Source organism: Canis aureus, chromosome 10 (genome assembly GCF_053574225.1).
Source record: "Canis aureus isolate CA01 chromosome 10, VMU_Caureus_v.1.0, whole genome shotgun sequence".
Taxonomy (NCBI): Eukaryota; Metazoa; Chordata; class Mammalia; order Carnivora; family Canidae; genus Canis; species Canis aureus.
The window spans coordinates 33746880-33818968 of NC_135620.1; the positions used below are offsets into that span (position 1 = coordinate 33746880).

At 35.3% G+C, this 72089-nt stretch overlaps 1 pseudogene; it reads right to left on the minus strand.

The window, feature by feature from the left end:
- Positions 1-25796: 25796 nt before the first annotated feature.
- Positions 25797-26732, minus strand: LOC144321638 (mediator of RNA polymerase II transcription subunit 8 pseudogene; annotated as a pseudogene).
- Between the last annotated feature and the right edge of the window lie 45357 nt (positions 26733-72089).

The following is a 72089-nucleotide window of genomic DNA, read 5'->3' on the forward strand; positions in this document are numbered from 1 at the left end:
TAGAATATTAAAATATCAGACTACATTAGCTCTGAGTCTCTCTAGTGTTGATAGTCCAATGATTCTAAGTTTCAATGCAATGATTACATATGCAAAATGTCAAAAAAAATCTGGTCTTAGGGTGAGGAGAGACTTAATTAGAAAGGATCACTGTAATAAGGAGTGGGGACAATTATAATGGGGCAGGGAGGGAGACTACTACAATACAGAAATGACAAATATCGCAAAGGTTAATTAGATAAGCAGTTTTGTTTTTGTTTTTGTTTGGTAAGGAGGAGTGAACAAAAGTAGACAGAATGGGGGGTGTGAAGGTGTGAGATGACAAGGTGGCATGATTGAACAGCTGATTGGGAATATTTATCTTGAAGTAAGCCAATTTTCAGGAGAAGCCCTTAAAAAAGGAGTATATGCTGGCTCTGCTGAAAGTGGGTCAGTGTTCAAGAGTCCAGGGAAAACCAAAGCCTAACTTGGTCACAAGCTTTTGTTCTGATCAATCAGCTAAGACATATAGTTCAGCTAATTTCCAGAAGGAAAGAATAAGAATTTGAATGGCCTGTTTTTGGCCTTGTCCCATGTAACCAAGGTGGGGCATCTGTGAGTCTTATCTCAATATATGAAGTGGGAAGTTCCTTGCACTAAGTATTTACTGAATGGAAAATTTGGGCAGGTTTCTTAATATTGCTGTTTTGCAACGCTCAGGCACAATTCAACATTGTCAAACGTAACTTCTGTATTAGGTAGAAAAATAAACCTTCTGAGAATATTACAGAAAGGAAATAGTTTCAAAACTCCACAGGAAAAAAATATTGTTAAATTAAGGTTGCACTTCTTTAGCAAAAACATTAAAGATTGGAGTTTTCACAGAAGCAGAATACAAGCCTCAGTTTAGTCTAGTACTTAATTCTCTCAGCATGGTATTTTGCGAAAGCATTCTGCTGCAACTTTATTTCACAAAGGTGAAACACTCCCTCATAACCCTGGATTAACATATTTGACCTTTTATAGATAAGAATCATATGATATACAATATATATTTATAACATGTAATACACATACTTACAATGCATAATATTTTATTAAATATATATATGAAGCTCCTTGTCAGCTTAGTGTTCCAAGCATATGAATGCTTGGCAAGCTGCAGATTTAGAACAAAGGCAGTGAATCTGGGGCATCCTGCTCCCAGACTGCTCCAAGCAGAGCCTAAACTACCTTGCATAACAATAGAAAGTATTAAACATTTACACAGCTGCTTGTTATCAAAATTGCTTATCTTGTAATTTCTAATAATAACTCTTTTAATTTCCTGGAGTGGATCATCAATACTTAGCAGGAAAGAAATATCCTTTTCCTTAGGTATTCTGTCCCTTTACTCCAGCCTGACCCAACACTCACACAAACAGACACACATGCACACGCACACATTTTTATAATAAGCCACTCAAAGAGAAAAATGTGGAGCAGTTAGGAGAGGAATCTATGCTTTGTTCTCAGAGAACCGAGTACTGTTTATGAGCATGCTTGACAATTCATCCAGTATGTTTTGTTTATGGGAAAATTTTGCTTGGTGTGGTGGGTAAATAATCTCTTCATAAATGCATCTGTGTTGCTGCTTGCAGAGTGTGTCTATATATAGACACTCTAAAAGAATTTTGTTTCTTCAGTTCATGAGACAATAGCAAATAACTCTCAGTCTTGAATCTCATTAACTGCTTATATGATGCTCATTTTTACAAAAAAAAAAAAAAAGGTGTAGAATGGAGGTAAAGAATCTGCCCATGCTGAGGGTCAAGTTTCATTCTTCGGAATATTTTTTTAAACTCTTTAAAATATACTGACATATCAAATAACCTAATTCTTGGCATTAGTTTAGAAATCATTATCTTAAGGCAATTCTAAGAGACATTTTTTAGGAAAGGAAAATCTTTGAAATACTGTATATAACCAAGTTGCAAACAGCTATTATTAAAATATATTAATGCTATGAATTAATATTAACTAAAATACATTAATTGCAATAATACCTGCTTGATCAGCAGAATTAATTTTTAATTAAGTTTTTTTATTTTAATTCCAGTATAGTTAACACACAGTGTTATATTAGGTTCAGGTGTACAATATAGTGATTCAGTAATTCTTACATTACTCAGCACTCATCATGAAAAGTGTACTCTTAATCCTCTTTACCTATTTCACCCATCCCCCACTCACCTTCCCTTTAATAACTATCAATCTGTTCTCTGTAGTTAAGAATCTGTTTCTTGGTTTTGGCTTTCTTTTTTTTTTTCCTTGCTCATTTGTTTTGTTTCTTAAATTCCACAGATCCATGAAATCATATGGTATTTGTCTTTCTCTGCTGACTTATTTCACTTAGCATTAAACTCCTTACCTCCATCCAAATAGCAGGATTCCATTCCTTTCTATGGCTGAATTATATTCCATTGTATAAATATACCACACCTTATTTTTCCATTTGTTGACTGATGGACACTTGGACCACTTTCATATTTTGGCTATTGTAAATGATGTTGCAATAAACATAGGGATGCATGTATCGTTTTGAATTGGTATTTTTGTATTTCTTTGGTAAATACCCAGTAATGTGATTACTACATTGTAGGGTAGTTCTATTATTAATATTTTGAGGAAACTCCACTGTGTTTTTCAGAGAGGCTGCATGAGCTTGCATTCCCAGCCACAGTGCAAGAGGATTCCCTTTTCTCCACATCCTCACTAACACCTGTTATTTCTTATTTCTTGTGTTTTTTATTTTAGTCATTCTGACAGGTGTAAGGTGATATACCTTTGAAGTTTTTATTTGGATTTTTCTGATGGTAGTTAATGACGAACATCTTTTCATGTCTGTTGTTCATCTGGATGCCTTCTTTGGAAAAATGTTCATGTTTTCTGCCCAATTTTAATCAGATTATTCATTTTGGGGGTGTTGTTTTATAAATCCTATTATATTTTGGATACTAACATTTTTTCAGATATGTCATTGCTAATATCTTGCCGTCTAGTTGAGTTGACTGTTTCTTTTGCTGTGCAGAAGCTTTTTATTTTGATGTAGTTCCCATACTGTATTTTTGCCTTTGTTTTCCTTGCCTCAGGCAACATATCTAGAAAAATGTTGCTTTGGCCAATGTCAAAGAATTTACTGCCTGTGTTCTCTTAAAGGATTTTTATGGTTTCAGGTCTCGCATTTAGGTCTTTAATCTATTTTGAATTTATTTGTTGTGTATAGTGTAAGAAAGTAGTCCATCTTCTTTTTTTGAATGTTGCTGTCCAGTTTTTCCAACACCATTTGTTGAAGAAACTGTTCATTTTGTCATTGGATATTCTTTTCTGATTTGTAGAAAATTATTTGATAATACAGTTTTGGGATTATTTCTGGTTTTTTATTATTTTCCATTGATCTATGTGTCTGTTTTTTCTGCCAGTATCATACTATTTTGATCACCTCAGCTTTGTAATATAACTTGGGGTCTGGAATCATGATGCTTCCAGCTCTGCTTTTCTTTTATAAGATTTCTTTGGCCATTCAGGGTCTTTTGTGGTTCCATACACATTTTAGGGTTGTTTGTTCTAGTTCTGTGAAAAATGCTATTGATATTTTGATAGAGATTGCATTAACTTTGTGGACTGCTTTGGGTGGTACAGACATTTTAACAATATTTGTTCTTCCAACCCATGAGTGTGGAATGTCTTTCTTTTTGTAATCTTCAATTTTTTCATCAGTGTTTTACAATTTTCAGAGTATAGATTTTTTTAAATTTTGTTTTGTTTGTTGTTTGTTTTTGGTGCAATTGTAAATGGGATCATTTTCTTAATTTTCTGTTGCTTCATTGCTGGTGTGTAGGAATGCAACAGATTTTTGTAGATTGATTTTGTATAATGTGACTTAACTGAATTTATCAGTTCTACTAGGTTTTTGATGGAGTCTTTCAGATTTTGTCATCTGCAAATAGTGAGAATTTTACTTATTCCTTATTGATTTGGATGCTTATCATTTCTTTTTCTTGTCTGATTGCTGTGGCTAAGACTTTCATTATTATGTTGAATAAAAGTAGTAAAAGTGGACATTCTTTGCTTCCTCCTGACCTTAGTGAGAAAGCTCTCATTTTCCCCATTAAAGATGATGTCAGCCATGGAGTTTTCTTATATGGCCTTAGTTATGTTGAGTTATGTTCCCCTACAACCTACTTTGTTGAGTTTTTAATAATGAATGGATATTGTACTTTGTCAAATGCTTTTTCTGCATCCATTGAGAATATCCTGTGGCTTTTACCCTCTCTCTTATTCATGTGATGTATAACATTGATTGATATGTAAATATTCAAACACCCTTGCATCTGAGGAATAAATCCCATTTGATTTGATGAATGATTTCTTAAAATGTATTATTAGATTTCACTTGCTAATATTTTGTTGAGGATTTTTGCATGTATGTTTGTCAGAGATATTGGCTTGTAGTTCTTTCTTGCTGTGTCTTTACCCAATATTGTTATCAGGGTAATACTGGCCTCATAAAATGAATTTGTGGGGGGGGGTGACTGGGTGACGGGCACTGAGGTGGGCACTTGACAGGCTCAGCACTGGGTGTTATTCTATATGTTGGCAAATTGAACACCAATAAAAAATAAATTTATACAGAAAAAATTAAAAAAATAAAATGAATTTGGAAGTTTTTCTTCTCTTTAATTCTTTGGAATAGTTTAAAGATAAATAGTAAGTTTTTATTTTTTAATTTTATTTTACTTTATTTTTTAAGATTTTATTTATTTATCCATGAGAGACACAAGAGAGAGAATCAGAGACATAGGTAGAGGGAGAAGCAGGCTCCACGCAGAAAGCCTGATGTGGGACTCGATCCTGGATCCCAGGATCATGCCCTGAGCCAAAGGCAGATGCTCAACTGCTGGGCCACACAGGCATCCTGAGCAATTCTTTAAATATTCAGTAGAATTCATCTGTGAAGCCATCTGGTCCCTGACTTTTGTTTGTTGGGGCTTTTTGATTACTGATTCAATTTCATTGTTCGTAATTGGTGTGTTCAAATTTTCTGTTTCTTTATGCTTCTGCTTTGATAGGTTATGTTTCTAGGAGTTTATCCACTTCTAGGTTACCCAATTTATTAGCATAGGTCTTCAAAACGTAGTGTTACAATTGTTTTTATTTTCTGTAGTGATTTTCCTGTCTCTCCTCTTTCATTTGTAATATCATTTATTTGGTCCCCCCCCCCTCACTCTTTTTAGAATTCTGGCTGTAGATTTATCAATTTAGTTGATCTTTTCAAAGAACTATCTCCTGGTTTCATTGATTTGTTCTGTTGTTCAATTAGAGTCTATGTCATTTATTTCTGTTCTAATTTTTTATTATATTCTTCCTTATGCTAGTTTAGGGTTTTGCTGTTCTTTTTCTAGTTCTTTTAGGTGTAATATTTACAGTATTTAATTCTTTAAAAAAACATAGTCATGTAAATATCATTATACTCACTTTTAAGATGGAAAAATAAATGAAGATGGAAAGAACTTATAAGGTAGACTTTAAAAGCATATGCTCCAGAGTTTGGCTACCAGTACTATAATCTGAGCTCTTCCAGTAACAATTTATATGTGTTAATTTTTTAATTAACAAAAATAATAAAAATGATAATCATATGTCACACCTATGTGATTGGGTTGATGTGAGCATTAAATGAGATTTTACACCTAAAATATTTTCAAATAAAAAAATTGTATCTGAAAAAGTTAAGCAGGAAAGAAGGGCTTTATATGAGCCCACTTTATTGGACAGAGACACTTAGAATGCAGTCTGAACATAACTTGGCTGAAACAAAGAGTAGGTGCGTTTTTAAGTACGTAGGTGAGGGAAGATCTTAAGCTATTTGTGTTTGCTAATTGGCCTGACTGAAAAGAGAAATTAAAAATTAAAACTTATCTTGTATTTTTATGAAAGAAGGTAGCTTTATAGTTTGGAGCAAGACATCCATTCAAATTAGGCTCCTACCCTTTCAGAGACCCTGGGAGATAGGGACATTATCTTCCTTGATTATTACATTTCAAAAGAATGGCTCCTAGTTCTTTGAGAAAGGGATTCTTGGTTGTAATACTGGTAAAAGGCTTATATGAAGCAGAAAAACCTGTTGGAACTAATTAACTTCAGTAAGGTTACAGGATATCTAATTAACATGCAGACATCAGTAGTATTTTTATAAACTAACCATGAAATATCTGAAAAATTAATAAAGCAACTATTCCACTCAAAATATAAGCCAAATAATAAAATATCTAGGAATAAATATAACTAAGGAAATGAAAGATCCATACAATGAAAACTACAAAACCTTGATAAATGAAATAGATGAAGACACAAATGGAAAGATAGCCGATGATAATTGGTCTGAAGGTTGAATATTATTAAATGTACATAGTATCCAATGCCATCTATAGATTGTACACAAATCCTATCAAAATTCCAATGGCATTTTTCACAATTGTAACTATATATTAAATAAAAAATTTGTATAGAACTTATTCAACTTATACTTGAGAAGAAAAAAAAAACAATTAATGTGTAAAAGAGAGTATCTTCAACACATTCTATTGGGTAAACTGGATAAACACATGCAAAAAGAGTGAAACTGGACCCCTGACATATACCACTCAAAAAATAGCTCAGGGTGCCTTCTGTCTCTATCCCTACTCTTTCTTTCTTTCTTTCTTTCTTTCTTTCTTTCTTTCTTTCTTTCTTTCTTTCTTTCTTTCTTTCTTTCTTTTCTTTCTTTTTCTTCTTCTTTCTTTCTTTCTTTCTTTCTTTCTTTCTTTCTTTCTTTCTTCTTTCCCTCTCAAATAAACAAATACATCTTTAAAAAATGGATCATAGATTTAAACATAAGACCTGCTATCATAAAAATCCTAGAAGCAAACATAGGGAAGAAGCTCCTCAACATTGGTCTTGACAATGATTTTTTGGATATGACACCAAAAGTACAAGCAACTGAACTAAACTCAACAAGACTAGATCAAACTCAAGATCTTCTGCACAGCAAAAAGAAACAATCAGCAAAATGAAAAGGCAACTTAAGAAATATGATAAAATAATAAAAAATTATTTATTATATAAGACCAATATTCAATACATATAAAGAGTTCATAGAACTCAATAACAGAAAAGAAGACATGAGATAACAAGTGTTAACAAGGATGTGGAGAAAAGGGAAACCTTGTGTCTTGGTGGGGAATGTAAATTTGTATAGCTACTATGGAAAATATATGGAGTTTCCTCAAAAAATTAAAAATAAAACTATTATATGGTTTGGCTATCTCACTTTTGGGTTATATTTAAAGGAAATGAAAACAGGATCTCAAAGTGATATCTTTATTTTACTTCCATATATAGCAGCATTATTCATAATAGCCAAGATATGGAAAGAACTTAAGTGCTTGCCAACTGCTAAATAATTACATAAAAGATTTATATCTCAAATGGGTAGAGAAAGAATTTACAATTTAAACTTTTTTTTTTTTCTTTTTACAGTAAATGCTCTAAGAAAATGGAAGCCAGGGGCCTAGAGTCAAGAAAAAAGACAATCTAAAGTTCAATCAAGCTAAGAGGAAATTTAAGGCCCTTTTGGAAGACTGGCCATAATAGGATATCATTATTAGGATCTTATTAGAAAGGGAAAATAATTTTTCTGTGATTGCAAAAATTTAATTGTCAAATCAGAGTGAACCAATGGCTGCTTGAATTTAACATCCATGATCTTAACTTCCGTGGTAACCCAAATTGCTAAATTAGCAGACTACTTTTGGTATGTCTCCTTTAAGGCACCTGGCTGTAACTTGCATCTAGTAGATGCTTTTTTCTTTTTTCTTTTAAGGGCCTTTTATGCTATAAGATGAGCAGCCTTTGGCAAATATAGATGTCAGTTGATATTTATTGAGACATTTCCAGAAAAGAATTATATGATAAGAAGATGTTTTAAGCAAGGCATTCTAAAAAGTTGTTCTCAATATTCCCTCTCTCTTCTATGAAATAATCTCAAGGCAGTAAATATATTCTATACTTCATACTACCTCTAAAAACTGAGGAAATCCTAGTCAATAAAACTCAGGTCTTCAATAAGGTGTTAAGAGTGGTTGTGCATGGAAATCAGTCAATTAATATATGCCTTATTTGTTTTCTGCTTATTTTGGACAAATAGAACCACCATAGAAATGAAATCATTCGATATCCTTAGCTGTTGAGATTCAAAAGTGAGAAAAGAAGCAGAAAAACTTGAAGGAAGTTTTAGTCCTGGACTGGCACCTGAGGGCAAGAGAAAAATAAATGGATTGAAAAACTGCAAAATGCAGCATATGTATGCAAAAGCATATACCTCATACATGTACAACTTAATGAATCATTACCAAGTTGAACACTCCTGTAAGACATCTGAAGGGAGCTATACTGACAGTCTCAGGGAGTTCCAACTTGTATTTTACCTCCTAGGAGATTGGGAGGTTCATAAGAGAATTCAAACTCTCTGGTTGTAAGCTGAATGAACATTTTTGCCTGTATTTTTCTAAACCTCTCCTCCTCATTACTTCAGCTATTCTGTCTGTGAAAACTGAAGTCTAAAATTCTCTTCCACTTGTTATTTCTGTATTCACAAAGCCTCAGGACTATCGTTGATGGTCCTGTCCTGTTACAATCAATGTTCTTTTCCCTCTATCAGCAGAATCAAGTTGTTATTTTGAAATTAATTTACGTCATCTTTCTTTGCACTATTCACTGAGATCCATCTTGTCACCCACATTTCACAGTGTGACATCTTGTCAAAGCCATTTTGCTGCAAGCCTTTTGAAACCAATTTCACAAGTCAAATGACTGGTCTATATACTAAGAATAAAAATCTCTCCAGTCAGCTAAAATGTTGCTGTTGTCATTTTTAATGAAGCTGTCCTGTAAGAGCAAAACACCCAACTCTGACAGACTCACATATGCATGTACAGGTATAAGACAGATTTAAATGAATGCAGCTTTAAATAAAAATTGAAACAGATTGTACATTTAGATGAAGCTAATTTAGTAAACCAATAAAAATAACTCCATATGATAGAAATTATACCTCTGTAATTGTTTGCTGTTGTCATGTCTGCCATTTGATAGAATTAGAAGGCAGGCTGCCAGTGGAATGCTATAGAAGATCAGTGAGTTGTCATCTGAGACAAGAATGCAAAGGCAGCACTCTCTCTGTTCCCATCAATCAGAAGGAAAATTCAGTTCCTTTGAACAGTCTTTCATCTATTGGATTATGTGGATATTATTTTTTAATTGTAAAATTTCTCAGATTAAAGGACAGCTGTGTATTCTCTAGAGAGTCCTTAAATAAATTTTCTCCTATTCTAACGTATTCCTGAATATGTCAACCATAGACAAATGAAAAAAAAAATCACTGGGTGGTTAGCCTGAGTGGAGTAAAAAATGTAAATGGAATGTCTTAAGGATTTTTCATCAAATGAGCTCAATTGGACTATTTGCTTCACTCAGTGCAAAGGAAAATGAGGCACTTTATTTTAAGTAGTTCATTTGAGGCTTTATTCTTGGATAGAAACACAACTGTACTATGTACTTGTGATTTATTTTTTTTACTACATATTTAGGCAGTGCTTTGCTGTTTTCAAAGTACATAAAGATTGTGATCATCATAAAAATGAGAAATATTAAACATTATATGTGACCAAATCAAAATTTTCTTTCTGGAATTGTGGCAGGTAAAAAAGTCAGCATAATAAATATATTGAATTTGGTCTTCCATAGAAGTAATTCTCAATTACAGATGGTTTTTACAGAAAATATGATATTCTTCTGATCTCATTCAGTGAAATAACGTGGTCTATAATATTTACTAAGGAATTAGAATGAAATATTATTGTTGCAAGTTACACTATAATTATTATAAAAGTACTATCAGATCAACAATGTATAAGAGCAAGAAGAAATGTAGGAAATAAGGTTTTATGTATAATGTCTGTGTCAGTGTGATGTGTGATAGTAGCAGAAAAATGTTCACTATTAGCCCCAAAGGCTGACCTATAGACTGCAAAGTTCCAATAAGAATCAAATATGTGCTGGTTGCTACATTCTTAAAGGGTCTCATGACTGCCTGTATATTTCACTAATAGCTAATATCAAACTGAATGATAAGCACCAGAGAAAAGTAGTTTTATGAGTAGAAATTCAAAAAAGGACATTTGTGATTTAATACTTCCTGCACGTCCCCTCACCCTTGAGCACTAAGTATATAACCACCAGTTTCATACCAAAAAAGTACAGATCTTTTTGCCCATGGGTCCTGTCCCATGCTGCTTAAATAAACTTACTGAGTTGCACCATACAACATCTCAAGAATCTTTCTCTGACTATTGCAATGAACAACTCTGCAACAAAAGGTAGCAGAACTATTGAGTTATATGCTATTTATTTCTTTAATTTTACCTTTTCTTTTCTTTTTTTCTTTTCTCTTCTTTGAAGAACTGGCAAACTATGATCATGGCACATAAATGGTCAGTTACTTTTTTTTTTTCATTCACGCCTTGGAAATAACAACTTTTTGCATTTTTCATGGATACATATGAAATGATCATATACATTCTTACATAATAACCTCAGTTTTGTTGTCCCCCTCAAAGTAAAATATTTACTTCTGACTCTTTAAGAAAGTTTGTTGGCCTCTTGTAGAACACTGGCAACACCTCAAGTATGTGATTCTATTGATAAGCATCGCTCTTGCTTTACTGATCATAGAGAAATAACATCTAAACCTCCTCATGTAAATATTTCCTTAACAGTTTAAGTTCCCTTCTACTTATTAGCAATTGAAAGGTATGAAAGAATTTCTGCATTCATTGAAATAATCATATGATGTTGATGTCGCTCCTTTAATCTGAGAAATGTGGTGAGTTACATTGATTTACTACTGTTGAAAACTTTTAAATTTGTGTAATAAATACAATGATAGATTATTATTTTAAAATAGTAGAAAATTAGGTTAACTAATATTTTATTTGAAAATTTTTATAACTAAATTGATAATTACAACTGACCTTTAATTCTTTCAATCTCACTCTGTCTCAGCGTTTTGTACTGTGCTGTTTTGTTTCATTTTGTTTTGTTTTTTCAATAGTTACATGAATCCTATAAGATGAACTGGAGTTTTAGTTTTTCCAATATCTATACTAAACTTGCAAATCATATGAGCTCATCATCCTATGCATGTTTGTAAGGAGTCAACTATAAAATTTTCTGGGCTTGGGTTATTGTCAGGAGGCATATTTATTATCTACTGTGAAACAATTTAGATTTTAGAGAAAATATCTTTATGTTTTTAAATAGTTAAGGCCTAGAAGAAATTTTACTGGAACTTGGAAACTGTGTTAGAAAAGTAAGCAGAAGTTAACTAGTGTGTAGAGAAATTGAAAACTCCACAGATATTTACCTAAATTGTAGAGGTATGTTTTTACACTTGAAAGAAAAATAAGTCATTTTTGGATTATAAAGCCTAAGGCAATGCTCTTTCACTTTCCCTGGAGAGAATTATTTAAATTCCAAAGTATTCGAGTAGAAATTTCCAAGATGAGCACTCTATGATAGGTAGGAATCAGCTGCCTATTTTTTTGTCTGAATATAAGTACAGAAAATTCATTTTCTCTATTCTTCGCCTACAAATCAGATTATGTATGTGGAGAATACTTGACTTGTTGCTCATCATGTTGGTGTAAGAACTGAGACAGAAGGGCATGGCATTGCCTAAATGATAAGTAATAGGAAATCTGCTCTGTTCAGAAACCTCATGTGTACATTCAGGACAAAATAAAGATTAATATATTAAAAACGTTTTTCCATGAAAAATTCTTGTGAGGATTTTCATTAAAATTTTATTAAACCTATAAATAATAAAGGGAACTCTAACTTCTTCATTATGTTGATTCTTTCCAATTCATATTATGTGTCTCCATTTATTTAGGTTTTCTCAGATTTCTTTTAAATTTTGTTGAAGTGATTTTAAGTCATATCATATCTTAATTTTGATTTCTATAGGCAAACAATTTGTGTTGATTATGTATTCTGTAAAATTTCAGAACTTAATTGCTAGTTCTAAAGGCTTTCTTTGGCAGATTTCTTGTGTTTTTTACATAGCCAATCATATCATCTACAAATAGATAGTCATGTTTCTTTAATGCTAATTTATGTGCTTTTCAACATATTTATGCCTTTGTATATGAAGTGGGGTTTTGGGATCCCTGGGTGGCGCAGTGGTTTAGCGCCTGCCTTTGGCCCAGGGCGCGATCCTGGAGACCCAGGATCGAATCCCACGTCGGGCTCCCGGTGCATGGAGCCTGCTTCTCCCTCTGCCTGTGTCTCTGCCTCTCTCTCTCTCTGTGTGACTATCATAAATAAATAAAAAAAAATTTAAAAAAAAAAAAAAATGAAGTGGGGTTTTTTAGACAACATGTCTTTTTCTACTCTGTAATTCTCTGTATTTCATTTTTTTTAATTTTTAAAAAAGATTTATTTGTTTTAGTCAGAGTGAGAGTGTGTGAGCCCACGTGAGAGTGGGTGGAGGAGGGGCAGTGGGAAAGGGAGAGAGGGAATCTCAAGCAGACTCCCTGCTGAGCATGGAGCCTGACCTGGTGCTTGATCTCACCACCTTGAGGTCATGACCTGAGCCAAAAATTAAGAATCAGACAATTAACTGACTGAGCCACCCAAGTGTTCCCCTCTGCATTTTAATTGACATATTTAGATAATTTATATTTAAGTATTTTTATGTTAGGGCAAAAATCTGTCATTTTGTTATTTATTTTTTTTCTGTTACTCATTCTTCTGTTTTTCTTTCCTCAACATTCTCAACATTTCAAGATTTTGAAGATTTTTAAGAATTTGTCTTGATTTATTTGCAGTATTTATATCAGTTTTGTATACGTTTCACAGTAGTTGCTATAGATATTATGACACACAAGGTATCACAGCCTGTTTGGTATCACTGTTTTACCACTTCAAGTGATGTGTAGAAGTCTTACTTCCACATAGGTCTCCTTACTCTCTCCACATTTTAAGTGCAATTCTCTTGAGTGCCACATCAGATGATATTATGATAATTTTTGTTTCAGTTATCAAATATGATCTTAAAATTTTATTTAATGGCTTTATATTTCCCTCAGTTTCTATCCTTAATCTTTATCCATTCATTGTTTGTTTGTTTTCTTTTTGTAATTCCAAGCCTCCTCTGCTACTTTTTCTTTTATGTTCTGAGTACTTCCTTTAGCCATTCTTTAAGGAAAGTTCCCCTAGTGAAAAATTCTCTTTTTCATCTGACTAACAATATTTAGTTTCCCTTTCATTATTGAAGGATATTTCCACAGGATATAGAATGCAGAACTGACACTCATTATCTTTCAGAACTTTTAAACAGTATGCCATTTTTTTCTGGACTCCATGTTTTTATTTGAAAATCTGCTATTGGGATCCCTGGGTGGCTCAGCGGTTTAGCGCCTGCCTTTGGCCCAGGGCATGATCCTGGAGTCCCAAGATCGAGTTCCGCATCAGACTTCCTGCATGGTGCCTGCTTCTCTCTCTGCCTGTGTCTCTGCCTCTCCTCTCTCTGTGTCTCTCATGAATAAATAAATAAACTCTTTTTAAAAAAAATCTGATGTTATTCAATTGGTTTTCTCCTTTAAATAACCAACAATCCCTCTTGATGTTATCAATTTCATTGTCAAAGGGCTTTGAGTCAATTTAACATCTCTTACTAAATCTAGGAAATTAATTAATTAATTAATTAATTAATTAATTAATGAGAAAGAGAAGGAACATGCACAAGCATGAGCCTGGCAGGGGCAGAGAGAGAGCATCTTGATACAGACTCCCTGCTGAATGGGGACCCCAACCAGTGCTCTAGGCCATGACCCATGAGATCACAACCTGATCCAAAACCAAGAGCTGGAAACTTAAACGAATGAGACACCCAGGCACCCCTATAACCCAATTGTTAAAAAAGTAGCTTTTGTAAAAATATTCATCCTTATCAAAATATTTTTCCTCCAAATATTTTCATTTGAAGGAGGATAAAGAGCATTTTAATGGGTATACTTTAGCACTTTTCTCGTGTGTGGCACTCAGCAACAACGTTTACCACTTGCTTTACGTGCTAAATTTTTTATGTATGAGGCCTGACCAACAGCAGTAACATCATTAGCCTTCAAATGTTCTGTGTTTTGTGGCCTCTTTTCTAAAGAGTTGATCTGTTATCCCTACTTGCTTTATCCATGCACTAGTTCAACTAGGTATGAAAGCCATTCCTCCTAGTGGATTTCTGTTCAGCTTTGAGACAGTCCCTTCAGGCACAAAGTAGCTACACTGCCTATTTTCAAGACAAAAGGACCAGCTTATGGGTTAAAGGTTATTTATTGTATAGTTTAGTTTCCAGCCTCTAAAGCCAGACATCTTTTTCCTTTGATTCATGAAACACATCTAGTTCTCTTGTTTAGATTTTTATCTTTTTAAAAAATAATTTCTGTCTTTTACATTTCAATTTTGCCTCTGTCAGTAAGTCATTGCTATAAAACAAATTATCCCTAAAGTAGTGGATTAAAACAATAACCATGTATATATCTTATAGTTCTGAGTTGGGAACTGAGGCTGGACTCAGATAAGTGTTTTTGCTGTCTGGTGGGCATACAAAATCAGATGATAGTTTAGCTGTCTGGCTAGTCCAGGAGGCCCCAGGTTGAATGGTTTTTCTCCTTCCATGTGGTTTCTTCACTAAGCTAGCCCAGACTTTTCTACATGTCCAGGTTAGGAGCAGCAAGAGGAGAAACATACAAAAAGCCTTAAAGTCCTGGCTCAGAACTGGCACATTACCCTGCCACGTGGTCTAGGTAAAACAAACAAACAGAAACAAACAAACAAAAACCCACTAGTCTAAAGAAATCAAAGAGGTAGGGAAATAGGTCCCCACTCTTGAGGAGTGGAGATTCACAGTCATATCATAAAGGGACTTTTACTGGAAGAAAATAAATTATGGCCAATCTGACAATCCTCAAAAGTGTTCATTTTTCATATTTCTTCATTTTTTATTTATATTTGTTTTATTGTAAATATTATTTAAAAATCTTGTTAAGTGCTTAAATGCAGACGATGGCAGAGGATTAGGGTCCTCACCTCACCTGGCCCCACCAACTCACCTAGATACCTTCCAAACCATCCTGAACACCTACGAATCCGACCTGAGACTTAAAGAGAGAACAGCTGGAGCGCTACAGAGGGAAGGGTTTTCGCTTCTAGCAAGGTAGGGAGGTGTGGACACAATGAAATAAGAAAGAATCCAGTGGGGGAGGCCCCGGGGAGCCGGCCGAGGCCGGGGTGAAAGCCTCGGCACAGGGAGGCCCCGCCCGGGGCAGCGGGAACTTCACGTCCGCCCCGGATTCTTCCCGAGGGAAAGGCGCTGAGCGGGGAGCCCGGGCGGAGCCGCGGAGGGGCCGTGGGGCCTCCAGCCTCCCGGGGTCACTGGCAGGACGTGCGCCCGGGGCAGGGCGCCCCACACCCCGCGGGCCGAGCGCGGGAAAGGGCTGGAGCGCCCGGCGGGGCCTCGGGGAGCAGCCGGGCGGGCGGGGGCTCCGGGCGGAGGGGGCTGCGCCCTGCTGCCTTCGGGAGCCGCGGCCCCGGGAGCGACCCCAGCAGCGCAGGCCCCGGAGCCCAGGGCGCGGGGGACACGGCCGGGACCCTGCGCTCCCCCCGGGACGGGGAGGCGGGGAGGCGGGGAGGCGGGGAGGGCCCGGGACGGCGGGGACGCTCCTGCCGCCGCCGCCGGGCGCCCCCGAGCTGTGCGGGGCCGCGCCCCCCGCCCCGGAGCATCCAGGCCAGTGCGGACGGGGAGCTGCGGTCGCTACCGCGGGAGCTGACGCCGGGGCTGGGGACCCGGCCGCCGCCAGGGGGGTTGTCCCTCCTGGGTCACCCTGCGCCCGGGAGGGGCGGGGCCGCCAGGGGACGGGGCCTCACGGGGTCAGCAGCAGGGGCGGAGCATCTCCCCAGGTGCACACACCTGAGAACCGGCACAGCAGGCCCCGCCCCAGAAGACCAGCTGGAAGGACGGGGAAGGGCAAGTTCTCCACCCAGCAGCGCTGGAAAGCTCCAGGGGAAGTGCAGGGATTTACAGTGTATAGAACCAGAGGGTTCCCCCTCCTATTTTCTTTTCTTCCTTTTTCCAGTACAACCCCACCTTCTAAAACATGACCAGGGCAGCCAGGGTGGCTCAGCGGTTTAGTACCTGCCTTCGGCCAGGGTGTGATCCTGGAGTCCTGGGATGGAGTCCCATGTCAGGCTCCCGGCATGGAGCCTGCTTCTCCCTCTGCCTCTCTCTCTCTCTCTCTCTTTCTCATGTATAAATAAAATCTTAAAAAAAAAAAATAAATAACATGACCAGCTTGCACCCAGAACCAAGTGGCATACCATGCTGGTTCATTCTGTGAGAGTTCTCATTCCCATTCTGCCCCCCTCTTTTATCTCATTTATGTTTTGGTGGTCAATGGTAGGACCCTCTTCAAGTATTTCTGGTTTATATAAATTTGAACTGAGCATTTTCTAGCATACAGAACTTAATATACTCAGAACCAAGAGAAAGACTCAATAGAACCTTTCACATAGACTACATTCTACATCCACTACAACTCATTCACCACCACCGTCTCCCAGTACTCCCCTTTGTTTCTTTTCTTTTATCTTTGTTCTCTCTCTTTTTTTTAAGATTTTATTTATTCATTCATAAGACACACACACACACACACACACACAGAGGCAGAGACACAGGCAGAGGGAGAGCATGCTCCATGCAGGGAGCCTGACATGGGACCCGATCCCTGGACTCCGGGATCATGCCCTGGGCCGAAGGCAGGTGCTAAACCACTGAGCCACCTAGGTGTCCCCCTTTTATCTTTTTTCTTTATTTTTCCTCTTTACTTTTGCTTTTTTCTCTACTTTTTTCCCCCTTTTCCTTTTTTGTCTTTCTTCTTCTCTGGGATTCTTGGCTTTTCTTTTCTTTTCTTTTCTTTTCTTTCTTTTCTTTTTTTTTTTTTTCTACTTTGTTTTAAAATTTGTTTTTCACTTTAGTGGTACTTTTGTCTTATTTTGTTCTGATCTTTGATTTCAATTTCTGGTCTCAGACCTTGTCGAATCATCTAGGGTGAAATTTACTTAGGTCGTGATTGATATTCTTGACTCAGTTCACTCATACAGTCACTCTACACTGAGCAAAATGACTAGACAGAAGAACTCACCACAAAAGAAAGAATCAGAAACAGTACTCTCTGCCGCAGAGTTACAAAATTTGGATTATAATTTGATGTCAGAAAGCCAATTCAGAAGCACAATTATAAAGCTACTGGTGGCTCTAGAAAAAAGCACAAAGGAATTTAGAAACTTCATGACTGCAGAATTTAGATCTAATCAGGCCGAAATAAAAAATCCATTAAATGAGATGCAATCCAAACTGGAGGTCCTAAGGACAAGGGCTAATGAGGTAGAGGAAAAAGTGACATAGAAGACAAGTTGATGGCAAGGGAAACAGCTGAGGAAAAAGGAGAAAGACAATTAAAAGACCATGATGAAAAGTTAAGGGAAATGAATGACAGCCTCAGAAGGAAAAATCTACATATAATTCTGGTTCCAGAGAACACAGAGAGGGCCAGAGGGTCAGAAAGCATATTTGAACAAATCATAGCTGAGAATGTCCCTAACTCGGAATGGGAAACAGGCATTCAGATCCAGGAGATAGGTACCCCCAAAATCAATAAAAACCGTTCAACACCTCGATATTTAATAGTGAAACTTGTAAATTCCAAAGATAAAGAGAAAATCCTTTAAGCAGCAAGAGACAAGAGATTCTTTACTTATATGGGGAGAAATATTAGATTAGCAGAAGACCTCTCCACAGACACCCAGCAGGCCAGAAAGGGCTGCCATGATATATTCAGGGTATTAAATGAGAAGAACATGAAGCCAGGAATATAATGTCCAGCAAGGCTCTCATTCAGAATGGAAGGAAAGATAAAGAGCTTCCAATATAGGCAGAAACTGAGAGAATATGTGACCACCAAACCAGCTCTGCAAGAAATATTAAGGGGAATCCTGTAAAAGAACGAGGAAACCCAAAGAAATAACCACAAAAACAGGACTGAATAGGTATTACAACCACTCTGAATTCATATCTATCAATAGTTACTCTGAATGTGAGCATTATGTGGGCATAATGATCCCATCAAAAGATGCAGGTTTTCAGACAGGGTAAAAAAGCAAGAATTATCTAATTGCTGTCTACAAGAGACTCATTTTAGACCTAAGGCGACCTACAGCCTGAAAATGAAAGCCTGGAGAACCATTTACCATTCAAATGGTCCTCAAAAGAAAGCACGGGTAGCAATCCTCATATCAGATAAATTAAAGTTTATCCCAAAGACTGTAGTAAGAGATGAAGAGGGACACTGTATCATACTTGAAGGGTCTATCCAACAAGAGGACCTAACAAGCATGAATATTTAAGCCCCTATTGTGGGAGCTGCCAAGTATATCAATCAATTAATAACCAAAGTTAAGACATACTTAGATAATAATACACTAATGGTAGGAGACTTCAACACGGCACTTTGTGCAAATGGCAGATCTTCTAAGCACAACATCTCCAAAGAAACAAGAGCTTTAAATGATACACTGGACCAGATGGATTTCACAGATGTATACAGAACTTTGCATCCGAATGCAACTGAATACAATTCCTCTCAAGTGCACATGGAAATTTCTCCAGAATAGACCACTTATTGGGTCACAAATCAGGTCTCAACTGATACCAAAAGATTAGGATTGTCCCATACATATTTTCAGACCATAATGCTTTGAAACTTGAACTTAATCACAAGAAGAAATTTGGAAGAAATTCAAACATGTGGAGGTCAAAGACCATCCTGCTAAGGATGAAAGGGGCAACCAGGAAATTAGAGAAGAATTAAAGATTCATGGAAACTAATGAAAAAGAAGATACAACCTTTCAAAATCTTTGGGATACAGCAAAAACAGTCCTAAGAAAGAAATACATTGCAATACAAGCATCCTTCAAAAAATTGGAAAAACCTTAATACACAAGCTAACCTTGCACCTAAAGGAACTGGAGAAAGAACAGCAAATAAAACCTACACCAAGCAGAAGAAGAGAGATAATAAAGTTTCAAGCAGAACTCAATGAAATAGAGACCAGAACTGTAGAACAGATCAACAAAACCAGGAGTTGGTTCTTTGAAAGAATTAATAAAATAGATAAACCGTCAGCCAGCCTTATTAAAAACAAAAAAGACTCAAATTAATAAAATCACGAATGAAAAAGGAGAGATCACAACCAATACCAAGGAAATACAAATGCTTTTAAAAACATATGATGAGCAGCTATACATCAACAAATTAGGCAATCTAGAAGAAATGGATGCATTTCTGGAAAATCACAAATTACCAAAACTGGAACAGGAAGAACACAGATGCAAAAATTCTCAACAAGATACTAGCCAATAAGATTCACCAATACATTAAGAAGATTGTTCACGATGACCAAGTGGAATTTATCCCTGGGATGCAAGGTTGGTTCAACTTGTTAAAGAATCAACATGATGAATCATATCAACAAGAGAAAAAACAAGAAACATAGGTCCTCTCAATAGATGCAGAGAAAGGAATTGACAAAATACAGCATCCATTCCTGACCAAAACTCTTCAGAGTGTAGGGAGAGAGGGAACATTCCTCAGCATCTAAAAGCCATCTACAAAAAGCCCACAGCACATATCATTCTCAATGGGGAAATTCTGGGAGCCTTTCTCCTAAGATCAGGAACAAGACAGGGATGTCCATTCTCACCACTGCTATTCAACATAGTACTAGAAGTCTAGCCTCAGCAATCAGAAAAGCAAAAAGAAATAAAAGGCATTCAAATTGGCAAAGAAATCAAACTCTCCCTCTTCTCAGATGACATGATACTGTATATAGAAAAACCAAAAGGCTCCACCCCAAGATTGCTAAAACTCATACAGCAATTCAGCAATGTGCAGGACACAAAATCAACACCCAGAAATAAATGGCATTTCTATACACTAACAATGAGACTGAAGAAATAGAAATTAAGGAGTCAATCCCATTTACAATTGCACCCAAAAGCATAAGATACCCAGGAATAAACCTTATCAAAGAGGTAAAGGATCTATACCCTAAAAACTATAGAACACTTCTGAAAGAAATTGAGGAAGACACAAAGAGATAGAAAAATATCCCATGCTTATGGATTGGAAGAATTAATATGGTAGCCAGGGGCATCTCAAGGCCGGATTTCAAGTTGTACTACAAAGCTGTGATCATCAAAACAGTGTGGTACTGGCATAAAAACAGACACAGAGATTAATGGAACAGAATAGAGAACCCAAAAATGGCCCCTCAACTCTCTGGTCAACTAATATTTGACAAAGCATGAAAGAATATCCACTGGAAAAAGGACAGTCCCTTCAATAAATGGTGCTGGGAAAATTGGACAGCCACATTCAGAAGAATGAAACTAGACCATTCTCTTACACCATACACAAAGATAAACTCAAAATGGATGAAAGATCTAAATGTGAGACAAGAAACCATCAAAATCCTAGAGGAGAACACAGGCAACACCCTATTTGAACCAGGCCACAGAAACTTCTTGCAAAATACATCTATGAAGGCAAGGGAAACAAGAGCAAAAATGAACTATTGGGACTTAATCAAGGTAAAAAGCTTCTGCACAGGAAAAGAAACAGTCAACAAAACTAAAAGACAACCTACAGAATGGGAGAAGATATTTGCAAATGACATATCAGATAAAGGGCTGGTATCCAAGATCTATAAAGAACTAATTAAACTCAACAGCAAAGAAACAAACAATCCCATGATGAAATGGGCAGAAGACACGAACAGAAATTTCACAGAGGACATAGACATGGCCAACAAGCACATGAGAAAATGCTCTGCATCACTTGCCGTCAGGGAAATACAAATCAAAACCACAATGAGAATCCACCTCACACCAGTGAGAATGGGGAAAATTATCAAGACAGGAAACAGCAAATGTTGGAGAGGATGTGGAGAAAGGGGGAACCCTCTTGCACTGTTGGTGGAAATGTGAACTGGTGCAGCCACTTTGGAAAACTGTGTGGAGATTCCTCAGAGAGTTAAGAAAAGAACTGCCCTACGACCCAGCAATTGCACTGCCTGGGATTTACCCCAAAGATACAGATGAAGTGAAACTCCGGGACACCTGCACCCCAATGTTTATAGCAGCAATGTCCACAGTAGCCAAACTGTGGAAGGAGCCTCGGTGTCCATCGAAAGGTGAATGGATAAAGAAGATGTGGTTTATGTATACAATGGAATATTACTCAGCCATTAGAAATGACAAATACCCACCATTTGCTTCAAGGTGGATGGAACTGGAGGGTATTATACTGTGTAAAGTAAGTCAATTGGAGAAGGACAAACATATGGTTTCACTCATATGGGGAATATAAAAAATAGTGAAAGAGATTAAAGAGGAAAAGAGAGAAAATGAGTGGGAAATAGAGAGGGAATAGAGAGACTCCTAACTCTGGAAACAAACAAGGGGTAGTGGAAGGGGAGGTGAGCAGGGTGACTGGGTAACAAGCCCTGAGGAGGGCAGTTGACGGGATGAGCACTGGGTGTTACACTATATGTTGGCAAAACGAACTCCAAAAAAAATATACAAAAATAAAGTAAACTAAAATCTTAAAAAAATAAAAATCTTGTTAAGTAATTTTTAAAAGATGTATTTGTTTGTTTATTTATTTATGAGACACAGTGAGAGTGAATGAGAAAGATAGCATGAGTGGGTTGAGAGCAGATGGACGCCGAGGCTCCTTCCACAGTTTGGCTACTATGGACATTTTCTCCTCCCTAAAAATCCTTTGTGCTCTGCTTATTCATATTTCCCCCTATATGCTATGGTTGCCATAGCAACCACCAATCTTTTTTTTTTTTTTTTTTTTAATTTTTACATTGTCTCCATAGTTTTGCCTTTTCTAGGATGTCTTAGAGTTAGAATCATACAATATATAAACTTAAGTGATTGGCTTCTTTCACTTAGCAATATGCATTTAAGGTTCTTCCACATAGTTTCATGGTTTGATAGCTCCTTTTCTTTCAGCACTGAAAATTCCATTTTCTAGATGTACCACAGTTTTATTTATAACAAAAAGACATAACAAATCGATAAAATAAATTTATCTATTTATTACTAAAGGATATCTTAGTTGCTTCCAAGTTTTGATAATTATGAATACATTTGCCATAAATGTCTATGTGGAGGTTTCTGTATAGATATAAGTTTTCAACTCCTTTGGGTAAATAGTAAGCAGTGTGATTTTGCTGGAACACATGGTAAAAATACATGCATTTTTCTAAGAAGCCACTAAAATGTCTTTCAGACTGTACCATTTTACATTCCCACTAACAATGAATGAGAATTCCTATTGCTCTTCATAATGTCAATATTGGGTGTTGTCAATGTTCTGGATTTTAGCTTTTCTAATGGATGTGGTAGTAGTATTCTTTTGTTATTTTAATTTGTGTTGCCTGATGACATATGATGTGAAGCACCTTTTCATGTGCTTATTTTTCATCTTTTATCTTCTTTGGTGAGGAGTCTATTCAAGTCTCTGGCCCATTATTTAATTGAGTTGTTAGTTTTCTTATTGTTGAGTTTTAAGAGTTCTCTGAACATTTTGGATAATAGTCCTTTAGTAGGGGTGTCTTTGGTAAATATTTTCTCCCAGTCTGAGGCTGATCTTATTTCTTGACAATATCTCTCAGAGAGCAGAAAGTTTTATGGTTTTTTTGTTTGTTTTTGTGTTTTGTTGTTTTTCTTGTTGTTTCTTAGTTTTGACAAAACACAGCTTACAAATTATTTCTTTCATGGATTTTTGTCTTTGGTATTCTATCCAAAAAAATAACCCTATACTCCCAGGTTACTCCCAGGAGTTATCTTCTAAGTTATCTAACTGGAGTTTTAAGGTATTGCAGTTTATATTTGGGTCTGTGATCCATGTACAGTTATTTTCGGAATGGTGTAAAGTCTGTGTCTAAACTCGTTTTTTTGTTTTGTTTTTTAATGAAGATGTGTACTTTTGTTCCCTTATTGTTTGCTAGAGACTTGTCTTTGCTCCAATTTATTGACTTTGCTAACTTGTCAAAATCAAGTGACTATATTTGTGATGTTATATTTCTGGCCTCTATTCTGTTCTATTAATATGTTTGTGTATTATTTCTCAAATGTCACATTGTCTTGATAACTGTCATTTTACAGTAAATCTTAAATTCAGTAATATATATGTTCCAAACTTATTTTTCTCCTTCAATATTATATTGAGTATTCTGAGTCTTTGACCTCTTTCTATAAACTGTAGAATCAGTTTTTCATATCCATGAAATAACTTGCTAGGATTTTTCGTGAGATTGCATTGAATCTGTAGATCAATTTGGGAAGAAATGACATCTTTACAATAATGTGTTTTATTATCCATGAACAAGAAATATATCTTCATTTATTTAGTTCTTTGTTTTAGTTCATCAGAGTCTTATAGTATTCCTCATATAGATCTTGTATATATTTTGATAGATTTGTACCTACGTATTTCATTTTTGAAGGTGCTGATGTAAATGGTATAATGGTTTCAATTTAAAATTCCCCTTTTTTATTTTTAGTAAATAATAAATCAATGGGCTTTTGTATATTGACCTTGTATCCTGTAAATTTTCAATAATTGATTATTAGTTCCATATTTTCCACTTTAATTCTTTTAGAATTTCTACATAGATGAACATGTCTTCTGTGAATGCAGTGTTATTTCCTCCTTCCCAATTTATGTAACTTTCATTTCCACTTTGTGCCTTATTGCATTAACTTGAACTTCCAATACAGTGTTGAAAAGGAGTGATGATAGGGGACATCCTTTGTTCCGGTAGGGGAAGCTTGCAGTTTCTCACCATTAAATATAATGTTAGCTGTAGGTATCTTAGATACCATTTATCAATTTGAGTAGATTTCCATCTATTCTTAGTTCACTGAAAGTTTTTATCACAAATAGGTGTTTGATTTTCTCATGCTTTCTTTCATCTATGGATTTTACCATCTGAACTTTATTTTTAAGGCTGTTGGTGTGATGGGTTACATTAATTGGTTTTTAAATGTTGAACCAGCCTTCCATAACTGAGATAAATTTCATTTGGTCATGGTGTGTAATTCTTTTTACATATTGTTGGATTTCATTTGTTAACTTTTTCTTGAAATTTTTTTGCATCCATGTTTATGAAAGATATTGATCTGTAGCTGTCTTGCTTGTAATGTCTTTATCTGGTTTTGGTATTAGTATAATGTTGCATTAATAGAGTCAGTTAAGACAATTCCTTGTGCTTCTATTTGTTGAAAGAGATTGTAGAGAATTGGTGTAATTTCTTCCTTAAATAGTATAATTCACCAGGAAACCTATCCCACTTCATATGTGGGAAGTTTATTAATTATTTATTCAATTTCTTTAGTAGATATAGGCTTATTCAGGTTGTCTATTTTTTCTTGTGTAAGTTTTGGTTGATTATGTCTTTTAAGGATTTGGTCCATTTCATCTAGGTTAACTAATTTGTGGGCATGGAGTAGTCCATAAAATTCATTTTTTTGTCCTTTTAATGCCCATGCGATCTGTAGTAATGTTCCCTTCTATCTTCTGATATTAGTAGTTTCTTATCCTTCCTTCCTTCCTTCCTTCCTTCCTTCCTTCCTTCCTTCCTTCCTTCCTTCCTTCCTTCCTTCCTTTCTCTCTCTCTCTCTCTCTTTCTTTCTTTCTTTCTTTCTTTCTTTCTTTCTTTTTTCTTTCTTTCTTTCTTTCTTTCTTTCTTTCTTTCTTTCTTTCTTTCTTTCTTTCTTTCTTTCTTTCCTTTTTTTTTTGGCCTGGCTACAGACTTACTGGTTTTTTCAATCTTTGAAGAACCAGCTTTGTTTTTTTGCTTTTCTGTACTGATTTCCTATTTTTTAATTTTATTGATATTTGCTCTGATTTTTATTATTTCTTTTCTTCTAATTCCTTATGGTGGAAACTTAGGTTAATGATTTCAGACCTCTCTTTTTATCTTTTGTCTTGTCTAATATATGCACTCAGTGTTATAAATTTCCTTCTAATCACTGTTTATACTGCATCCACAAATTGGAATAAGTTGTAATTTTATTCTCATTTACTTAAAATATTTAAAAATTTCTCTTGAAGTTACTTCTTTGACTTGTGTTATTTAGAAATTGGTTGTTTAATCTCCATGCATTTGGAGATTTTCCAATTTTTTTTTAATTTTTTTTAAATTTTTATTTATTTATGATAGTCATACAGAGAGAGAGAGAGAGAGAGGCAAAGACATAGGCAGAGGGAGAAGCAGGCTCCATGCACCGGGAGCCCGACGTGGGATTCGATCCTGGGTCTCCAGGATTGCACCCTGGGCCAAAGGCAGGCACCAAACCACTGCGCCACACAGGGATCCTGGATTTTCCAATTTTTTAAATTTTTTATTTCTAGTTTAAATTCATTGTGTTCTAAGAGGAAGCATTGAATGTTTCCTAGTCCTCTTTTTTTTTAAGTTATTGATTTAAATTAAAAACAGAGATAATTACATTTTTTATTTTTATTTATTTTTATTTTTTGGCTGTAGAAACTATCATTTATTGAATGCCTGTTATTTCATAGGCTGTACTGTTTTACATTCATTTTCTCATTTCAGTCCTCACAACAACCCTATGAGGTAGGTATCACCACCATTTACAAAGAAAACAGGCTCAGAAAAATCAGGTCACTTGCCCAAGGTCACTCAGCTAGTCAGTGGTGCAGCTGGAACCTGTCTGGCGCTGAAAGCCCATGTTCTCTTTATTGTACCCATCTAGTCCAGCTTTGGGCCAAGTTGCCGGCCACACTCACCACTGGTAGGGATGCATTGAAGCAGACTTGATGTTGGTTTTTATTCCACTTGGCATTTTCCCTGTTTGACCTGCCTGGGTCATCTGCACCCCACTGAGCTGTGGCTGCTGTTGGCTTGCAGCTCCTGCCATCTGTACTTGCTGTAATCCTGAGGCTCCAGCAAGGATCCGCCCAGCCCTGGCTGGCCGGGCTGGCCAGGACCACTACTGCCAGAAGGCCTCCAATTCGATAGCCCCTTCCCAAAGGCCACAGCTGCTACTAAGGCATTGGTGTCTGCAGGGTTAAAGGTCTGCTTGTTTGGCCGGAGACCTCCACTCTCAGATTCCCATTCCTCTTTGCTGATTTTCTCCAGAAGTTTCGAGCACATTTTATTCAAGCTCTGGATCTGCTTCTGAGCTGCATCGGCACCAATGCGAGCAGCATCTGTTGTGAGCTGCTTCTCTTGCTCTTCGACCTCAGGGTCAGGCTTGGTTCTCAGGTGGTCAGGGACCACCTCGTGGCTGAAAACAGGCACTCGTCCTTGGGTCTGCCACATGAGATCTTCATCACGGTCTGAGGACAGCAGCAGGGGGATGATGGCCTGGTTGCGGAACAGCGGTGTCTTTTCATGCTTCAAGACCTTGTTCAAAGTGTTCAACTGTCCGGAGAGCAAGGCGAAGCTGTCCAGGAAAGACGGCCAGGTCAGCCGGTCATACTCGTTCTCCAACTTGTATATGAAACTCTCCAGTGAGTTCTTCAGATCAGCCACTTGACTCAGCAGTGCATCTAATGATGCCTCCAGCTGCTTCTCCTCCCTCTGCAGGGTGATAGCGGTGATGGCCCCGGCGGCTGCGACCAGATAATTACATCTTTTATTTAACTCATTTTTATCTTTATTTATTTTGAAAAATTTGGGTATACCTGGCATATTATGTTAGTTTCAGGTGTACAACATATGATTTGATATTCATATGTATTTTGAACTGGTCACCACAATGATGCTTATTAACATCATGGCCATACATAGTTACAGGTTTTTATTTTTCTTTTTCCTGTGCTGAAAACATTATGATCTACTCTCTTCACAACTTTCAGTACATAATACAGTATTACTAACCATAGCCACCAGGCTGTATGTTATATCCCATGACTTACTTATTTTACAGCTGGATGTTTTTACTTTTTAATCTTCTTCATCCATTTTGCCCATCCCTATCCCCCTCTCCCCTTCCTCTGGCGACCACTAGTCTGTATTCTGTATCGATGAGTTCAGATTTTGATTGCTTTTGTTTTGTTTTTATAATTCTTCCATATGTATTTTTTAAATTGAAAAAATTAAAAACATAATTGATTTCCTTCTGAAATGTGTTAAATAAAACTTTGAAATTTGAACATCAGAGATCATATAACCTTTTGTTGTTGTTGTTAATAAGTAAAATCAAGCTTGGCTTTACTTATTTACTTTTATGTTAGTATATAGCCAGACTATTCATTTTTCAAGTTTTTATTGCTTTTTTTTTCATTTCATTTTATTTATTTTTATTTTTATTAACATGCAGTATAATATTAGTTTCAGGTGTAGAATTTAGTGATTCATTACATACGTACAATACCCAGTCCTCATTATAAGTGCCTCCTTTAATACCCCTAACATAACCCATTTGATCTATCCTCTCCCACTCCCCTCCCCTCCAGGAACTCTCAATTTGTTCTCTGTAGTTAACAGTCTGTTTTATGGTTTGACTCTCCCCCCCATGTTTATTTGTTCTGTTTTCTAAATTCCATATAAAAGTGGAATTTATGCAATCGTATTATATAGCCACATTAGAACCATATATAGTCAGATTATAACCATATAACCATATTGTAAATTATATGGTATTTGTCTTTCTTTGATTGATCTATATTACTTAGCATAATACTCTCTATCTCCATCCATATTATTGTGAATGGCAAGATTTCATTCTTTTTGATGCTGAGTAATATTCCAATATATTTGATATATTATATATAGAATATATAATATATTATATATATACACACACACACACACTTCTTTATCCATTCATCAGTCATTGGACATTTGGGCTCTGTCCATAATTTGACTATTGTTGATAATGCTGCTATAAACATTGGGGTGCATGTATCCCTTCAGATCAGTATTTTGTATCCTTTGGATGGATACCTAGTAGTGCAATTACTGGATCATACAGTAGTTCTATTTTTTTATTTTTTGAGGAATGTCCATACTGTTTTCCAGAGTGGCTGCAACAGTTTACATCCCCACCAACAGGCGATGTAAATCAACGAAGGTTCCCCTTGCTCTGGATCCTCACCAATACCTGTGGTTGTCTACATTAATTTTAGCCATTCTGACAGGTGTGAAGTGATATCTCATTATAATTTTGATTTGTATTTCCCTAATGATAAATGATGTTAAGCATCTTTTCATATGTCTGTAAGACACCTTTAATTTCTTTTTGAGAAAATGTGTATTCAAGTCTTATGGCCATTTTAATTGGATTATTCATTTTGGTATTGAGTTTTATAAGTTCTTTATATATTTTGGATACTGACCCTTTATGAGATACATTGTTTCCAAATATCTTCTCCAATTCCGAAGGTTGCCTTTTAGTTCTGTTGATTATTCCCTTTGCTCTGCAGGAGTTTTTATCTTGATGAAGTCCCAGTAGTTCATTTTTGCTTTTGTTTCCCTTGTTTTAGGAGATGTATCTAGTTAGAAGTTGGTAAGGCCAATGCAAAGACGTTACTGTCTGAATTTTGATGGATTCCTATCTCACATTTAGAAATTCAATCAATTTTAAATTTATTTTGGTGTATGGTGTAAGAAAGTGGTTCAATTTCATTCCTTTATATGTTGCTGTCCAGTTTTATGCCTCTAATCTTTATTATTTTCCTTATTCTGCTAGCTCATGGCCTTTTTTTTTTTTTTTTTTTTTTTTGTCTAGCTCCTTTAGGTGTAAGTTTAGGTTGTATATTTGAGATTTTCCTTGCTTCTCAAGGTAGGCCTGTACTGCTATACACTTCCATCTTAGGATTGCTTTTGCTGTATCCCAAAGGTTTGGGATTGTTGTGTTTTTATTTTCATTTGTTTCCATGTATATTTTTTTACATTCTTCTTTAATTTCCTACTTGACTTATTCATTCTTTAGTAGGATATTCTTTAGCCTTTGTATATTTGTGATCTTTCCAAATTTTTTCTTTTGATTGACTTCAAGTGTCATAGTGTTGTGATCAGAATATATGAATGGCATTATCTCAATCTTTTTATACTTTTTGAGGCCTGATTTGTGACCCAGTATATGATCTGTTCTGGAGAATATCCTATATACACTTGAAAAAAATGTGTATTCTGCTGCCTTAGGATAAAATGTTCTGAATACATCTGTTAAGTCCATCTGGTCCAGTGTGTCATTCAAAGCCATTGTTTCTGTGTTGATTTCCAGCTTAGAACATCTGTCCCTTGATGTAAGTTGGGTTTAAAGTCCCCTACTCTTATTGTAGTATAATCAATCAGTTCCTTTATGTTTGTTATGTTTTATATATTTGGGTTCTTCCAAGTTGGGGGTATACATATTTATAATTATTAGATCTTGTTGGATAGACCCCTCTTTTATGATATAGTGCCCTTTTCCATCTCTTGTTAGAGTCTTTGGTTTACAGTTTAGTTTGCCTGATATAAATGTTACTATTCCAGTTTTCTTCTGACATCCATTTGCATGATAAAGATTTCTCCATCCCTTCATTTTCAATCTACAGGGTCCTTAGGTCTAAAATGAGTCTCTTTTAGGCAGTATATAAATGGGCCTTGCTTTTTATCCATTCTGATGCCCCACATCATTTTACTGGAACATTTAGTCCATTTAAGTTCAGATTAATTATTAATAGATATGAATTTAGTGCCATTCTATTACTTTTTTTGTAATTTTTTCTGAAGACTTTGTCTGTTCCTTCCAAATCTTTGTTGTTTTTTGTCTTTCTTTTCATTCTTTCCTTTTAATATTTCTTGCAAGGTTGATTTAGGGTTCATAAACTCCTTTAATTTTTGTCTCGAAAACCATTTATCTCTCCATATATTCTGAATGAAGGTCTTGCTGTATACAGTATTTTTGGCTGTATATTTTTTCCAGTCAGCATTTTGAACATATTGTGCCACTTTCTTGTGGCCTGCAAAATTTTTGTGGAAGATATGCAGCTAAACTTTTTTGTCTTCTCTTGTAAATTGGTGACTTCCTTTGTCTTGCTACTTTTAGGCTTTTTTTCTTTATCTCTATATTTTGTAAATTTAACTGTTATATGTCTTGGTATTGACCTGCTTTTTGTCAATTTTGATGGGTGTTCTCTGTGCCTCCTGAATTTGGATGTCTATTTTCTTCTCCAGATTAAGGAAGTTTTCAGCCACAATTTCCTCAAATAAGCTTTCTACCTCCCCTTCAATTCTCTTTTCTACTCCTCCTCTTTCCTTCTTCTGGGACTCCCATGATACGAATGTTATTACAACTTATGGAATCACTGAGTTCCCTAAGTCTATATTTGTGATCTAATATTTTTCTTTCCCTCTTCAGCTTCATTATTTTCCATAATTTTGTCTTCTATATCACTTATTTGTTCCTCTGAGTCTTCCATCCTTGTGGTCATTATACCCAGACAGTTTCAAATCTTGTCTACTGCATTTTTTGTTTTGGCCTGACTAGTATTTAGGTCTTTTATCTCCACAGTAAGGGACTTCCTGGTGTCTCACATGCTTTTCTCAAGCCCAGGGAGCATTATGATTGTTGCTTTAAATTCTAGATCAGGTATTCTACTTATGTCTGTTTTGTTTAGATCAATGGCTGTGTCCTTTTCTTGTTTTCCCTTTCTTGTTGAATTCCTCCATATTTACATTTTGTCTATGTCTCTTCTATGCATTAGGAAAGCCTGTTTCATTTCCTATTCCTGAGAGTACTGGCCTTACGAAGAAGAGGTCATATACTGTCAAGGCCTGGTGCTTCAAGAAGTGTCTTAGGTATGTGGGGGGCACTCTGCTGCTGTGTTTGGTCTGTAATCTTTACCTCAGGCCAGTCCTCTGAAGAGTTTCTCCGTGTCTGCAGTGGAGGGTGTTTGAACTTCCACCAGTGTGGCAAATTTTGACTGGGTGTGCTCAGTTCTGCTTGTTAGAAGAGACCTGATGCTATTTTCACTAGAGTTGAAGTTTTGCAGAACTCTATGGTCAGTAGGCATGATGTGTATAGAGTAGAACAGGGGTGGGACAGGGGGTGAGTTTGTACTGGTATTCTAGGGGTGGGGGCCCACTGCACTGGTTTTCAGGGACACTTGCCTTCGGAAAAGCAGTCCTAGGAGAGTACAGAGGCATGAGCCTGGGGTAAGCAGTTTAGGCTGCCAGTGTTGCTGTTGTGCTGCTTCTTGAAGTTGGTTTATGATGGGGGACGGGGGGGCGGGGGGTATGGTGCCTTCCAATTCTTTAGTCCCTGAGAGTCAGTGCCTCCTCTCCCAGATGCACTCCAAGAAGGGGGAACTGTGTCTCCCAGTGAGTCCCAGGGGATCCTCAGATGGTGCCATCTGACCCCTGAGCTATATGACCTCCTTCTCCAGAGCACTGTAGCACCTTTACATCTCCATATCACTCATGCTTTGGACCTCTACATTCTAATCTTTGAGCCCCACTGGTTGTAAAAACTCATGAAAATCAGCACCTCTTGTTTTCCCAGTCAATTGTTTTGGGGAAGTATTTCCCTCTGGGATCCCCTGTGTTCATCTCTCTCTCTCTTTCTCTCTGTCTTCTCTTTCCATGACCGGGAGTCCCTCCCCTCACAACACCCACAACTCATTTCTGCCCCAAACCATGTCTCTAAACCTCCTACCTTCCATGATGTGGCCTCTTTTTTTCCCTCTAGTTGTGCAGTTTTTTTTTTTTTCCTATCAGTCCTCAGATTTCTTTAGTATTCAGAATGTTTTGATATTTATTTAGCTCAAGGGATGAGGAAAGCCTAAGGTCCTCTTGCTACTCCACCATCTAAGCTCCAGATCTGAATGCTTCCTATTCTTTTAAATTTATAAAGGTTTATTTTATGGTCCACAATGTGAACATTCCATGTGAGTTTGAGAAGAATGTGTGTTCCTCTGTTATTGGATGAAGTAGTATTTAGAATCAATTTTATATATTAATTGATGATATTTTCAAGTTCAACTATGTCCTCCCTGATTTTCTGTCTGATGGATCTGTCCATCAGATGTTGAGAGAAGGGCATTGAAGTCTCTAATTATGACAATTGAATTTATCTATTTGTCCTTGCATTTCTATGAATTTTTTGCCTCATGTAATTATGGTACTCTCTTGTTAGGTGTATAAATGCTAAGACTCGTTATGTTTTCTTGGACATTTGACCTCATTGTCATTATATAATACCCTTCTTTGTTCCTGATAACATTCTTCACTTTGAAATGTACTCTGTCTGAAATAAATATAGCTATTTTTTTCTTTTCATTTGTGCTAGCATGGTACATTTTTTCCCATCCATTTATTTTTAGTCTATATGTCTATTTATATTTAAAGTGGACTTCTTGTATACAGCATATAGTTTATCTCTCTTTTTGTCTTTGTTGGTGTACTCTGACAATCTTTTTATTTTTATTTTTTTTAAGATTTTATTTATTTATTCATGAGAGACACAGAGAGAGACAGAGACACAGGCAGAGAGAGAAGCAGGCTCCCTGTGGGACTTGATCCCAGGACCCCAGGATCACGACCTGACCTCAACCACTGAGCCACCCAAGCGCCCCCTGACAATCTTTTTAATTGCAATATTTAGACCATTGAAATTCAAAGTATTGACGTAATTTAATTAATATCTATTACATTCATTACTGTTTTCTATCTACTACCTTTGTTCCTATTTTTGTTTTCCAAAATTTTTCTGCCTTTTTAAAAAGATTTTATTTATTTATTCATAAGAGATACACAGAGAGACAGAGACACAGGCAGAGGGAGAAGCAGAATTCCCAGAGGGGAGCCCATTTTGGAACTTGGTCACATCCTGAACCAAAGAAGATGCTCAATCACTGAGCCACCACCCAGGTGTCCCTTTTTTTCTGTCTTTTTGTTTTGTTTTGCTTTTTAATGAGAACATCATGATTCCATTTTATCTCCTTCTTTAGCTATAGTTATTATTATTATTATTTTTATTATTATTTTCAGTGGTTTCCCTGTACTTTGCATTATAAACATATAGGTAATCCAAGTGCACATTCAAATAATAGTATACAACCTCAAAGATAATAGTAGTACCTTGTAAAAACAAAATAATTCTAATTTCTTGCTCCCATCTTTGTACCATCATTGTCAGTCATTTCACTTATATTTTAGAATATTACATAAAATTTAGAATATTATATATACATACGTAGAATACACATTACTGAGTAATTGTTGCTAATATTATTTTGAATAATATTTTATTTGTTAGATTGGTTAAAGTTAGAGAAATAAAATCTTTCATTTTACTCTCCCTTGTTTTTTCTTTGATGTTCTTTTCTTTATGTAGATCTGAATTTCTGACTTGTATTATTTACCTTCTCTATAAAGAACTTCTAATATTTCTTGCAAGACAGGTGTACTGGCAATAAAGTCACTCAATTTTTCTGTCTGAGAAACTCTATTTCTCCTTCACTTTCGAAGGATAATTTAAAAGCTTACAGGAATCTAGGTTGATGAATATTTTCTCTCCACATTTCAAATATTTCCCTTCACTCTCTTCTTGCTTACAGGGTTTCTGAAAAGCCAAATGTAATTCTTTCCTTTGTTCCTCTATTGGTAAAGTCCGTCCCCTCCTCATCAATTCCCTGGGCATGTTTCAGATCATTTGACTTTGATTCTCTGTGATTGGAAGATGATATGTCTGGATATAGTTTTGGAGCACCTTCCTACTATGTGTTCTCTGAACTTCCTGGATCTGTGGTTTGATGTATGACATTAATTTGGGGAAAATTGTCAGTCACTGTTGTTTCAAACATTCTGTTTGTTTCTCTCTTCTCTTTTTTTTTTTTAATTTTTATTTATTTATGATAGTAACAGAGAGAGAGAGAGAGAGAGGCAGAGACACAGGCAGAGGGAGAAGCAGGCTCCATGCACCGGGAGCCCGACGTGGGATTCGATCCCGGGTCTCCAGGATCGCGCCCTGGGCCAAAGGCAGGAGCCAAACAGCTGCGCCACCCAGGGATTCCTGTTTCTCTCTTCTCATTCTGGTATTCCCTTTTCATGTATGGTACACCTCTTACTGTTGTTCTCACAGCCTTTGGATATTCTGTTTTGTTTTGTTTTTCAATCTTTATTCTCTTTGCTTTTTTAGTTTATAAGGATTCTGCTGATGTGTGCTTCAGCACAGAGATTTTTATCTCAGCTGTACCCTGTCTAATAAACCCATCAAATTCACTCTTCTTTTCTGTTAGAGTAATTTTCACTTATAGAATTTATCTTTTGTTCTTTCTTTGGATTCCAATCTCTCTACTTACATTATCCATCTATTCTGGTATGTTGCCTACTTTATCCATTAGAGCCCTTAGCATTTTAATCATAATTGTCATAAATTCCTGTTCTAATAATTCCAACATTACTAACATGTCTGGTTCTGGTGCTTGCTTCATCTCTTCAAACTGTGTTTTTGCCTCTTGATATGGCTTTTAATTTTTTCTTGCTAGCCGGAAAGGATGTAACAGGTAAAAAAAAAAATGTACATAGGCTTTTAATATTGTGATGGTGAAGGTGTACATGCAAATGCTTTCCATAGTCAGTCCTATGATAAAATCTTAGTCTTTTAATGACCTTCTGCCGCTGGAATATAAACTGTACATGTATTCCTCATTTTTTTTACCCCCTTTAGGTTGGCAGGATGGCTACCATGGGCTGTAGGTGGGTATATCCCTTCTCTCACATATTAGGCTGCAACTGGAGTTGGGGATTTCCCTTCCCCAGGCTGCTTAGTCTCTGGCAGTTTAGACTCTCCTTTATTTGTTTCCCCTGGAGGCAGGCCTTATTAAGAACAGAATGCTATGGCATATTTCAAAATATTTTTTTTTCTCCTGCTCCTGCTAGAAGCCTAAGGGGATTTTCCCCTGATATTTACTGTAGGACCCTCACTGAGCTCCGTGAGATAAATCATATGTAGATGTGGGGGCTCTCATGTGGCTGAGGCCCCCCGGAGTTTTTAATTTTCAGACCTCACTGAGCTTTCAGCAATTTTTCCATTACAGTTCAGATTTTCTTACTTAGATTCTGGTTCCTCTGTGGAATTTCTGCTTGTGAGTCTGCTCTGGTAAGACTTGAGTCCCTATATTGATGCATCTCTCCAATCTTGAGGTGAGTGTTGCCCTATGACCATGCCTCTCTTATTAATCCAGAAAGATTTATTACTTTTTAGGACTGTTCAGCTTTTCCTTGCTGGGATGGGGGAAAAACATAATACAATATTTTTGATACAAAGATGAATGTATCTGGTGAAAAATGACCATATCAATTTGCCAAGAACAATTGTCCCCTAAACTTTACTAGAATGTTAAGTATTGCATTTTATAAAATGCTTTTTAAGTAACCAATTTCTAAACCTTCCTATTATAATAGAAACCTGACTCAAAATAAAGAACATATCATAGAAATAGATCGGATTGGATCTACTCATTCATGGCACTAAAAAAGAATAGACTACTTATCAATGATTATGTTGATAGATATTTTGTATTAATATTTTGTTCATTTTACAAAAAAAAAATACTGTGTAATTCCTACACAGAATGCTGAATCTGTGCCAAGGAATGAATATTCATTCTAAACTAAACAGAAAAATGACTTGAGAAAATGTAAGATAATTGGAAAGTTTAATCCATGACACATTCCTGAACTTTTATTAAGTCCTTCCATGTCACAACCACTATGCTAGGGATTATGGATACAAATGGAAGAGTTAGATTTTGTGATTCTCTCTTTTTGTTGAATTATTTTTGGTTGTCCAACTAACATGTTGTATAGTACAACTTTCTTGCATTACAAATCTCTTCAGCCTTTTAGAATTAACCCCTTACACCATCCTGGATGTAAATGTTTAATGCTTTTTGTACATTACCTGTGGCGGTCTCTAACATTTCAGAAGAGCCCTATTATACCAACAACTGGATATCTTGATATCTATTTTTCAACCACTCCTGCAGAATTCTAATCACCAAGAGTCTACTCTATAACCTTGAAGCCAAGTTGGCAATATTTCTTAAGGCACCATGTAGAGAGATTTAATCCTAAAGCAACCATGACAAATGATGCATGTAGTGCCAATTTAAATCCTGCACTTCATGAGTGCAATTTGAAGGGAGAAATTATATGTAGTTACATGAACCCTAAAACTTCTTATAAGAGCAATAATATTGTAAGAAAATCAGTAGGATATTTAGAAGATCGCAAAAGGCAGTACATTTATCTGCCTTCATGAATGACTACATACTATGTAAAAACGGACTATGTTATAGAATTACATTCTAATTTTATTCAATGTGAATTTGGGTACTACATTTTACTAGATTTCAAGTGATTCAAAATAAGGATGCAAGTATTTGCTTGGGTATAAGATTCTCAATGAAGAAGTACAACTGCATATAGTGATCCCCAAATAAAAAGCAATACATTCTTTTATGAATTTAATATTTGTTAAATAAAATTTCTGTCTCTAAGGAACTCTGCTAATTTTGTGATCCAAAGATGACTAAGACAGAAGTAGTTGCTCAATACCTGCTTTCAAATGGGTTTTAACAGAATTATTAACTGTTCGAAAAGAAATAATAATTTCTATTTTTCTTACAGTTGAAAAGAGCTAAAGTTAACCATGGTTATTTCAGATTAGTGCCAGTTATATCATTTTTCTATTATAATGACTGAGAAAGTCTGGTAACCTTTCTGAGACTAGGTTTCATCATTTGTTTATTCTTTATCAATTCATTTTGGATATCTGAAATATGCTAGGTGCCATGTTCAGTATAAATTTATAGAAATTATTGTGTAATATTATCAACAAAGAAAACAAATACTTTTTTTTTTTCTAACTTGCTAGTAAGGAGATGATGAAAAGGAAGTTAAAGTCATTGTGCAATACTATTCAGACTAGTAAGCATTAGTTCTAGAATTTAGGCCAGACTTACCTGGTTAAGTAAGGCTCAAATTCTTGCTATTAAACCATCTTGCTGCCTCTGGTGGCATTGCAACTTCTACTTTGGACTGTTATGAGGAATCTTAACTGACTAAGAAAATGTCTGTAAATCCTAATTAATGCTACAAGTGTAGGGCATATATTTATAATCTACTTAAGTTTATATTTTCCCCAAAAGTATTGTAAACTTGAATGGAAGTTTATATTCATTACAAGATAATTTTTCTTTGATTTGTTATTTTGATTTCCTTTGAGATAATTTCATGTACATGTCTTTACACAGGAAATAGTTACACAAAATAATGAAAAGTATAAAGACACATAAATGCAAATTGAGCAAATGAAATTATATAGTAATCAAACAGAAATGTTTTAATTTGCTTCTCTTATTTAAAATTTAAAAAGAAAGAGTGGGATGCCTGGGTGGCTCAGTCAGTTAAGCATCTGATTCTTGAATTTTACTCAGGTCATGATCTCAAGATTTTGAGATCAAGCCCTGCTTTGGGCTGTGCACTGAGTGTAGAGCCTCTTTAAGATTCTCTCCCTGTCTCTTTGCCCCTCCCATTTCTAAAAGTTAACAATAAAAATAAATATTAAATTAAGAAAAAGAGAGAAGGAAAGGAAGTTACAAGTATTTATTTTATTTTATCTTTTTAAAGACTTACTCATTTATTTAAAAGAGAGGAAGAAAGTGAGCATGAGTAGGGGGAGGGGCAGAGGGAGAAGGAAAGAGAATCCTCAAGCAGACTTTTCACTGAGCATGGAGCCCTCACAGGGCTGGATCCAGGACCCTGAGATCATGACCTGAACTGAAATCAAGAGTCAGACTCTTAAGCAAATGAGCCACCCAGGCACCCCAGAGGTTTACAGGTATATGAAAAAATTAAAAACTATAGTATTTATTTTAATTCAGCTCCAAATAATTGATTACAGTGTCAAAATAGGGACAGGAAGAGAGGGAAGATGGTGGAGGAGTAGGAGGCTCTAGTTTCATCTGGTCCATTCAGGTAGATGGCTATCAAATCATTCTGAGAATCTGTGAATTCAACTGGAGATCCAGGAAAAGAATTGCTGCAATTCTACAATTAAAAAAGTGACCACTTTCTGCAAGATAGGAAATGCAGAGAAGTCAATCTGGCATGATATATGAGAAGATAAACTGTGGGGGTAAGGGGCCTCTGTAAGCCAGCTACTAGAAAGTGATAAAGCAATGCAGCACAAAACCAGAACTTTCAGAAGTTTGCTTCAGTGAGGGACATCCTTGCCTGAAAGGTGCTTAGACTGTGAGGTGGTGGTGGTGGTGGGGATTGTGAGGGGGAGGAATCCTAGATGGAACAAGGTGGTCTTAGGATTTCCAGGGTTACAGGAAGACCAGGGATGCCAGAGTGCAGCAGAGTTTCCACGCATCCCAGTAGAGAAGCCAGCTGCAATTATCAAGCCCAGGAGTGGGCTTTCACCAAAATGTTCCCATAAACCATGAAGCCTAGCAAGGTTTTTGGACAACTGGTCTCCAAGCAGGGGCCCAATAAGCAGGAGAACCATGGTGAGACTCCCTTCCGTACCACAAGAGGAGAGAAGGGTGCAGGGGTCTGCAAAGTTTTGAGACTAAATTGGGGTTATGTGCCCGAGATAAAAATGCTTGATCAAAGGCTGGGTGAACACAGAGTGAAGACAGAAACCAGAGAGACAAAAGCAATTGTCTGCTTTTCCTTGAGGGTGTACTGAAGAGTGGGGACCATGATTTTTCACCTCTGGAGCTGGACATCAGGGTGCCACGATGATTACTTTCATTCTTTAAAGTGGCACAGAAAGCCTTCAGGGAACAAAAGCTACATACTGCAGTCTGGAGCTGCTTACACTAAGCCTGACCCCCGGCAAGGGCAGTGCAATTCCACCCAGACAAAGACACCTGAGAATCAGTGAGACAGGCTCCTCCCCAGAAGATTGGCAAGAATATCCAGCTAATACTAAGTTTACCAATCACACAGAACTGCAAAACTCCAGAACTAGGGGGAAATAATAGATAGAATTCATGCCCTATATGAATAGAATAGATGTTTGCACATTTCTTATCAGATAAAGGTCTAGTATACAAAATCTACAGAGAACTTACCAAACTCAATACTCAAAGAACTAATAATCCGATCAAGAAATGGACAGAAGATATGAACAGACATTTCTCCAAAGAAGACATACAAAATGCTCCACCTCACTAGCATCAGGGAAATACAAACCAAAACCACAATGAGATACCACTTCACACCAGTCAGAATGGCTAAAATTAACAAGTCAGGAAATGACAGATGTTGGTGAGGATGCAAAGAAAGGGGAACCCTCTCACACTGTTGATGGGAATGCAAGCTGTTACAGCCACTCTGGAAAATTGTCTGGAGATTCCTAAATAATTTTTGAAAATAGGGCTACCCTACCACCCAGCAGTTGCACTACTAGGTGTATACCACAACAATACAAATGTGGTGATCTGAATGGGCACCTGCACCCCAATGTTTATAGCAGCAATGTCCACAATAGCTAAACTATGGAAAGAGCCCAGATGTCCATCAGTAGATGAATGGATAAGGAAAATATGATATATATATATATATCATATCAATATTATATATATATATTATATATATAATGGAATAATATTACTCAACCATCAAGAAATCAAAATCTTCCCATTTGCAACAACATGAATGGACCTAGAGGGTATTATGGTAAGAAAAATAAATCTATCAAAGAAAGACAGTTATCATGTGATTTCATTCATATGTGGAAATTAAGTAACAAAGTAGAAGAACATAGGGGAAGGGAGGGAAAAATGAAACAAGATAAAATCAGAGAGGGAAACAAACCATAAGAGACTCTTAATAATAAGAAACAAACTGAGGGTTGCTGGATGGGAGATGGATAGGGGAATGGGATAACTGGATGATGGGCATTAAGAGGGCACAGGGTGTAAGGAGTACTGTGTGTTATATAAGACTGATAAATCACTGAACTCTACTTCTGAAACTAGTAATACACTATATGTTAATTAATTGAATTTAAATAGATTTTATTTTTATTTTTTTTTAATTTTTATTTATTTATGATAGTCACAGAGAGAGAGAGAGAGGCAGAGACATAGGCAGAGGGAGAAGCAGGCTCCATGCACCGGGAGCCCGATGTGGGATTCGATCCCGGGTCTCCAGGATCGCGCCCTGGGCCAAAGGCAGGCGCCAAACCGCTGCGCCACCCAGGGATCCCTAAATAGATTTTAAAAAAGTGTCCAAATAAATGTGGCAAGAAATTCATATTAACTTTTTCCTTTATCTGGGACTATTTATTTCCCCTTCAATTTTAAAGAACAATGTTGGAAGCTGTGGAACTCACTATTGACAGTTCTCTTCTTCTAGCTTTTTCTTCTGGTTTCCATAATTTCAGATAGGAAAGATATAGTTGATCTTAAACAGCAAAAAGTTAGTTGAAAATTTGCAGTTGAAAATTTGATTATAGCTTTTGATTCCCCAAAAACATAACTGCTAATAGTTGACTGTTGACCAAAGCCTCACCAATAACATACATGATTGATTAACACATATTTTGTATACCTATTATTAATACTCTATTCTTACAATTAAGTAAGCTAGAGAAAAGATGTTATTAAGAATATCATAAGAAAGATAAAATATATTTATAGTATTATACTATAGTAATAAAAAAAGTCTGCTAATATTGGTCAATTCCCATATTGTTCAACAGTCAACTGTATTTGAAACAGTATTCCTGTTACAAGTAATGCATAACTTTTTCTGGCTACTTTTAATTTCTCTATCGTCTATCTATCTATCTATCTATCATCATCTATCTATCATCTATCAGTTTATCATCTATCAATCATCTATCATTTATATATCTATCATCTAACTATATTTTACTTCCAAATTTTGCTTTTGTTGTATCTTAAAGTGAGTTTCTGTGAGATTCTTACCTTGATTCACTCAGCTTCTTGTATTTGAAATTTTGTCTTTTGTCAAATTTGGGAAGTTTCAACCATTATTTCTTCAAATACTGCTTCAACTTAGTCTCTTGTTTTTCTCTTTCTGGGATCCCAATGATACAAATGTTGGACTTTGTGTATTTCCCATGATATCTGAGTCTTTCTAAATTTTATCATTTAGTCTTTTTCTTTCTGTTGTTTACATTGGCTAAATTTTATTGTTCTTTCCCTAGGTTCATTGATTCTATCTTCTTTTTTCTGTACTCTAAACCACTTGGTAAGTCTGGTTTATTCCTTTATAATATTTTTCCATTCTGTAATTAACATTTGTTTCTTTCTTATAATGTGGTACTTTGCTAAGCCCTTCATTTTTTAAAATTTCTTTCAAGAGAATATGTATGTGAAGTGTTTGTGTGTGTGGGAGGGTGGGGGTTAATCATAGGTATTTTAAATTCCTTATCAGAGAATTACATCATAAGATTCGTCTCATTATTGGAACCAATTGAATATCTTTTCTCATTTATGTTGTGATTTTCCTGGTTCTTGGTATGACCTATGATTGTGCTCTCAAAATTTTTTCCATTATGTTACAAGATTTTGGGTCCTATTTAAATATTTTATTTTAGCAGTCAGTCACCCAGCTTATGTTTTAGCACCTGGTTCTTAGCTTATATTTGTGAGCTATAGTTCTCTTTTTTAGGGTTTTCTTTATTATTCATGAGAGACAGAGAGAGAGAGGCAAACACAAGCTCCATGCCGGGAGCCCGACATGTCTCCAGGATCAAGCCCTGGACCAAAGGCAGCGTTAAACCACTGAGCCACCTGGGCTGCCCCTCTTGCTTTATTTTTAAATAATCTTAAACATTGTTTAGATATTTTTAAAGAAACTTTAAAAATATGGAATTGCATGATTTATCGGGGAGCCCTTTGAATGTGAAGGAGGTATGGAGATAGATCAAGAGAAATTAAAAGCAAAGAATGTGCTGAAGGTGTTATAACAAGATAAGATGACCCCAAGGGAACACGGTCATTTATAAAGGAAAGGAAATGGAATAATCTGAAAATATTAAATGGAGAATGGTCCAGGTGATTCAGGGTCTTAGCCATAACCTACTTATAACATGTTTTACAACTAGCTACACTTTTTCTCCTATATATATACACTACAGTGTATAAAGTTAGTCAAGAGAATCTTTCTGAGCTTGGATTTAGCCTAATTCTGTCTTCCCTGTTTCTGGTTTCTGATCATTGACTGAGGATTTCATTCTTACTCTCTGTCTCTTAGTACACGGTAGTTTGGATGTTACTTGTTTCTCTTGCTTACCCTGGAATATGGGGCAGCATACTCTCCCTGCTCAAGAGATATTCCCATTTCCAGCCAAAATATCCAAAACCTTCAGCCTATGCCAGATATATATTTCCATTACTGTGCTGAAACAGGGTTAGTTAGCTAAACTATGCAAATATACATCCTCAATCTTTTCAGAATGAATTACAATTAGAAATCACTTGCAATTTTGGACTGATATATGTATTATCTTCCTTACAATACTGCAAACTACCCACCCCCCTCCCCCCCACACACACACAAGCCTAGCTCATTGTTTGGCACATAGTCAGTGCTCAGTAAATGCTTACCACATGGGAAAAGGAATGAATGAATGAATGAATGCCAATGGCAGAGTATTAGACCCCAAACAGATTTTCCCCAATGATTAGCAAAGTAGGACAACTGCTCAAAGATTTAAAGTTTCATTCCTGGATTCACATTATCCATCCTCTGCTTTCTGGCCATGTGACCTTAGACAATTTACTTATTTTCCCTGACTCTCAGTCCACTCATCTGTAAAATGAGAGATAAAAACAAAACCTACCTCAGTGAATTGTTAACAAAATTAGATGAATACAGTGTACCTGGTACAAAGTTAGCACACACACACACACACACACCCCCCCCCAAAAAAAAAACACAAAAACTTATTATCAAAAGCTATTACATGGAGCGGTATACAAGTAAATCTGGTGGGTGTTGCTATTTTTAAATGTCACCTTTTTAAAACTAATTTGCTTGTAGTCATTTGTTTTCCTTGAGTGGAAAGAAATGTTTCATCTATCTGGATTCTTAACACACCTCTGCCAAATTAATTAGAAAAGATGTACCCTTCACTACATTAATAACAGCAAGTCATACTATAGAAATTTGAATGACCTTATTATTGCCTTACCAATTTTTCTTGAAATAGGCAGCAGAGTGTCTATTATATGTAGGAAGAGTTTCCTTTGAAATATAACTGTGGAAGCATTTTTCCTATTTTGTATTTGCAAGAGATATCTATTTTCCTTCTTGAACACCACTTTTCATTTGGCAGGCAGAGGAAAAAAAAGCATATTGGAGTAATATATTTAAGCTTTTGGTCTGTTTCTGCATAATCTAATTTTTATACACTCTGCACAAATTGTAGCCACTTCATCAATGTCTTATTATTTTTTCTCTTAACAATGCAATGACAGTGATTAATTTCTAAAGACTGGTAAACAAAAACCTTACCTTGGAAGAGATTAAAACTGAGCTGCAGACTGTGTGAGGGCTAACAAATTTATATACATACTAATGCATCACACACACTCTATGAATGGAACAATCTGTTTACTTAAATATTCCCATAAAAAATAATAGAAAACAAGATAATATGGTCAGCTAGATTTTGATAAATATATTCCCTATACCTGGTTACATTTTAATTATTAAACAGGGGATGTTAATAGTACATATGAAAAAGTTAATGAATTCTCAGTAATGATTTCTATAGAAAAGGAAGTACAGATAATTTATTCTTTAAAAGTAATTCTCTAATAAAATGCTTATTTATTTTTTATTTTACAATTATACTAAATCTGTCTCCAATGAAATCAGAGCTGAACTATTTTGTCACAGGCAGATCAAGTCATGAACAAAATTGGCAATTTATTTACCTTGCCTAAGGATATTTTCCTTAGTTATTTTAATGTGACAAAATTATTGTGTTTTATAAATACTTCTTGATTAGACCTTTGAAATAAGCAATGAGAACCAAATAGCAATGTTTTTAATTCTCTGATGTATTTTGGTGTATATATCTAATCCATCACATATTAAATAACAAAACAACTGCATTTTGAGATACCTCTGTTGTACTGGTATAACAAAGAGAACAGATGTGTTTCAAATAAGGAGGTTCATTTTTAATTTAAACTCTATGCAAGAAGGAATGAAGAGGGAAGATAAAGGAAGTAAGAAAAAGAGAGGAAGGGAGGAAAGGAGGAAAAAAGGGATGAAGGGGAAAAAGAAGAGCAGAAGGAAGAAGCTGCCACTGGAGTATCATGAACTCTGTAAAATACAAGTTGGAACCAAAATGAATTGTGTTTATAGGGACTGAAAAATAATCCCAAACCTCGTCCAGGATGTCAAATGAAAACTAGGTATGAAATCTCAAATTTTACAAAATATTACAGAACACTTAAGCAATAAGCTAGAAGATGTAATCTTAGGCCCAACCAGACCATGTGCGAGAAACATCTGAAATATGAAAAAGAGGTTTCAGGCAACTCAGCCGAGAGGCTCATATACTAAAGACACTGTGGTTGTTCATGGTTCTTCACTGAGGAAGACTTATACATATATTTTTTAAAGATTTTATTTATTTATTTATTTATTTATTTATTTATTTATTTATTTATTTATTCATTCATTCATTCATTCATTCATAGAGACACAGAGAGAGAGAGAGAGTCAGAGGCACAAGCAGAGGGAGAAAAAGGCTCCACGCAGGGAGCCTGACAGGGGAGTCAATCCTGGGTCTCCAGGATCATGCCCTGGACTGAAGGTGGGCTAAACCGCTGAGCCACATGGGCTGCCCCATATTTTGTAAAAGACTAATAAACATTAAAAGCTGGAATACTTAAATATCAGCTCCAGAGTTTAAATTATATTGTCTGGAAGTCAATAAGCAAATTGTCAAAATAATCTGTATGCTACCATAGTTAAGCTTACTTTATTAAAAGCTTTGACACATGGCAATTTATTGTCTGAATATGTGAATGAATAGAGTACAAGTTGTGGACTCACAGATATTTTGAAGAAGCGTATATTTGGACCACAATTCCCTTACATGCTTTATATTGCCACTTCAACAATTTTGAAATGGGGTTGAAGAGTGAACTATAATTCACAGAGCAATCCCCCACAGACTGCTGGATGTAATAGCTGGATAGGCCTTCATGATTCTTACAATGATTGCAGGATGCATTTTGGCAAAAACCATCAGGGAACTTTGAGAAGCCAGATTTGATACTCAAAGGTCCAGAAAAGTACACAGCATACCTGAGGGCCACACATTGAGGTTGTCAGGGAGATAGTGATTGTGTGTATGTGTGTGTGTGTGTGTGTGTGTGTGTGTGTGTGTAAGAGAGAAAGACAGTGAGAGAGAGGATCTGGGACTCTGCTTATTAGGCTCAAGGGTAGAGTGTCTAAGGTTTTGCAGGTTCATGCTTTGCCAACTAATTTAAAAAGCATAAGAATAGGGCAGCCAGGGTGGCTCAGTGGTTTAGCACCACCTTCAGCCCAGGGCGTGATCCTGGAGACCCAGGATGGAGTCCCATGTCAGGCTCCTGCATGGAGCCTGCTTCTCCCTCTGCCTGTGTCTCTGCCTCTCTCTGTCTCTCTGTGTCTCTCATGAATAAATAAATAAAATCTTGAAAAAAAAAAAGCATAAGAATAGGAATTAGGGTGAAGAGAAGGGAGTAACAAGGTCATGCAAACTCAGTTATCTAGGTTGCCCAGTGCTTTTTGATAGAGAGAATTTCATGGGGATAGGCAGCCTCATTCCTTACCTGGTTGTTTTTGCTAGTAGCTGTTGGATACAGCTGACAATGTGCATATGCAAGATGAATGCCTTTGAAATGGATACCTCAGCAATCAAAAGCTTAATGTAAGGCAATTACACTACAATCAAAAAGCTTAATGTCAGGCATTTACACTACAGTAGTATAGTGCACTCGTGGGCCATATGCAGTCATTTCTTATATTATACATAAGCACATAACTAATCTAGTTTGTACCATTGGATTGATTCACTTCCAATGATTTTTTCCTATGTATTTATGTAAACTTTCAATGTGTTCATTCCATTATTTTATGTGGACAACCTAAATTACAGTGATACTTATGTAAAATATACTTAAAAAAATTAAAGATAGGACACCTGGGTGGCTCAGTAGTTGAGCACCTGCCTTCAGCCCAAGGCGTGATCCTGGAGTCCTAGGATAGAGTCCCACATCGGGCTCCCTGCATGGAGCCTGTTTCTCTCTCTGCCTATGTCTCTGCCCACCCCCTCTCTGTGTCTCTCATGAATAAATAAATAAAATCTTAATAAAAACTTTTAAAGATTATATTTATTTATCTGAAAGAGATTGATCATGAACAAGGGGGAAGAGCAGAGAGGGAAGCAGACTCCCAGCTAAACAGGGAGCCTGTTTGGGACTCAAACCCAGGACCCTAGGGTCATGACCTGAGCCAAAGACAAATGCTTAACTGACTGAGCCACCCAGACACCCCTAAAATACATTTTAAATTTGAGTTAATATAGTTATTTTTCTAGTTTAACATATTTTCTTATTAATATTCCAGCTAGATGATCTATTACTTGAAGTAAGGTATTGAAGATTACTATATTATTATCTATGCCTCTCTTCAGATGTTAGTATTGCTAATATATGTAGATGCTCTGATATTGGTACATATACATTCAAAACTGATATCTTCTTGGTGAATTGAGCCAACATTATTAATGATGTTTGTCTCTTGCTAGAGTTTTTGACTGCTCTCTTTTGGTTCCCACTGCATGTAATATCTTTCCATCTCTTCACTTTGAATCTACTTGTGTTCTTAAAGCTGAAATGAGTCTCTTGTATGCAGGGTATAGTTGGGTCATGGTTTTTGTTTTTGTTTCCAAAAATCCATTTAGCTACTCTGCTCTTGATTGGATACTTTATTTATATTTAAAGTAATTGTTGATGGGTAAGGACTTACTAATGACATATTATTGTTTTCTGGCTGTTTTGTTCCTTTCTTCTTCTTTTGCTGCATTTCTCTATGAATTGATCATTTCCATATTTGTATGCTATGATTTATTTCTTTTTATCATTTGTGTATCTACTGTAGGTTTTTGCTATACCATCAGGCCAACATAAAATATTTTACAGATACAAAAGTTTATTTTAAGCTGAAAACAAGGTAACTTTGATACATACATATAGTTTACACTTATTTTTCCTCATAATTATATGTGTTGTTATCACAATTTCCTTCTTTTTATATTGTGTAGCCATTAACAAATTCTTGTAGACATAGTTAATGTTAATACTTTTGTCTATTAACTTTTAAAATAGAGACAAGTGATTAACACATCACTACAATATTAGAAATGTAAATTTCACTATTTATTTACCTTTACTAGTATATTTTATAATATCCTATGTTTTTAAAGATTTTATTTATTTATAATGAGAGAGAGAGAGAGGCAGAGACACAGGCAGAGGGAGAAGCAGGCTCCATGCAGGGAGCCCAATGCGGGACTCAATCCCGGGTCTCCAGGATCATGCCCTGGGCTGAAGGCGGTGCTAAACTGCTGAGCCACCCAGGTTGCCCTAATATTCTAATTTTAAGGGCAGGATGATCTCAGAGCAAATAGCATAAAAAGGAATTCTAAAACCTATTTTCATCATAAAAGCAATAATAAAAATGGAAAAAATAGAATAGACTTTTCAGAACTCTGAGAATTAACAAAAGAATTGTATCAATAAAAAAAGAAAAAATTATTCAAGATAAATGACTAAATTTTAGTAAAAGTAATCTATATGCCATTTTAATACTTTCTGTTCCAATATCTCCTTTTTAGCTCTTAATTAGCCTTAAATCAGGGCACCACGGTGGCTCAGTGGTTGAGCATCTGCCTTTGACTCAGACTATGATCCTGGGGTCCTGGGATGGAGTCCCACATCAGGCTCCCTGCAGGGAGCCTGCTTCTCCCTCTGCCTGTGTCTCTGCCTCTCTCTCTGTGTGTCTCTCATGAATAAATAAATAAAATCTTAAAAAAATAGCCTTAATAGACCACAATCAGGACAGAAACCACTATTCTAGCATTCACTGGAGGGTGAATACAGGGTTGGAATTCCTTTAAAGCTGCCTTCATGGAAGATTGACATTATTCATCCACTCTGCTAGTTTTGTCTGAGTTTACATGGAAGGCTTTCATTTTTTGAGTGAATCAGCATTCACCTACTGTGAAAAACCTTTTTTTGGAGGCATTTGTTGAGAACATTTGTTGAAACCAAATTTGTGGATGGATATGTGAGCTGGTAGATAGCAGTTGGGGAAAACAATAATGTAGGCAATAAGCTTAAAAGGAAAAACTGGCAAATGAGATACACATAATAGCTTTGGAAAATATTCTGGCTTTGCCAAAATATTCCTGAGAATCTATAAGACCATGCATATATTTAGGGCTGTGTACATGCCCAGAGTTTTGTGCATTGCTGGAAAGATTTGAGAAGGCTCTAATCTCTGAATGTGGGGATATGTACAAGTTGGAAGTTAAAGCTAAGGCAAAAGTTTTTAACTATCTATCTGAGTATTCAAAAATCTCCACCACACAGACACACACACACACACACACACACACACACACACACACACACCCCTCCTCAACCAAGCATGATGGACTTACTGGTTCCAATTGATAAAGATATCTTTGTCCAAACACTAGCTGACATGAGGACGAGCCGAAATTTTGGTGGTCATGCATAGCAGAGAATATAGACTTTACAGAATTTGTCAGAAAAATCACTAAACAATCTATTATTAACAGGAATAAACATAAACAACAACAAAAACAAAGTTTGGAGAAGAGGGAGAATCTGATTCCAGACTTGGCACATCATATCATTTAAACTATCCAGTTTATAATTTAAAAAAAGCATGCAAATATCTTAAAAGTAAGGCCCATATAAGGAAAAAAAAAAAGGTGACCAATAGAAATAGTCTCAGAAAGCCTAGATATTGGGCTTGCTAGACACGCAATTTAATTCATTTATTTTAAAGATGTTCAAAAAATTAAAGGAAAATCTATAAAGAGTGAAGAAAATTCTGAGAATGGTGTCCCATCAAATAAATAATATCAATAAAGACATATACAATTTATAAAATAAAGAAACCTAGAAGTTCTTGAGTTGAAAAATACAATTTTAATGAAAATTCACTTGAAGTATCAATAGCAGATTTAAGCAGATATAAAAAATTAGCAAAATGGAAGGTAGGGCAAATGAGATCATTCAGTGTAAGAAACAGAAACAAAAAACAATGAAGAAAATTAAACAGAAGTTCAATGACATTAAAGACACACTTAAGAAACACTCAAGTGGGGCAGCCCTGGTGGCACAGCGGTTTAGCGCTGCCTGCAGCCCAGGGTATGATCCTGGAGACCCCGGATCGAGTCCCATATCGGGCTCCCTGCATGGAGCCTGCTTCTCCCTCTGCCTGTGTCTCTGCTTCTCTCTCTCTGAATAAATAAATAAATAAATCTTAAAAAAAAAAAAACACTCAAGTGTATAAGCATCAGCATAATGTGAGTCTCATAAGGAAAGCAGAAGAAAAACGAGGCATAGAAATATTTTTTAAAATAATCGCACAAATCTCATATCTAATGAAAAACATTGATCTACATCTACAAAAAAAATCATTGTCCAAGTAGGATTATATGATGTCTACACCTAGACACATTATAATCAAGCTGCTAAAAGGCAAAGGAGAATATTAAAACAGCAAGAGAGAAGGTGCTTATCCCATTAAAAAGAAAAATTCAATATGATTAACAGCTAGTATATTCTCAAAAACCATGAAAGCCAGGAGACAATAATGTGAAATATTAAAAGACCTAAAAGAAAAAGACCATTAAGCAAGAATTTTATAGCTGCAAAATTATCTTTCCAAAATGAAGGACAATTAAAACATTCCCAAATAATACAAAATTGAGAAATTATATCACTAGCTGAATTGACCAATAAATATAAATGAAATCTGTACAGCTAAATGAAATGACACTGGAAAATAAGCCAAATCCACATGAAAAAATAGTGAGCATTGATAAAGGCGATGTCATAGGTGAGTATACACAAAATAAAGAATAAATGTATTTTTGTAACACTTTTCAATTATGTTTTTAAAAAGAAAATTGTATAAAGCAAGAATTATGAATTTATGTCAATAGGTACAGAATAAATTAGGGATGTAATTTGTATTTCAATAATAGCATAAAGGAGAGAGGAAATGGATTTACATTTAAAAGCTCTATAATTGGGATGCCTGGGTGGCTCAGTCATTGAGCATCTGCCTTTGGCTCAGAGTGTGATCCTGGAGTCCCAGGATTGAGTCCCACATCAGGCCTGCTTCTGCCTCTGCCTTTCTCTCTCTGCATCTGTCATGAATACATAAATAAAATTTAATTTTTTTCTTAAAAAAAAAGAAAACTAGAATACAATATACCAAACTTATGGGCTGCGGCCCAAGAAATGCTTAGAGGGAGACATTACTGTAAATGATAATTTTTTGAAAGATCTACAATGAACTAATAACCTAAACTTCAATATTAAACTAAAAAAATTAATAAAATGAGCAATATTGAAACATTTCTAGAAAATTAATAATAAATTTGAAAAGAATTCTTTATAAAAATAATAAAAGAACTATTTAATATGAAATAATAATTTAATATCTAGTTATAATATTATTTTTTTCAACATGATCTAATTTATATCCTTGGATAGGCTTAAATTACTCAGATCATTGCATAAAAAGGAAACAATTTAAAAACAAAAAAGGAAACAATTTTATATGGAGAAATGGTAAATTGAGTTGTGGAAAATTTTTAGCAGTTAAGAGGAAAAGATTAAGAAAGAAATTTTGCAGAAGCTAAAGTTTTTCACTTAAGCCACCAAATGATAATAAAATGTCTTTATAAAAATATCAGAGATTAATTACGTGAAGTGAGATATTGCTCAATTAATACTTTCCATAAATTTTTGTCTCTTCAAAGCATCCAAAGTAAAAACAAAATGCTATCAACTTATAGCCTCAAGAATTCAAACTTGTGGGGTTTAAGTGTGAAAAAACTATACTTAAATATATAAATTTTCTTTCTATCACCAAACATTTCAGGTAAAATAATATGAATATAAGAATATTTTAAAAGAGTAAATTAATGTCTCCTTTATGAGTCATATAACTGAATAATACATATTGAAAGTATGGTACTCTGTTTTCTGTAGCAGACTCTACAAAAGATACCAGGGACTCTGCTGTTACTATCTTCCAATTTTATATGATATACTATTGATCATTGCCAGCTTATGGATTTGCTTAAAGAAATAGAGAACAGGGATCCCTGGGTGGCACAGTGGTTTGGCGCCTGCCTTTGGCCCAGGGCGCGATCCTGGAGACCCGGGATCGAATCCCACGTCGGGCTCCCGGTGCATGGAGCCTGCTTCTCCCTCTGCCTGTGTCTCTGCCTCTCTCTCTCTCTGTGACTATCATAAATAAATAAAAATTAAAAAAATAAAATCTTTAAAAAAAAGAAATAGAAAACAATGAATTGAACAATTTAATGTTTTTTCCTATACTCACTGATTATGTTCTGGAAAAGTATTACAAAGATACACTGTATTGTTAACATTTGTTCAAGTTTATCTTGAAAGAAAAGGAATACATGCAGGAAAATATTCAATAAACAAAGGGAGAAAATGGTGGTATGATTTACTTTTACTCATGATTTCATTCTGTGTATGAATGAGCTAAGCATAAAACTGAAGAAAAAGAAAAATCTTATGCAACTAAACCAGACAGGCATAATAGTTTATGTTGAAATTCAAAGATTTTAGGGGCATCTGAGTGGCTCAGTTGGTTGTGTCTGCTCTTGGCTAAGGCTATGATCCTGGATGCTAAGACCAACCCTATGTCAGTCTCCCTGCTCAGTGAAGAGTTTGCTTTTCCTCCTGCTCCTACTCTCTCTCCCTCTCTCAAATAAATAAATAAAATCTTTTAAAAAAGAAATTGAAAGATTTTATAATATAGAACTCTAGAAGCTACATCCAACTTGAATCAATATTCAGAAGATTTTAAATCTAATCAATAATGTTATGTAAATTGGCTACAGAACCTAAAAGAAAATTTTGAAGAATATACTGATATTCAAAATTTAAAGTTGCTTTTCGATTTATTGAATTTTCCTTTGAATTTGATGTCAATAAGTTCACAAAGGTGATATTAAATTTTATCTTGAATAAATGTAACATTGACATTTTGAAATTTAAATGCAGATATAATTATTAAAGAAAATTGATTTTCAGTGTTTAATTCTGTTATTAAATAGGCAATAAAAATTGACTGTACCAATTGAGTTATGTAAGTATAAAATGTACACCATATTTCAAAAATTAATGTTCTATAAAAATGCAAGCTATCTCACTATTAGGTTTATGTTGACTATGTATAAAATGACTTTAATTTGAACATGTTAGATTAAACAAAATAAATTGTTAGTATTAATTTCATCTGTTTCTTTTTATTTATTTTTCATTATAGCAACTAAAGAATTTAATATTGCAAATGTGCCCTGCAGTGTATTTCTATTGCATAGCACCAATATATAAAATGTACTTTTTCTTTTCTAAAAACTATCACTATGGTATTGATTTTCATCTTATCAAGTATCGTTCATGTCCTCAATTATTCCTTAAAGATTATCAATGATATCTTGGTAAATTCCTTTGTATATTGACAACACCTGGCTCTAGAGAACAAAAATTATTTAAAACAGTTGAATTGTGTCATAAGATCCTCTCAAGAAGTCTCAACTTTTATTATCTCAAAAAATGTTAATTTTGTTACTTTAAATTTGTTTGATTATTCTCTTCAACAAATAGTAGATCATCAAAACGGAAGTTGGCAATTTGCAGTCATTTATCTGCTATAAAATTCCATAAACTACAATTAGCTTATTTTTTTTCCTTTTTCTTCTTGCTCTGAACAGAACATTAAAAGCATTTGTTGATGACATTAAGATTCTCCACAAGCTTCTCCCTTTAGACTTCTTGATGCAATTTTTATAAGCCTGTGACTTTCATATTGGTCCTTAGACAATGATGTCCATTCCATTTTGAGGTATGTAATTGTTTTGTTCACTTCTGTGGGTTTTAATATCTCATTTATAAAATACTACATGCAGTTTTAGAGTACTCAAATAGTGCCCAAAAGTGTATACTGTGAGCTAAAAGGAAAACTCCTGGGCCAGCTCTGGACAGACTTTACTGTAAGCTGTAAGAAATCCTGTTAGCTGATAGCCTCTGATAGCTGTTAATATCTTCAGGTCTAATAATAAACTTTTATAATGCATATTATATTCTTGATCTCTCATCTTGAAATCTCTTAGCTACTCTGTGGTGGTTAGCTTTTGTGTCAACTTGTCTAGGTTGTAGTATCAAACACTAATCTAGATGTAGCTATGAAGGAATTTTGTACATCAAAAGTAAGGTTAGTTTAAGTAAAGGAGATGGTACTCCATAGTGAGTGTTGGGCCACATCCAATCAGTTGAAAGAATTAAAGAGTCTAAAATAAAGTTTCTCAAAGAAGAAAAGTTCTTTCTCAAGATTACAGCATTAATTCCTGGGTTGCCAGTCTGATGGCTTGCCCTACAGATTTTGGACATGCCAGACCCCTTAACCATATAAGACAATTTATTTACACAAATAAATATATAAATAATTATATTAATATAATTTGTATACTTATATTTAAGATATTTCAATTTAAAAACTATCTATATAAAATGCATAATCTATAGCTATATAAATGTTTCCTATTGATTCTGTTTCTCTAGAAGACTGAATTAAATATGCCCAAATAGAAATAAAGATGTTTAATTTGTTCTTTTTTGGGTAAGGAAAGATGAGAACAGAAATATTGATTGCCATAATATTCCATTTCTTTGTGGTTTGAAAAATTTTTTGGCTTTCAAAATAATTTTAAGCTGAAGCCTTGCAATTCTGTGTAAGATTTATTAAGAGCAGTACTTGAAAAATATTCTATTAGAGCTCCAAAATAATTTTTTTAGATAGTATCTAAAAACTCTGTTATATAACCATATTTATTTATGATGAGGTACACCCCATTCCATAATTTGGTATTCTTTTTTTTTTAAGCATTGAATTCATTGTTTATATTTTGGGATTGAGATATATAATGTAATCTCACACTCCATTGTGTTATGTTTTCAAATTGGAAATTACTATAGTCTCAATTAAGAATATGGTGAAGCACACACATCATCTCAAGATTTGGAAATTTCAGACTCTTCATTCAACCATGGATTTTTTTTTTTAGATTATTAACATGGTGCATGGAACACAGAGTATTGAGATTTGCATCTTCTAATTTGTATTTTGTTTATTTACTTTTTTTTTTTTTTGCCTTTTAAAGGAGGTTGGCAACAATGTTCTAGTAGCAGAAAATAACAAATAAATTGATTTTTAAAGAGTAATTGAATACAAAGGACAAAGGTCAACATCACATATAGTAAAACAAAAAAACAAAACAAACAAAAAAACGAGACAAGTTTATCTTAAAACAATCCTAGAAACTATAAGTGAACTCTTCTGACTGGACAAACACTGGGGGTGATGCTCAATACATGAGAAGACCCTGAGGTGAAGGGACTCTTTGGGAGATTCCATGAATAGGCTGACATGGAATTGAATTTAGCCTGGGGTTCACCGTGATCAGTTCAGCTTCATGTGGATAAGGTGCTATTTCAATTATATGATTGAAAAAGTGGGGCAAGACAGCTTTGAGTTTAAAATAAAGGTGAGTGAGTCATCTCAGGTTCATTTTCTGGGAAAAATCACTGAAGTTGTCTGGTAGTAAAAGTTAGCTCATCAGTGTTGGGGTAGCCAAAATCTGCATACTTCAGAGAAATGACTAGTGTCAGACTAGCTCTTGTGAGATTAACTCTGAACCCTTGGAAAAGAATCTGGTCAGATAAGAGCAGCTTTATATACCTGAGACCTACGGTCACACATCAGGTATTTTATGCTAAATAATGTTATTTGGAGTGAATATCTGTTTTTGTTCACCCATACTTTATCAGTTTGACATATATGTATGATAGTGGGCTAGAGAATAAGTAGCTGAAGTCAGTCATGGAATACTTCATGACTACAAGACTGATCTCCAACAAAAAGGCTTGAATGAGTTTCCCTGGTTGGAAATACTTTCTAAATACTGACTCACAGGATTGCTGAGAAAGCACATCCTATTGGAAAACACAACTAGAAGCTCATGCCTATTTTTTACTGGATTCTTTCCTATGAAGCCATTTTCTCTGTTAATGTTATTCTGTGGCTCGTTGCTGTAATAAACCACAGTTGTGGGAATAACAATTTTCCCCATCCCCAAATTCTCTGAGTTCTAGCAAATCATCAATGCTGAAGATGATCATGATGACCTATGACATCATGTAGCACTGAAATATCCTTAACTTGAAAAATAAGTAAATAAATAAGGAAAGAAAGAAAGAAAGAAAAAAGAAAGAAAGAAAGAAAGAAAGAAAGAAAGAAAGAAAGAAAGAAAAGAAAGAAAGAGGGAGAGGGAGGGAGGGAGGGAGGGAGGGAGGGAGGGAGGGAAGAAAGGAAGAAGGAAGGAAGGAAGGAAGGAAGGAAGGAAGGAAGGAAGGAAGGAAGGAAGAAAGAAAGAAAGAAAGAAAGAAAGAAAGAAAGAAAGAAAGAAAGAAAGAAAGAAAGAGAAAGAAAGAAAGAAAGAGAAGAAAGAAAGGAAGAAAGAAAGAAAGAAAGAAAGAAAGAAAGAAAGAAAGAAAGAAAGAAAGAAAGAAAAATGAATTATACCTTGGTAGAGAAATTCAATCTGTAGATTTTTAGGACTGCTGTCCATGGATTATTGAGCCAGAAACTCTGCCAGTTGTACCCAGAAAAATTAGAATCTTCTAGATAAGGTTACAAAGTAATATAAGCCACCAAGAGCTAGAATTTACTATTAAGCTATTTCTGAATAAATAAATAAATTTCAGGACTAGTAGGGCTTCTCCTTGCTTCTATTGGTATTCTTAATCATAACCACCATTTATCAAGTGTACCAAAGATTGATTACATATATTATAATTAATCTGGTCCATTGAGTCTGTCTCATTGAATTTTACTTCCCTTAATATTCTTTGATTTTGATTACTCAAGTTGTCACCATCATATCCCAACTGATATCACAATCTATGGATATTTTTGTCTCCATATTCTAAAAAAAGAAACCGAAGAACAAAGGTGGAAGACAACCTGCCCTAAATGACTTATATAGCTAGCATGTGACAGTGCAAGTGTTTGAAATCATGCTGCGTGTCTTAGTTTTTTTTTTTTTTATGTTGTATCACATGAAAGTTTTTAAAAAAATCTTTTTTCCTTTTTGTTCCTTTTTCCTTGTTGTATTTTGTAAAATCCTTGTTGAAATGGTAGAACCTCAGTTATGATTACAGTATTTCACATTTTTGAGCTGTGATAGAGCTTGCTAAAACTGTTAACATTGGAAAAGTATACTACTACAGACTAGGTATGGTGGTGACGGAGGAATCAGAATCTGAGAATCTCAAAGGGCAGTTAATGAACCAAATTGATTGCAAATATCTGTCAGTTGAAATTAGATTTTACTATATGGACTGTATAAAAACACAATTCTGTGATTGCACACTGTTGTTTTCCAACCCCCCTGCTCTGGAAAACCAGTGGAATAGTCAAGGCTTAGAACTGGGACAAAGTCTTCTATTTACAGCTCACATGCCAACTATCTGGGTGTGGCAGAAAGATCTAGGGTAAAAGTTCAAACACAGAGATTCAGTGGCTATAGAATTGATTATTGAGAATATTCAAAGTATACACAGAAGAGGAAAGCTGTCATGCCATGTTCCTCAGTCACCTTTCCATCTTGAGTGTCTTAGGACAAGCCACTCCTATTTTCACAATTTATCTACAGAGCAGTAGTAAGTCTCTAAAAACCTCTGATTGTATTCTAAAGGTTTATTCATGGCCTAAAGAAGCATAAATCCTATCTGACAAAGCCTATGTGCTTTTGTAAATGTGAGATTTTGTGTCCCTTTTAAATAGAAGATATGTGGCTGAAATATCAATTGAATATCATAAGCAGAAAATCTTTCTTTCTTTGAGTTTTACAAAGAGGGAAAGGTAGAAAATATTCCTACCTACCATCAAATGAATAATAACATAAAAACAGATTTCAGTTCATTCAATGTGGAAAACTTTATTATTCATGAATAACAAATGTTGGAGCTTGTCTAGACAGAAGATAAAGCACTGGATCCCATACTCTTATTTTCTTTTTCTCATGTCTTTTAGCGTGAACACAGAATGACAAAGGTAGCGGTAGGAGGAGAGAAATATTAAAAATTAAGATTCAACCTTGAGCAATCTGAATTCATCTTAAACTCTCCTTTTAATGACATTCTGGACCCACAATCTATGAGGACATCAGTTTAAAAGGGTCAGTGCTTCTCAGAAAATAGGGACCTCAGAGCATGGCCCCATAGAAGGAAAATTAGAACTGAAGAAATTCTCAGGTTTCCTACTCTGCCAACCTATGATAATTAAAGTGATGAATCTTGCCTACTGGTGGAAGGACTATTGGTTGACTTCAGAGGCATGACTTTGGATTCCAAATTTGTACAAGTTAACTTCCTTGGGTTTCAGGTTCCTTCTTTGAAACTTTGGCTGGCTTACAAAACTTATAGGTTCTTGTGATTATTTACTAGGATAATATGGTTTAAAGCACTTAACACAATAAATCATTGAATATATACAAACCTTGCTATAGATCATTTGACTTTGTAACCAATCCCTGAAGCTCCCAGGGTCTATTACTATAAGATTCTGTTTCTAATGGATCATTTTTTTTTTCTCAGCCTCCTTCCTAAATATCACTTTGCTTCTGCCTTCATCATATGTAATTCTTATATTTTCCCAGCTTGAAAAACTCACTTGAAAGCAGGTAAGGTGCCACAGGATCTGAGTTCTCTCAACAAAAGTTGATTAATCTCTTTTCATTTTTTCTTTTGTTCCACTTCTTACTGTATCCATGCACTTGTGGGGTTCCAGTATATAGCTTAGTGCTGACATTGGAGTGGAAATTGAGAGGGGAAAGGATATAAAACAAACCTTTGGGTAATGTTTGAATGGAGAACTGTAAAGTAGGGATGTGGGGACTGTGAACCTGCCAAGTCCTTCTGTCTCTGTTCTGCTTCTTTCTACAGCTTGTATTTTCAGTCTTCTCAGCCAAGTGAACAAACTTCTTTTGTTTGCAAATTCCCATAGCAATTACAGCAATATTTCTGCCTTTAAGGGTGTGAGAACTAAGCCATAGACTAAAGATCTATTCTTCTGTTTGGAGAGTCCATGGAAATGCTGCTTCATTACCTGTTTTGGCTTTCATAGTTTCTCTGAGTCTAGACTAGTTCTGACCATGTATCTCTGGACTGTACTCTCTTTTGGACACAGCATCCCTCAATTCCCATTTTGTCACCATTACCATTGGATGCCTCTCGGCCACCACAGAGCTTATTTATGTATTTATGTATTTATGTATTTATGTATGTATGATTTATTTATTTATTTAATCTATTTATGCTGGATTCTGCATTCATTATGATCTATTCTTTACCCTCCCTTATTGTTTTTTTTCCCCTCTAGCCCCAGTAAGAACTCACTTTTTCTCTGGACCTTTTCTACTTACCCAACTATTCATTTTTTAAGGATATCAATCTTTCACCATACCTGACTCACTTAGTTGATTCCACTGACTTATTTACCTGTCACCTCACCCACTACCATTGATCTCTAGAGTACCACTAGATTATATTTTGACTCTGACTCAGTCTTACTTGATTCCAATCATAATGAAAGCTCACCCAGAGAACTCATTTGTAGACAGCCTCTCTTGATTGATCTTTTCTGTCCTAACCATCTGAGATATTAATTATTGATGCCTACCCGTGTCAGCCTTCTCCTGGTGGCTGAAACTGTTCTATAGCATCTTTTTTTGTTGGGCTCTCCTGAAAGGGCTTCTTTCTTTCTGCCCATTGGGTGTTTTCTGGAGATAGCCTGAAACTAGGTGTCTGTACACTCTTTTTCCTCAGCACTGATGACCATGAGATCTTGGAAATAAAATTATAAAGAGAGAGCATTTCCACATTTTGGAGGAGAAATAAAATAAGTATAGATCATTTTTTTTCAAACACTTGAGGCCAGACTATGAACTGAATGTTTTTAGAAAGATTTTAGAGTTTCTTTGTGCTTACACGACTCAAACTCTCCCCCAGCGCTTCTGGAGGACTGAAAGAAAAGTGGGCCAAGAGGAAAAATACAAGGATTCTAGTCAATCAGGATGATCTCAGTACACTTAAGTTTCTGATATTTGTTATTGCTGTTGGTGGTGGTGGTATGGTATCATTTCTATTCAGCTGGAAAACTCTCTTCATTTTCCTCCAAAGAAAATTTCAAAGAAATTTCATTTCAAAGAAAATGTTTTAATCCCATTAGAGAAATCCGATTAGTTCTTAGGTTGATAATCCTCTGAGGCAGATGGTATCTGTTTCTCATAGCTAAGAATATTTATCCTTCCCGAATGTATGTGTTTCTTCCAACAGTCTAATATGTGTGTGCCATGTTTGGCATATAGGTTGAGAGTATTCCAGGAGTTTTGACTTAGTGAAACAAAGGAATTAACTTAATCTCATATTGAATGCCTGCTTTGGCTTCTAAAAATGACAAGGATATGATGTGAGGTTCACAGTGCCATTAAGTAAATGAATCCATTTGAGTTCCTTCATTTGCACCTATGCAGATGTCTTATTCTAAGATTCTTTATTTTTCATGACTTAGTTATTCCAAATATACAATAACAAAACAGCAGCTAAAAAACTACTATAAAAACATCCAAGGCTTTTCAAAGTAAGAACATCTAATGTATACTGGGTGTTCTTAATCTAAAACATGATGAAATCAATCGCTTTTTCTAGTGTTTCACTATCTTCAATTTTCTAAACCTCTGCAGTGAAAATTGGGAAATGCAAATATAAAAGGAACAGAAATTTCTTCACTTAGTGCACACAGGAAGGGTAAGAGACAAGTGCCTTACATTTCAGAAAAGTAGGGATTGGGAATTTGGGGGTGAGTAGGACCTTTATTTAAAAGAGAAGAAATTTATGACCATGAATCTCTTGGTAAGGAATAGCGGCCACCCTACCTCTAAATCCCATTTTCTTCCAAAGAAAGGCTGGTGGGAAAGGTACTTTCCAATCTCTTAACTTAGCCCTACTGAATTCTTTATTATCTTATACCATAGGGAAGCAGGAAGCATACAACTGCTGTGTGTGTGTGTGTGTAGGTGGAGATTTCTCAGGGAAACGTCTGTGGTTCTAGATCACAGGTCCTAGGTTTTTGCTTTAAGTAAATGGTGCTTGGTTCTCAATGACCCTGGATAGCCAGAGATAATCCAGAGCCTACCTCTAATACATTGCTACTGGGATAATAAAATTATGCAGCTGCTTTGCAAACCAGTTTGTAAATTCTTCAAAAATGCAAACATAGTGTTACCTTATGACACAGAAATCGAACTCCTAAGTATATACACAAAAATAATGACAACATACATCAGTACACAAATGTGAACAAGATTGTTCATAGCAGCATTTTTTATAATAGCCCAAACTGGAAACAATCCTTATGTCTATTATTTGGTGAATGAATAAAAAAGTGATGTATTCAAACAATGGAATCTTATTGAACCATAAAAAGCTGAAGTACATGCAACATCATGAATAAACCTTGAAAGCATTATGCTAAATGAAAGAGGACAAATGCAAAAGGCTATATTGTTAATGTGTATCAGAGCATGGGGAAGGAGTAGGGTATAGGATATGAACGCTACTGGTTATGGGGGGCTTCTTACTGGAGTGATACAAATTTCTTGCAATTAGGTAATGGTGATTGTTGCACAACTTTGTGAGTATACTAACTATCCACTGAATAGTACATTTTAAAAGGTTAATTTGTAATGGTTTATTAATTAAATACCAATGGAAATACTGTTCCACATAAAATTATGAACATTGGCAAAATATTTCTCAAATTTATGGGGAAGAGATCATGTTGAAGGCTAACAAAAACAATACTTTGCCTGAAGGATAAAAATAAAGTCTTGTTTTACCTCAGTCCAAGATGAAAAAGCCCCCATTTGAAAGAATATATAATTTAAGGGAATCCCTGGGTGGCTCAGCAGTTTAGCGCCATCTTCAGTCCAGGACTTGGTCCTGGAGACCTGGAATTGAGGCCCATGCTGGGCTCCCCGCATGGAGCCTGCTTCTCCCTCTGCCTGTGTCTCTGCCTCTCTCTCTCTGTGTGTGTCTCTCATGAATAAATAAATAAAATCCTAAAAGAAAAGAATTATTTAAGATTGTATAAATTGATCAGTAAGATAGAAAAGATAACTAAGAACAAATAAGTACAACTGGGTCTTTGGGTATTGGTCCTTGTTTGGATAAGAAAAAAAGTAAATAACTGAGGAAAAATGGGTCTTTTAAAATGAATGCATTGTGGAAAGTTTCTAACTGAATGGGGAAAAATACAATTAGATTTATATCTGGTACCACATGCAAATTAAATTTCTGATAGTATATATCAAATATAAAAAAACAATTTGATGTTAATAAACATATCTTCAAGGTATAGGTTAGGGAATATTTCTTAAATAAAGCACAAAGAACAAAAATCATAAAGGAACATAGTGGTGAATAATAAGGTGAAGAAACAATGCAGCTCTTTATCCTAGAAAAATGTTTTCACTTGCCAAAATAAGACTTACAAAAGCATGTTCAGTGGTAAGCCATTGGAAAAAAATGCATGGTCAACAATAGGACATGAAAAAATATATTGGAATATACATATGATGAAAAATATTCAATAGTAATAATTTTTATAGTTAATACATGCACATATATAGAGCTGCAGAAGATAATGCTGAAAAAGAAAGGCCTGGGTATAAAATATATATGTATAATACTTTTGAGAATGTTTATGCAGACATGTAAAAACAATACTCTATAGTATTTATGGATATAAACCTCAAAACATAGATATAGAATGATATATACCAAAATCATAACAGGAATTGCTTTGAGATCAAACAGAGGAAAGTAGGTGTGAAACAAAGTGAAACTTTTAGAGTCCAAAAAGAATCCAGAGACAATAGGATAAAATATTATCTTTTGCTAGTTGTATTTTTTTTAATATATTTGCATTTTATGTTTAATATTTTACCTGGAAAATTCACTGACAGTCAAGTTTTTTCTCTCTCATATTTCCAGTTCATTTGCACTCCAACTGTATGATACATATTAAAAATTAAGTTCTCTGGCATAGGCCTACTTAAAGGAAATGTCTCTTTTTTTGCCTTTATGATGTGACAATGTGTTAATCATGAAATGAGGTGTCCAATAAATTGAAAGAGAAAACAGCAGGAAATCACTCTTGTTAGAACATAACCCTTTGATTAAAAGCAGTCATTTCTAAAATTAATCCCATGTGACATCAACTCTTAGCTTCTTTATTTTCTTATTCTATAAATTATACTTTACATTCAGAAATAGTGGGGTTTTCCCCCTGGAAATAAGGAAGTGAATTAAGGTATCTTTACAATTTTCTTAAGATCTATTAGATGGATGATGGATGTTAGCTAGATTAATTGTGGTGAGCATTTTGTTATATATACATAATATTAAATCATAATGTCATGAACTTGAAGTAATATAATATTATATGCCAATTACATCTCAATAAGAGCTATTTATTTGGTGGACTTTACTATTTCAGGAGCATAATCCAAAGAGTCGACAGTACAAGGGAGAAGAAAAACAAATGAGTAACAGAGCTATAGATTAAAGTTCAAGTCTTTTTGGCCTTCAGAAAATTCTTCTCCTCATGGTCTGAAAACTCTAAAGGGAAATGAGCAGCCACTTCTGTAAAAAAGTTTATTGGTCTGTTTTGGCGGTCCCTTGCACTGTGACAGATTATATTTCATGTCTATTGTTATAGAATTTGGCCAAAAGAATATTAGCAGATATAATGTAAACAGAAGCATTAAATACACTGGCACAATTTTTCATGTCTAACCTGTTTGACTAACTTGTCATGGGGAGAGCATGTCCTAAATAGCTACTGTGCTTTCTCTACAATGATTGCTGTGGTTGAAGTTACACTCTAGCCACTGCCTCTTTAATATATTCCATGACAACTAATGCTCCACATTACAGTCCTAGTGATTGTATCTAAGAAGGTATACTTAAGGCTGGATTATTTCACTGCATTATGGAAAAATTTTGCAGCAGAACTCAAATCTAGATATAATCATTGAATTTTCATATCTAAAGACAGTCCCTGACTTACAATAATTTGACTATTTTTTGGGCTTTACCAAGGTGCAAAAGTGATACGCATTCAGTACAAACCATACTTCAAATTTTGAATTTTGATCTTTTCCTGGGCTAGCAATATTGGGTGCCATACTCTCTCATGATGCTGGCCAACAAGCCAAAGCTCCCAGGCAGCCATGCAATCACAACTGAAACACTGACAACTATTCTGCATCCATAAAACATTCTGATTCTCATTTTTAGTACAGCACTCAATATATTTTGAGATATTTAATACTTTATTATAAAATAAGCTTTGTATTAGATGATTTTGCTCAAGCATAGGCTAATGTAAATGTTCTGAACACATTTAAGGTGGCCTAGGTTAAATTATCATGTTTGGTGGGTTAGGTATATTAAATGCATTTTCAACTTATGATGGGTTTATCAGGAAGTAACCCTGCTGTAAGTCAATGAAGATCTGTATTTGGTTGGGCAGACATGGCTGGGTCAATGTCTCCCATATCTTTTGCATTTCCTCTGAAAGGGAATTCAAATATCATTATGTCATTGATAATTGACCCAAAAATATCTTTGTCTCCAATTTATTTTAATTCTCTTATGCCAGGAAATGTATCTACTCTATACTTTTTCCTCCAACTCTTATATGAACATTAACTATATCTAACTACTCTAAAATTCCATTTAATGTCAGTGTTGTCTTTTATACATCTCTGGAATATGTCTGGTGAGTCTTGACAATGATGGGGCAGAGCTGTCTGTGTTTGCTATTTACCATCTTATAAGAATGCTTTTGAATACTGACAGGTTTACTTCGGTATTTGTGACACACACAAAAATCATACCTAAGACTATATAGATATTTGTTCAAGTTCCCATTTTGTTAATATCTTCATGTTTCTGGCTGAGGTAGAGGCATTTGGGCCTTAAGAACATATGTAGTCTCTATTGTAAGGCTCCCAGCTTCATTTTGCTTTGATAAAAGCCCAGCTGGAACACTGATGGCTAGTATAGGATGCACCAGCATTCTTGGAAAGTTTTCAGTGGTCCTTTCCATATTTGTTACCATGTCTAAAGACAAGATATTGTTTATAATTTTTTGAACAAATGCCTGGAAATTCCTGTGAAAGAGTTGATTGGAAGTCTGAGAAGCTTTCATTGACATGTGCAAACGGCCATGTGTGATCTTTCACCTCTATCAATTTCCAGTCTTGTTTAATTGACCAAATCCATGATTACACTTATTATGATCAAATTTTTATATCCATGGAATTAAAAGAGCCCTTACAAATCAAGTCAATGCCTTTCTTCTAGGAACTGGGTTTTCTTGCTTGTTCCCTGTAAATTCTCAACTTGCAAGTATTCTTTTTCAGGAAAAGTTTATATAGTCATGCTAAATTGACACCAAATATCAATAATTAAATAATATATACCCTCATTTTGATCTATTCTCTGTAGTACAGTCTGGCTTCCTTGAAACTGCAAATTTCCAGAACCAAGAGATCTGGGCTTTTTTTTTTTTTTTTTTTTGATCTTGGAAACTCTTATTCTTCAGAGTAATAATTATCTAGCTTCCTTAATCAGATCTTCTCCTACAGAGTCTAAGGTTTAACTAATTTCATAGACTTTACTTTTTCCCTTGTTTGCTCTCATTACACACTCTCTTGCAGTCTTTTGAACTACTTATCAGTATGTCATTCAGGACCATACATGCATCTATCACTAATTTTTTCATTTTTTTAAGATTATACATCTCCAACTCTAGCATATTTCCTCTTAATGTCATCTAGAGAGGTCATCTACTAGGAGATATGAGGCACATCAATTCTGGATATGGCAACACATCAGTTATGCAAATAAGTCCTGCCTGCCTTCTCCATCTTTAGTAGAGTGATTTCATACAGAGAAGTGTTTCTTAACTATTTTTGCATGCCAAGTACCTAGTTGGTAGTCTTGCAAAGCCAAATCTATGACTCCCTTCTTACAATACTGCTAAAATTACAAAATAAACCAACATAATGGACATAGAATTATAAAGATATTTGAAATTGTTTTACAATGTTATATATGTTTTTATATTGATCTTTTACACAGTAATTCTACTTCTGTGATTTTTCAAAAGGGATAATCACAAAGGGTAGTTCAAAATATTTACAACTCTAGTGTGATACAAAATATCTGTTAATTCCTTTAATAAATAAATTATGATATTGCTAATATGAACAGGATATTTTAACTATATTCACAAAAGCACACAATATTATTTCTCTTAATGAGGACAAAAATGTGAAGTTTTTCTTTTCTTTCTTTCTTTCTTTTTTTTAAAGATTTAACCCATTTATTCATGAGAGACACACACACACAGAGGCAGAGACACAGGCCTCTTCCCTCTGGAGAAGCAGGCCCCATGCAGGAAGCCTCATATATGGGACTCGATCCCGGGACTCCGGGATCACGCCCTGAGCCAAAGGCAGATGCTCAACCACCGAGCCACCCAGGCATCCCTGAAATTTTCTGTTCAAGTTGAGGAATCCCTAAACTATATGTATGTTTTGGTGTCTATGTACTGCTGGTAAGAAATTATGACCCAAGGGTTGTTCTTCCTCAGTCCCAACTCTAACTCAAGCTGTGATTCTACCAATGATATCTCTGCTTATCTATTCAGATGCTTCCTGAGAGTATATTCAGTTTTTGGATCTCAACTTTCAAAAACATAACTGAGTTACCTTTGAAGTTACTAAAGTATTACTGGGATAATTTACACTCATCTTCCCAGTGTTTCCCTTACATAATTCCAAATTTTATACCATCATTTGAAATAGGTGGCTCAGTCTTCAAAATATGGTTCTCCAAATAATTTTCCTATGAACTTTCTATCAGTAGCTCTGAGATGATGCTTCTTAATAGCTTCCTGGGTCCCAGCTCCTACTAGGGAGTTATTCCAACTAACTCTTGCCCTGAAACATTTGAATACTTAATTTTTATTACCTTTCCTTAGATAACTGTATTTTTTTACTTGATAATCACTATAATATCAGCAATATACCTTTTTCTGACCTCTGCCAGAAAAAATTAGATATGGGCATATTTAAATTTCTTTTCTTTTTATCTTTTTAACTTTCTCATAAGTCTAAGGTAGGCTTTCTTAATCACAGCATTATTGGCATTTTTGGCTAGATAATTACCTATTTATTATGAGAGGCTGTCTTAGGTATTGTAGGATGCTTAGCACCATCCCTGAGGATGGCCACCAGAGGCCAGGAAGCTCCCATTTGTGGTAGCTGAAAATAACACTGGACATTGTTGACTCTTCACAGGAGAACAAAATCATGCCCAATGAAGAACCACAGGTCTAAGGTGACTTGTTAAACTTGAGTCTAAATTTCAAAGCATCCCTCTATGATATTATATGTCAGTATATATTTAGTTTGTCCTCTGTTGTTTTGAGAGCTATTTTTTAAGTCATCCTTCTCTTTAGAGAAATTTGTCTTTCTACTTATGATTGCATGGTTTCTTGGCTAGCATCAGGAAAAAAAGCATCTGGTATTCAAGCTTTCTTTAGATTTTTGGCTCAGGATTTATAATTATTTAATTTGGATTTTTCCTTATCTATATTCCATTGGTTTATATCACTATGTCTCCAAGATAATTTTATTTATGCAGGAATAGGGACTTCTGTGGAAGATGAAGGAATAGGATGACCCTAAGTCACTTCATCCCACGGACACAACTATAGATAACACTTACAACAGTATAGATAATCCAGAAAATGACCAAAAAACTTGAAGAGCAAACTTTACATTTATTATAGAAGAGAAGCCACATCAAAGAGGATAGAAAGGAGACAGTGTGGGAGCTAAATTCCATGGTCTGTCTGCCAGAGTGAGGGAGCCACAGGCAGGGAGAAGAGAGGGAAACAGATTGTTATATTTGGGAGACCAACTGGGGAAGATGAATACCCATAAATTTCATTTTGAAAACCAAAGGGGTTGAATTTTGTGAGTTCTTATAACAATGGGATTTAAAACCTTGAACATTAAAAATCAGTGGGTTTGACTTTGGGAGAGCTGGGAAGGGAGAAGTAGAAAACTGAGTCCTTGCCCTTAAAGAGATAGCACAAAAACAGGTTGTGGAGAGACAGCAAAAACCTGGGGTATATGGGAGGGAGAGTTATTTAAAATTTGCAGAGTTCACTGAGGGACTTTTCCAGGAACAGAGAAGCTGGCATGTTCCTTTTCCTTCCTATGTTCCCCAGCATAAACATACATCTGCCTGCTGGAACCAGAACAGTAGTGGCATTAGTTACCTTACTTGTGTATACCTTTCCTTCCTCTCTCTAGCCAACCCTGCCTCAGTCCCAGCAGATTTTCTAAGGGTCCTCTCCTTTAGAAAATCAATGCAAACCTTGCCAACATCATATCTCCTGACAGTGCACTTTGTGGGACCTCAGTCCTGGTGTCAGTGGGCTCCAATTACTTTACACAAGGGATGCATGCACCTTGTTAAAACTGTGTGCTCCACCAGCATGAGATTTGTGGAGTGGCCCAGCTGACTTAGTCTCTATGGTGGCTGCACATCCCCTGTGGAAGAAGACTTGACCCATCTTGTTAGAAGCGTGTGCCACACCCACTAATTTCAAGAGCAAGAGACACAGCTGACTGTCATAATGCACAGAAAGAAGTATTGAGAGCTAGACCAAAAAAAAAAAAAAAGAGGCAGAGGAATATGTCCCAACTGAAAGAAGAGGAAAAAAGACCAAAGTGAACTGAATATAAGTAATATGTCTGATGGAGACTTTAAAGAAATTATAATAAAGATGGTAGCTGGACTTCAGAAAAGAGTGGAGGAAATCAGTGTGACCCTTAACAAAGATATAGAAAAGAACCAATCAGAGATAAAGGACATAATAAATTGAAATTAAAAATACACAAGATGGAATATATAACTGGCTAGGAAAAGCAGAAGGACAAATCAGTAACCTGGAGGACAGAGTGATAGAAAGTAATCAAGCTGAATAGGTGAGAAAAAAATTGCAAAATAAGAATTGACTTAGGGAATTCAGTGACTCCATCAAGCATAACAACACTTGAATTATAGGAATCACAGAAGAAGAGACAGAAGAGGCAGAAGAAAATTTATTTGATGAAGTAATAGCTTAAATCTTCCTGAATTTGGGGAGGGAAACAGAAAATGATGTCCAGCAGTCACAGAGATCCTTCAACAAAATCAACCCCCAAAAAATAACCACCCAATATACATAGTAATTAAAAATGTCAAAAACAGTGATAAAGAAATAATTTAAAAAGCATTAAGAGTTAAGAAGACAGTTACATACAAGGGAAATCCCAAAGATTGTGAGTGAGCATATTTTCAGCAGAAACTTTGCAGGCCAGAAGAAAGTGGCATAATATATTCAAAGTGCTGGATAGGAAAAATCTGCAGCCAAGAATACTTTATCCACAATGGCTGTCATTCAGAATAGGAGACATAAAGAATCTCCCAGACAAATAAAAGTTAAAGGAGTTCATGGGCAGTAAATCAATACTACAAGAAATGTTAAAGGTGACTCTGAGTGTAAAGAACAGTCCATAAGTAAGAATAAGAAAAGTGGAAGCACTTAAGTAATGAAACTAAATATATCTGTAAAAATCAATCCAGGGAGTAAAAAACTATGTAAAATATGACACCATATACTTAAAATGTGCAGAAAAGAAGAAAAAATAATGGGTTCAAACTTAGGCAACCATCAACTTAATACAGACTGCCACAGACAGAAGCTGCTATATACAAACCAAATTGTAACACATCAAAAAACAGTAATAGACATGCAAAAATAAAAAGAAAGAAATCCAAGGATATCACTAATAAATCCAACTTATTGTGAGAGAAGAGAACAAGGGAAGAAAGGAACAGAGATTTACAATATCAAACAGAAAACAAATAATAAAATGGCAGTAAGTACATCACCATCCATAATTACTTTGAAAGTAAGTGTACTAAATGCTCTAATCAAAAGACAGAAGATGGTGGAATGGATAAAAATAAAAACAAAAACACACAAAAAACCAAGACCCATTTATATGATGCCTACAAGAGACTCATTTTAGATCTAAAGATATCTGCAGATTAAAAGTGAGGGGATAGAAAAATATTTATCATGTGAATGAATGTTAAAAGAAAGCCAGGGTAGCAATAACGATATTAGACAAATAAAGTTTAAAACACACATTATAACAAGAGACAAAGAAGGACACTGTATAATCACTAAGGGGATAATCCAACAAGAAAACATGACAGTTTTAATATTTTATGTACTAAACATGAGAGCACTCAAATACATAAAAGAGTTAATAACAAATATAAAGGGAATGTTTGATAGTAATTAAATAGTAGCAGAGGATATTAAAATCCCACTTACATCAATGGACAGATCATCTAAACATTAAATCAACAAGATAACAGTGGCTTTGAATGACACACTGGACCAGATGTATTTAAAAGATATAGTCAAAACATTCCATTCTAAAACAGTCAAATACACATGATTTTCAAGTGCACATGGAACATTCTCTAGAATAGATCACATATTAGGTCACAAATCAGTTTCAACAATTTCAAAAAGATAAAATTTATACCATGCATCTTTTCTGACCATAACACTATGAAACTGGAAATCAACCACAAGAAAATCTGGAGAAAGTACAAATACATAGAGGTTAAATAACATGCTACTAAATAATGAATAGATCAAAGAAATCAGAGGAAAAAAATACATGAAGACAAATAAAAATGAAAATACAATTATCCAAAATATTTGCAATGCAGCAAAAGCAGTTCAAAGAGGGACATTTACAGCAATAAATGTGGTTGCCAGAGGGTAGATGGTGTATGTGAAAGTGGAAGAAATGAAGGGAATAGTAGACTTCTCTTGATAAGAACTGAGGAATATATGGAATGGTTAAAACACTATATTGTGTATCTGAAATGAATTTGCACTGTATGTTATGATACTATTATTTAAAAAAAAAAAGGGTAAGTTCTTTGACATTTCTAAGGATAAGGTGAAAATATCTCTCTCTAACTTTCACAAGAATAAATAGCCCCTTGTGGAAAATAAAGGTATAGAAGGAATGCAAAGAAACCCTACTACTTAATTTCCAGAATTTTCCTTTAGTCTAGATAAAGGTCAGGATTTACAACTGCAGTGTCAAGAACTCTCTAATGGCCAGTATATTTGCCTGAGAAACACAAGAGAGATAGTAAGATCATTTTACCCACCAATGCTTATAAAGCCTATAGAGAGATGTTCTAAATCAAATGTCAAAAGGACCTAAAGAAAAATGTTAATATCAAAGATTCACTTGGCCAACTTGATGAAGTCCAAAGCCAAAGTCATGTGCCCAGTGAAAAAAACACACACTGTGTGTTTATTTTTGTCTCCAAAATTCCATTTACAAGGTGAAGTTTTTCAAAGTTTCCAGCCATTATGCCAAATATTTTAGAATTCCAGTAAGTAGGAGTTCTATGGTAGGCAACCAATAAGATGGTCTCCAGTGATTCCCATATCCTGATGTTTGTGCCTTTTTGTGATTACCTCCTTTTCAGTGTGAGTTGAGCTTTGTGCCTCCATCCTAATGAAGAGTACTCCAAAAGTGATAGGCTGCACTTCTGAGAAAAGGTTGCAAAGGGATCTGGGGGTACTCTTATTCTGATATGTTTTCTCCTTCAGAGCCCTTGCTTATAAAGGAGGGAAACTGAAATTTTGTGAGAAGGCCTATGAGGAAGTCCACATGCCAGGAAACTACAATTCTTAGCTCAGAGTGAGAACTGAGACCTGTCAATAGCCACATGTATAAGTTTGCAAGTGAATTCTCCCCTTGTGGAGCTGAGAGGTGATGGCGGTCCTGATCAATATCTTTTTGAGATACAATGAGCCAGAGACACCCAGATAAGCCACCCTCAGATTCCTGGGGGACAAAAAACTTTGCCAATAATTGTTGGCTTTGGGGGCTATTTTTTACATGTAAATATTAAAGCTGGTATATTTTGGGGTTATTTCTTACATGGAAATATATATAATATATATAATTATATATAATTATATTATATATATTCTCTACTTAAGTTTAAGTATTATATATAATGTCTACTTAAGTTTTAAGTATTATATATAATTATATATATTCTCTACTTAAGTTTTAGCATTCTACTTAAAAATATTTTTCTCCACTTAGGCTTTGCAATATTGAAAAATGAGATATAAAAGGCTAGAAATTA